Source organism: Pelodiscus sinensis, chromosome 4 (assembly GCF_052426305.1).
Source record: "Pelodiscus sinensis isolate ZL-2025 chromosome 4, ASM5242630v1, whole genome shotgun sequence".
NCBI lineage: Eukaryota > Metazoa > Chordata > Testudines > Trionychidae > Pelodiscus > Pelodiscus sinensis.
In genome coordinates, this window is record NC_143055.1 from 103963744 (window position 1) to 104035832 (window position 72089).

General features: G+C 41.2%; 1 protein-coding gene across 1 annotated transcript; it reads left to right on the plus strand.

The window, feature by feature from the left end:
• Positions 1 to 9629: 9629 nt before the first annotated feature.
• On the plus strand, positions 9630 to 49825 carry ARSJ (arylsulfatase family member J). Its single transcript, XM_006119238.5, has 2 exons — positions 9630 to 11249; positions 47281 to 49825. The coding sequence occupies exons 1-2, from the start codon at positions 10873 to 10875 to the stop codon at positions 48674 to 48676; spliced, it is 1773 nt and encodes a 590-aa protein (XP_006119300.3). The 5' UTR covers positions 9630 to 10872; the 3' UTR covers positions 48677 to 49825.
• The last annotated feature ends 22264 nt before the right edge of the window (positions 49826 to 72089 follow it).

Sequence of the window (72089 nt, forward strand, 5' to 3'; positions counted from 1 at the left end):
CATGCTATACTACTGTAGCGTACTTTCCCTGGTACTAATTGCAGACCCTGCGCTAAAGCACAGCAAGTTCAGCATGCCACAGCCTATCCATTAAGCCACAAAGCCAAAACTGCATCAGTGATCTGAAGACACAACTGGCTCTCGACTAATTTCCAGATCCACTTCAAGACTTAAAGCCACTACTGTACTAATGGTTTTCAAAACTTCCTTTCTCCCTGCTACACAAAACAAAACTTGACTCATTGGGTTCACTGGGGTAAAGAGAGCCTAGCTTTCTACAAAAGCTGACTGTCAGTCAGAGATTAATATGCTTCAGTGCACATTAAAATGACAGGTGATGCAGCGGGTATGATCCTCATTGTTTCCATATATTTAAATGAAACTAGACCACATTAAGGAGAGGAATTAAATTTGGATATTCTTATAAAGCCAATAATTGATATTCTGAGAGACGAGGGGAAAGTGTTTCTGCATCTGCATAGCCTGCAAATCTTACAGATTTTTCTACAGACCAGCAGCCACTGAAACACTTTGGGACTGAGCAGACCTATAAGGAACAAGGCAAATGCGGATTCTGCCAAATATGTCATCATCTGTAAATACATCTCAACGGATGAAACCATTATATTGCTGTATTTGCAAAACAGAACTATGGGAAAACACTGACAGAAGATTATCATTTGATTCTACAGGATAGAAGATTAAAGACCATAATAGATGCATCTGTGAGAGATCTTCTTTCCTTGTATGCACAGGGCAATATCCAAAGAAAGCACTTGAAAAAAAAACAAATTCTGAAAACTTATATACCATAGCCTAAATTTTCAAGAGTGATCTCTCTTTTGAGGGACACATTTGTTTGGGCTTCTGAAAATTCAGCTACATATTTTTATTTGCAGGTACTACAGCATAAAAAATACAATCACTATGTCATTCATGACATTGCAGTATGTAAAAATTTCAACATTTGGCACAAGGCTCACCTGTATAGTATATAATTGCTCAAATGATGTTTCTAATATTTAACTGCTATTTAAAACAAAGACACAAACATTTTGGAAGCAGCACATTAGTGTTATTCTTGTTGGAAAATAGACAATTCCTAATTTTTAAAACCTCTTTCCCTTAATGCCCGCATTACAGAAAGACAGCTTCATTGCAGCTGTGCATCCACAACCTTGAAATCAAATACCCCTTAGGAGACAAAATGTAATGTTCAGAACATATATTATGTTACAAATGTACCATCTTGACCAATCATAACATATATTCTCAGTTTGATTGTTTCCAGAAAAAAATGTACTGTTTTCTGGATAATAAACTGTACTGATGTCATTTATTAGTGACAGCTGCACAGCAGGCTATGCCTTCAAGTCCTCATAAATTAAAAAAAATCCTTTCTTCATAAAAAGGAAAAGCCAGCATCTACTGCAAAATGCTTAGGCTCTATGAAAACATGACCTCTAATTTTTTTATGGACTTGTTACATGATGAGACCAAGCATTACTTTGCCCCAGTTATTTTAATACTCTGTCACTTCTCACTGCATAACTACTCCAGGACATTTTTTTAAAAGAGAAAGTTTAAAACATTTTATAATTGAGGACCAGTAAACAAAATTACTGTTGTAGCGTTTGTGGCAAAGCCAGTGAATTGTACTGGAGATGTCAGTCTCTCAGTAAACTAACACATTTCAACAGTCTGGGCCCAGATTATCAAAAAAAAAAAAAAAAGTGTCTAAAGCACAACAGTGAAGTCCATGGTAACCAGACTAGAGCTCTACCATAGATTACAGCACCACCATAAAGCCTCAGAGGAGGCAATGGATGCAACAAACAGACAAGTCAAGAGCAACAAACAGACAAGTCAAGTAAGGATATGTCTACACAGCAACATTATTTTAAAATAAGTTAGTCCACATCTACACAGCAGGCAGTTATTTCCAAATAATGTCAAAATACGGTCAAGCTGGAAGACTTCTTACTCTGACTCTTGTAACTTTCATTGTACGAGGAATAAGGGAAGTTGGAGGAAGAGTGCTCTATTTCAAACCAAGTGCTGTGTAGACGCTCCCAATTTCGAAGTAAGCTATTTTAAAATAAGCTACGCAATTGATATAGCTCAATTTGCATAGCTTATTTTGAGTTAAGCCCTGTTGAATAGACACATCCTTAGGGTATGTCTACACAGCATGGCTATTTTAGGATACTGGAAGTTTCCCAAAATAGCTACACAAGTGTCTACACAAGCTGGGCATTATTTCAAAATATTTTTTGAAATAATGGGCACGTTATTTCACCATCCTGGTAAACCTCGTTGCACGAGGGATAAGAGATGGCTTGAAAGAGAATGTTATTTTGAAATTTGGTGCCATGTAGACATGCCAAATTTCAAAATAAGCTATTTGAAATGGATTCTAAATTTGTGTAGTGCAAATTGCATATCTTATTTCCAGTTTAGGGTACTGTGTAGATGCCCTAAGAGATGGATTGGGAGTTAGGTTGGAGGGTAGGTAGAGTGTCTGTTAGGGACTGTGATTGAAATCAATGTCCTAAAAGTAGCAAAATAGGGTGGTGCTGGTGCAGCCCCTTTGTAAATTGTGCGCAACTAGTGGTAGGCGAATCTCACTATTGTTCTCAGCTACAGCACAGATCCAATTAATTGATGTGGTATGTCAGGTGGAACATTGGAGAGAGGGGAGGAATACATTGTGTCTGCTCTGCAGGGTCACTAGATATCCCATGACACTTTTTGTTCTACCAGAGTCCATCATCGAAATATCCTCTTCCCAATTAATATGTAGTGTGCAATATTTCAGAAACAGCTGTATATCAATGGTGCGGTACTCGCTCTCTATATATAATACTTCAATTTTCTTTTGGAGTAAAAGTGCTATATGAAAAAAGAAAATAGTGGTATAATAGGTGTAGGTTCTCACGTAAAAGCAAAATAGTCACACTAAAGACTTCAAGAGTTTTAGATCTCTGCAGGGGCTGCCATGATAAAAATACATAGCATTTAAATCCTTATCTCAGTTCCCCAAGTTTCAATCCAGAGTAACTTTATTGGCACCAGTTGAGTAACTCCAGATGTCTACCATTGTATGCAGGTGAGATCAGAATCAGCATTTTTCCCATGAAATCCTGTAGGGAATTGAGAAAAATCTGCATTAACTATAGAACAAGTTATGTCATAAACCACAGAGCAACTCACCGGTGGAATCTAGAAATTCATGGATATCACATCTGTGAAATAATTACCCGTTTCCACCAATGAAAGCAAAGGGAATGATGTCACTCCCATAAATCACCAGATTTTTATTCATGCTTATACTATGTTGTTTCCTGCAATGAGTGCCTGGCAAAAGTACAGCATCCTCTTGGGAAATAAAATGTTGCCTCATGTTGCACTCCAGGATTTTACAGAATAAAAAAAATTTAACAGTGATGTGCAAGGAATTAAATTAGCAATAGAAACAGTGTTAGCAAGAAAGATAAAATTACATTTCTTGGTTTTAGAAACATAAAAATTACTGTTTTTCTGTATGACAAAGTTGTTTTTGTTCCCACTACAATTGTACTTATTAAACTAAATAATAGCAGTATAGTGTAACTGTCCTTTAAACAAACAAAAATAATCAACTTTCTGTCCTTGAGCAAAACAACTGATAAACTTACTGAAATGGGCTACACGCTTTGGCAAAGGGTCCCCCTTCTTTGTAACTAGCTCTCACTTCAGCCCTGATGAATTCATGACACTAAAACATATCTCATGAAGTATTTATCCATAAGGAATATAATCTAAGGTGTCTACAGAATGGCTCACTCTGAGTTATAACCTTTGACATTTGATCAAAGACAACTTTGACCCCAAATTAAAAAGAGACCATGCTAGTCTAAAAAACAAATATAATGTTAGCGTTTGACTTTCTAGCTAGTATTTCCTTACAATTATTTCAACATTCTCTGATTTCAGAATTTGATTTGGCATTTCTACCCTTGCTTCCACTACCCTTTTCCTTACTATAAATTCTCACTCAGATTATATACCTCATACCAAGAAGTAAGAGAGAATAAGAATCCCTTTAATACATTCCTGCATGGGTTTCCCGGACTCTAAGTCCATTCACACAGCAGTGAGCAGGGCTGGAGGTAAGGGCTTCTTATGCCCCCAACAGAATGGCTACGTCTACACTGGCCCCTTTTCCGGAAGGGGCATGTAAATTTCACTAGTCGTCGTAGGGAAATCCGTGGGGGATTTAAATATCCCCCGCGGCATTTAAATAAAAATGTCCGCCGCTTTTTTCTGGCTTTTAAAAAAGCCGGAAAAGAGCGTCTACACTGGCCCCGATCCTCCGGAAAAAGTGCCCTTTTCCGGAGGGTCTTATTCCTACTTCAAAGCCGGAAAAAAGCGGCGGACATTTTTATTTAAATGCCGCGGGGGATATTTAAATCCCCCGCGGATTTCCCTACGACGACTAGTGAAATTTACATGCCCCTTCCGGAAAAGGGGCCAGTGTAGACGTAGCCAATATGTGTGTAATGGGTAGAGCTTTGACTTCATCTCCATACTTGCTGGCCAGCATAATCACTGTTGTGAGGCAGAACAAGAAAATCTAAAAAGATGTTTTCATCTTGTCTGGGGAACATTCTTATACAGGTTCTCCAGAGTAACTTGTGTTGTGTCTTTCATAAAGGTAAGAAACATTTATCTAAACCTTTTTAATCCCAAACTCACTATTAACAGTATCTAATACAGGCCAGCAGTTAACAACTATCCCCTGGAACCCAGAAGGAAACAGGAGAGAAATGGTGACACTGAGATACATTTCTGATTCACAATGCCTTCTAGGGCTAGTCTACCGCCCCTTCCTCAGACTATGCCTTAAATCAGAGTCTAGCCATAGTATGTTAATCCCTTCTGGTCTCTCTAAATAGAAACACATGGGTGGTATAAACAGACTTTGACCTGATCTCATTTGATTTTTCAGCTGTCCTGCATTTATAAAACTTTTATTTCCTGAGTTTGTTTACAACACGGAGTATGGCCCATCAAAGCAGTAGTAAGTTGGGGACTCCTTCATATTCAGCCACTGAGGTAAAGCAAGACTCAATTGATCAGCTTTGCTCCCTCCTCCCAAAAAAACCCAATGGAAAGCCATTAGAGGCACTGCCCATCAAAACTATTTACCAGTGAAAAAGAACATTACAACAGACAGAAATAAAGACAGTTTTCTTTATAACAGAGTATAAAGAAAGATGTTCTGGATCCAGTCACTGGAAAACCCCTGGTAGAGAGTGTTGCTTTCAAAAATGACTTGAACTCTGATTTTTCTGATACCAGGCATCTCTGCAACAGACTGAATTTGGGATAGGGAAGAAAAAGCCTACATTAGATGGGAAACATTATTGATAAATGTAGACCTGGATTAATGTGTTATGATTTCAGTTTGTATTATCATCTCGTTTCCACTGCTCTCTTGTTTCTAGTTAAATCTTTATTCTTTCTCAAATCAATCTATTTTATGTTAGTAGTCACAAGTACTGTGTGACTTACAGAAGTGGTAATTTAAGATAAAGCTGCTAAATTGGGGAACGGTACAGTGAAACTTTGGATGCAGAAGATCTGGAATTTCTGTGAGTATCCAGTGTCAAGGGCTGCATCTCCCTACATCAAAGCAAGAAAGTTATGGGGTAGTTGTAACATGAAGGATGATCCAGTGGTATTATTTGCCTAAGACTTTGAAGACCTGGATTGAATTCCTTGCTATGCCATAGACTTCCTATGCTATGTTGGATATGACTCTTAGCCTCTCGGTTGTTCTGTTCCCTATCTGTGAAATGGGGATAATAGCACTTCCCCACTTCATGGGGATGTTGTGAGGAAAAATATATTAAAGACAGGGAGGTGCTCAGGTACAATGTATTTTAAGAGCCCTTACCACCAGATGAAACCCTTACACCAAGATGATCCTCCCTGTATCAGTTAAATCAGTTTTATGACCTTTCAATGCCAGAAATGTGACATACAGGCTGCACCACACTGGTTTCCTATAATGTAATATTTGTATGCAGTTATTACTTTCCATACAAAAAGGATGGGCAAAGTACCTTCAAATTCAGGTTTATATGAATGTTGAGTATCTTTTCATAAAGTAAAAACACTTTATGTAGTTTCTAATTCAGTTTCTTTAAGCATTCTGGGCAGATTGTACACGTTATTCTTTAGAAAATCTTTTGGATAACTGGTATCTGTAAAGTGAAATATTAATCAAAGACAGCCAGACACTCTTACTCCAAGGTCAGGGTAGTGCAATGCTGACACAAGCCTATTTTGTAAAAAAAAAAAACAAGCTTTTATCAAGCTTACATAGAAAAGCAGCCAGGTTTTTTAGACCTTTGACAGTGACTGGCATGGAATGTATTAAATTGTTTTTTGCATGAGTAAGGGAAACACTTTAATAAAGGAGGACCGGAAAATAAGAAGGTGTGTTCTGTTCTTGTCTGGTAATACAGCTGTTCCCATGTTCATTATCCAAAGATAAATTCTATTGTGTCTGAACAGTAAAAATATTTTGTTTAAACATTTTCAAACCCAAGCACCTTTTCTCTGAACCTGTAATTCTGTTCATTAGCATTAATCACTTATTCCGCAATGATCCTAGGAAGCCAACTCCCTGTTTATCTGAACATTTTGGATGTTCCTGAAACATTTGGGATAAATTAGGGATGGAAAATAACTGATAATTTTAAAATATATGTTTTATTTAAATGATTATGACACTCCACTACAATATTCATAGTGTTATGCCTAGTTAGTTTATAAGGTGCTCTAAATATCTGTATATATCTAAGATACATTGTTACAGTATGCACTAAAGAAAACACAAATTGAATTCCCTGCAGAATCAATTATTAAAAGTAAGATAATACTTTCAATTCAATTTACAGTTCATACTGAACATATATTTTGTTTGTTGTGGGTTGTTTTTTTGTTGGTGGTGTGTGTGTGTATATATACATATATGAGCTATTACAGTATAAGGTAAGGCATGAATTTAAACAGATACAACAATGCCATAAAAGTCATCTTCTGCCTACTCTCATTCCAATAAAAGGGCCCAACCCCATTCTCCAATGATATTGCTGTACAGTTCCTAGACCCGGACTTGTAGGGTTGCCAGATTGTTTCAACAAAAATACCGGACACTCTTGACATTACATCACAATCTACATTACATCTTATTTAGAAAATACCGGACATTTATATTTTCTCAATTTGTTTCCCAAACAGAAAGCTCAAATACTGGACTGTCCGGTTCAAAACCGGACACATGGCAACCCTAAGGACTTGGGAGACGCAGCTGTGTGGAAGACTGGGGTTGTGTCAGAGGAGCTGCCTGTGTGGAACTGCCACTCAGAGGTCTCCCAGTACAGCAAGAGAACAGTCTTCCCTGTCCCCTCCTCCCGTAACATGGGCTGGATATCATGAAGAAGGATGGGGAGAATGCAGGGCATTGGAAGGAAGAGTCACATGAGGAGTCAGGCTGGTATTAATATGGACATACTACCCCCTTTTAGCTGGTGAAGCATACCAATATGAAATGTACTCTAGTTGCACCACTATATTTAAGCTAAACTCATTTAAAAAGTCATTTTAGTTAGGAATAAAACCAGGAATCAAATCAATATTGTTATAGTGGTATAGTTATATAGCAAAACTTTCCAGTGTAGATAAACCCTTAAGTTGGAGATCTAAAATCATTGAATGGAGTTTATTATCATGTTCTTACTGTTGGGCTGTGTCTAGACTGGCCAGTTTTTCTGGAAAATCAGCCACTTTTTCAGAAAAACTTGCCAGCTGTCTACACTGGCCGCTTGAATTTCCACAAAAGCACTGACTTCCTACTGTAAGAAATCAGTGATTCTTGCGGAAATACTATGCTGCTCCCATTCGGGCAAAAGTCCTTTTGCGCAAAATTTTGCGCAAACGGGCCAGTGTAGACAGCTCAGATTTATTTTCCGTAAAAAAGCCCCGATCGCGAAAATGGAGATCGGGGCTTTTTTGCAGAAAAGTGCATCTAGATCGGCATGGACGCTTTTCCGCAAAAAGTGCTTTTGCGGAAAAGAATCCATGCCAATCTAGATGCTCTGTTCCGAAAATGCTTTTAACAGAAAATTTTTCTATGAAAAGCATTTCCGGAAAATCCTGCCAGTCTAGACGTAGCCTTGCAGTGCTTGGGTTTCAGATGCTGCAGTAGAGTGTTTACTTCATTTAAAACAACTGTTTTCACTGGAAATTTTTCAGTGAAAACATTTGTATTGGTTTTACATTTTATAAAATTATTTTTACATCATTTAAATTTTGGCCCAAATTAAAGTTTACAGTGTTTCTTCTGTGCCTGGTACTTAGTGTGACACTAAGTGCTGCTGTGTATTAATTTATATCTGTCCAGACAAAAGACCAAGCAAAATGTCTGTCCAGGCAATTATATCAAATGGCATTTAAAAGTTAAAGGATAGAAACCTGCACGCTTCAGGGTCTATACAAACGCTAATAGATATTGGTTAAGTAGAAACTTTCTATGATTCCCATAAGTGTACGTCATAGATTTCTTGCACTTTCCTCTGAAGTATCTAATGCTGGCCACTGGAAAGGACAGATATCAGTGTAGGTAAATCATTGGCTTTAACTTGTGTGCTAATTCCTATGCTCTTCATAATGTAATTTAGTTTTTAATAATGAATATTAGCTTAGATTTTATTTTTCTCGTAATTATCAGTGAATGCAGAGTTATACAGTGGGAAAATGGTTTCAAACAAATAGTGAAGTATCCCTCTCAAATAATGTGAAGTCTAAAAGCATAAAAACATACAGTGTGGAAGATCAAAATCATACATTGTGAAACAGATGGCACGCTTTGCAGAATAGTTCTGGTTTTTACTAATTTTTTGAGAAACCTCATTTTTATAAGAACACAGAGCCAAACATTCCTATTAAAATAGAAATATTCCTCCAGCTGAAATACTAACCAATTCGTGCCTTAGTGGAGATTCTTTGAGCTTTTAAGAGCTGGAGGTGAAGATAATAGTGCTTTGGAAGTGTGGTAAATCTGGCTTTGCTTTGACTGGATGGTTAAGAGTTAAGGATTTGTAAGTAATCCAGTTAGGTTAAAAGGTGTTCATGGTGATTCATATTAATCAGCTTAAACCAGCACATTTGATTCAATTTAATTTATTCATGCATGAGGGTAAGTTTCAGCATATTTTGGTATTTTTAAAAGTTGGAGCCCCTGGTATATCAGGCAAATCAAAGGAGGGGAAACATGGTGTTTAACAAGAATTTGAAAAACTGTTGCAAACACACATTTTAAAAAAGAGAAAGTTGCTAATACTTTTTTGTTAAAAAGTATTCTCCAAACCTTTGCCTCAATTGCACCAGAATTAAAGAGGCAGTAGTAAATAGGTCTGACAGTGCTGACACATGGTGCGCATTCATATTTTCCAGCTTTGGCGTGAAGGTCAAGAAACATTGCAAACATTTTTTGCAAGGAGAAAATGATTGAGCAACTCTGCAAAAGAGAAGGTGAGATGAAGGGAAAATCCCCGTGCTGGGAGCCAGCCATGGCTTTGGCCTCGGGATTGTTTTAAGAAAGGAAAGAAAAACTTTAAAACAAACGGTGTCTTGCTGAGGTGGCTGCCAGGAATGCGCTGCCTGAGCTCTGGCACCGGGGACGCCTGGGAACTGAGAAGTGCACCAAGGAGCTGGAGCTCCTTAGTTTGGATCTTGAGCAGCTGGGGCCCGCTGGGGGAGAGTTAGTTCCTTTTCAGGCCCTGGGCTTGTGGAGTTTTTTTTTTTTTAATTTTTATTTTTTTCATAGCAACGCAGCTGCAGCCTGGAAGGAGCCTGCCGCCGTCCGAGGAGAGAGGCAAAGGAGTAGAGCAGGCAGGGCAGGAGAAGGGGGGCTGTGGCCAAAAGGAAGCAGGGAGGGAAAGCAAAGCAAAGGGAACGTCTCCAGCTAAGAAGCACTGGCCTGCGGGAGGGCAGCGGAGAGAGGCGAGCCTGCAGGCAGAGCAGTGGGACAGAGGCGGGTGGGCGAAAGGGAACCGGGGGCAGATGGCGACGGGAGGGGAAAAGGAAGAAGGGGGCGAGGAGCGCGAGGTAAAGAGGGGACCGAGCCGGGGTGAGGCTGGGCTGAAAGCGGCGAGGCGCTGACTCCAGCTCGGAGGGCTTCTCCCGCCCTGTCCCCTCTCCAGCCGCCCCGCCAGGGGGTCCCCGAGCCAGGGCTCAGCGCGGCGGCAGGTCCCTGTGTGCGCGCTGGCCGGGCAGGGAGCAGCTGGAGGCCAGGGGGAGGCTCCCGCCGAGCGGGGCGGGAGGAGGGAGTCGCCCGGCAGCGCCAACGCGGGCGGGAGGAGCGCGGGCTCGCGGGGCGGCTGGTTCCTCGGTCTCTCCCTCCCGCATGAGCAGCGGGGCGGGAGACTGGCCTGGGGCGCCCGGGAGCGTCTCCTCCAGCCCGCAGCCGCCCCCGGGCGTGTCTCCGTCCCCCCTGCTCCTCCGGCTCGCGGGCAGCGGAGCTCCCCGGCCGGGCTCGGCCACACTCGCCCCGGCATGGGCGCGGGTTCCCCGCGGGTGCCCGGGCTGCAAGTGGCGGGGCAGCGGCGCGGGATGCTCTGATCCTGGCTTGGCTTCGGCCACCCTCGTGCTGCGGGGGCTGGAGGAGGGGCTGGGGTCAGCGCCCTCCCCCCGCCCCGCCGGCAGAGGCAGCTGAAGTCGGGATGAGCTGGGCTCCCCGTGGCTCGCCCGAGGTGGAAGCCCCCTGAGGCTGCCCGTGCCCCGAGCCCCTCTGTGTGGTGCTCTCTGTGGCCCAAGTGAATGGCCCCCGGTAGGTGTGCGCCGCAGCACTGGCTCTGCAAGGGGACAATGCTAGCCGGGGGGCTGCTGGCCGGCTTCTCCGTGCTCAGCCTCCTCACCTACGGCTACCTGTCCTGGGACACCCTCGGATCCAGCCTGGAGGAGACCGAGCCCACAAGAGCCGAGCTTGGAGAGAAGCCGGCGGCCAGCGCCCCCACCTCTCAACCTCACATCGTTTTTATCCTGGCTGACGATCAGGGATTCCGAGATGTAGGGTACCACGGATCAGAGATCAGGACACCAACGCTGGACAGGCTGGCCGCGGAAGGGGTTAAATTGGAGAATTACTATGTTCAGCCCATGTGCACGCCTTCCAGAAGCCAATTTATCACTGGAAAGTAAGTTTGCTACTGAATTCTTCTAATCTTAAACTTAATGCTATAATCTGGTCTGTTTTAAGCAGAACAAGCTCTCTAGTGATCATTATTAGATGTCAGTTGAGGTTGTCTTACTTTGAGTAAAAGGAAAAAGAACCTGTTGATTCACTTGACACTGTAATAAATTTTTTCCCTTAGACAAAATAGACTTGTCCAGAATACCTTTATAATGGAATAAAGACCTGCACACTCTAATCTTGCCAGCCAACAAGAAATCAGCTGAATTACCCATTAATATGTATATAAAGGAAAATCCAGTTCTGCAATACTAAGTGCTTGCTGTGATATATTGGTATTGTGCATTCAGTGATCATCTAGGTCAGTTGTGTAATTTCCTTAGGGCAGACTGAGTACATGAGGTGACTTAAAGTCAAATTCCCTGTTGGTGAAGTAAAATGAAAGTTCCAAGTTGTTTCCATACATTCCAAATTGCTGATCTTCTCACAGTGAACTTTTCCTTAAGTGTAGTCTTTCTGTAGGGTTAGAGGAGGGTTCCACTGAATCTGAACCATACTCAAACAGGAGTAATGTAGAATTCTGCACGTCTCTGAACTGCACTCTCTCTCTTCTTACAATGCAATTGCTACTTTGCAAACACATGAAAACTACCATGCAGCCCAAGTCAGACAGTTTTAACCCTATGTTTGTGTGTGGCAGCTTTTCTGATGGCACCATCAATAAAAGCAATGTAATAGTGATCTTGTTGGGAAAGTAAAAACCCAGATTTTTCATTAAAACAAGCAGGTAGCCTATTGTCTTTGATGGCCATGTGGAAAAACATGATTTAATTCCTGGTCCCAAACTTCCATTCCCCCAAATTCCCAGGACAGGGAAACTGACTATCAAGGGTTCTCAAACGGTGAACTATATGCGAGGATGAGAGTGTGTGTCTTGCAGATATCTACCCACTCCTATCTCGTAATAACATACCATACCATCCCTGATTAAAGTAGTGGCTTATAAGGAAAAGTATTATTGTGCTAATCTTTAATGGGGTTTTAGCTGCCTTTGCTGTTAACGTAGCAGCTGGAAAGAAGGAGCGGAGCCAGCACCATGTGACCAGCCAGTTCTCTGTAGATTGCCAGCAAGTCTTCTGCAGACCACAGGTGGGAAACTGCTGCTTTAAGAGGGAAATCTCATGCTGCAAAACTGTGGCTCAGCCAGTCCTTTAAAGAATGGCATTGTTTACTTACAAAGAAATCAGGGTGTTGTGCAAGCCTTTTTGAAATTCATGGCCGTTAGAGAAGGAAAAATTGGCAAACCATCAGGACAAAAGTAAAAAAAAGCTAAGGGCAGAGATTAACTTTATTAGTTTATTTTAACCTCCCTTTAAATATATAATGTGATCAATTTTGTTGGATTAATGACAAAAAAGAAACTGAATAGGCATATTTTAGAACCCCTATTTTAATAATCAGGTTTCAAGGATATAGTGATTTTGAAAATCTGCCTATTTTATTTTGGAATCTTTTGGGAAGGGGATTTGCCTACACTTGACTATTTACTTGCAGTTTGCTAGACTAACACCATTCAGATTTCTTTTTTCCCCCTTTTTACTTTCACATCAGGGAACAGTAGGAGGAAAAGACAGCTTTACACAAATGGGAAAGAGGGGAAGGAAGTGGTCAGGAGAGGCTAGGTCTGGGCAAGATATTAGCAATGTAGAACCAAAAGAATATTGTCACCTCTCTTTTGTATCAAGATGAGTGCCAGAAGTGCTACAATGCTCTGTGCATAGAGGTAAAATAAGAATAAATAAGGACTGTGACTGGAATACATTAATGGCAAAATAAATTAGCCAGTAAAAATTGCACTCCTTATTAAATCCTTTGAAATCCTTTAAGGGATCTACTTTCACTTTAAATTCTGTGCATAATGTTCCTTGATGTTGATGACTCAAAGTGAGATTGAAAGCCTGAGCCTATGGGTTTAATGCCACATGTGATCTGCTCCCATGGTAGCTGCACTCTGGCCAAGAGAATCAAGATAAGGCAGTTGTCAGCTTTCAGGAAGCAGGCTGCCCCTAGACCTGCAGTTGCAGAACCAGGATTTCAACAGAGGACCCAGGGTGGGAGTGGATTCTAGAATCATACAGGTTTCTCTGACCTGCGCTACTCTTCACTTCAGTCCTGGCTGGGACTAATCTGATCATCGGATTCCTTCCAAAGTTCTCATTGCTAGTTTAGAAAACCTTGTGTGTTAGACTGAAATTTCTAAATATCTTTTACCTACTCTTGCTTTGTTGTTTGAGTTAGTACTGTTAAATTGATTTGGACAGTGGCTTGTTTATGCATGAGGTGTTAAGTGGGTATAACTTTGCAGCAAATACATTGAGGGTGGTGGTTTCTCCATTGGTATAAGACTGAACATAAAACATAGTCACCTTTAGGTTCTCTAAAGCTAACAGGATTTCTATAGTATCAAGTAGTATGTTGTTCGGATTTTTACTTTTTCCATAAAAGTAATATGGAAGCATCAAGTCAAAATCTCAAGTTGGAAGGGCCTAATTAGGGTACTTAAAGAACTAGTCAAAGCAATCTCAGAACCATTAGTAGTTATCTTTGAGAATTTGTGAATGGATGAGGTCCCAGAGAATTAGAGAAGGGGAAATATAGTAGCTATCATTTTAAAAGGAAGCAAAGAGGACCCAGGGGATTACTAGCTAGTCATACAACTTTGACACCGGGAAAGATACTAGAACAAATGATTTAATCAATTTGTAAGTACATAGAGGATGACATGATTATAAAGAATAGTCAGTATGGATATGTCAAAAACAAATCCTGTCAAACCACAGTAATTTCCTGCTTTTGACAGGGTGATTTGCCTAATGAGTGGGGGGAAGCAGTAGATACGATATCTTGAGTATCTAGTAAGATATTTGACACAGTCCCACTTGACAATGATAGATGTAATTAATTGCACACATCTTACAGTAAAGAGAAGTTAGGGTTCAAAAAGGGATCTAATGGAGTCATACGGGAGTCACTCTTGTGTCTGATTCTATTGAATATTTTCATTAATGGCATGGGTAATATAAAGTTTGCAGATGACATCAAAATGGGAAGGATTGCAGATGCTTTCAAGGACATAACTGGAATTCAAAATTACATTGACAAATTAGACAGTGGGTCTGAAATCAACAAGATTAAATTCAGTAAAAACAAGGGCAAAGTACTTCACTTGGGAAGGAAAAAGTCAAATGCAAAGCTACAAAATGGGGAATAGTTGGCTAGGTGACAGTACTTCTGAAAAGGGCCTGTGGAGTGTGATTTAATTGAATAGGAGCCCACAGTATGATACAGTTATGAAAAAAAGCTAATATAATTCCAGCTTTATTAACAGCAGTGTTGGATATAAGGCATGAGGCAACTGTTCTACTTCACTTGGCACTGGCGGGACCATAGCTGGTACTGTGTGCAATGCTAGTTGCGACACAAACGATAAAAGGTTCAGAAACCTGACTTATGAGGAAAGGTTTAAAAAAAACTGGTCAGGTTGAATCTTGAGAAAAGAAGATTGAGAGGGGGGACTTGATAGTCCTCAATTATGTTAAGGGAGGTTATAAAGAGACAGCGATCAGTTGTTTTCAATGTCCACTGAAGGCAGGACAATAAGTAATGGATTTAGTCTACATCAAGGTAGATTTAAATTAGGTATTAGTACAATCTTTCCAACTATGAGTAGTTAAGTTCTGGACTAAACTTTCAAAGGAAGTTGTATAATCCCCATTTTTTGAGATTAGACAAACTCCTGTCAGGGAAGGTCGAGGTGTACTTGGTCCTGCCTTAGCACAGGTGCTGGACTTGATGGCCTCTTCGTGTCTCTTCCAACCTTACATTTCTATGATTCTATTAATCAGAATATTTAAGGACACAAGACTTGCAGAACCAAAGTGAAGACAGAAGCTATCTAGATAATGGGTTTTGCTCTGGTGAGAAGAAATTTAAAAGGATATGTACAGCCCACGTGTTGGAATACAAATAATAACAGAGATAGCAATGTGTCATAGAAAAAGGCTGCAGTGAAATATTACTGACTGACTAGGGCTGTCAAGCGATTTAAACAATTAATCATGATTAATCGCGTGATTAAAAAAAATAATTGTGATTAATCGCTTGATTAATCACGCTGTTAAACAATAATAAGACTCCAGCTGAACCCGGGCTCCGCATTGCACTGCCCCTTGGAAACGCTGTTGTATCTGACCCATAAAGAGTTAATTAAATAAAAATACTATCATTAGAACAGTAATTTATTCATAACATATGTTTTTGGAGGCAAAGGTCAATAGTAACATTTCCTGTGCTGTATCTATTTAGTTGTTTGAAGACCATGGTACTTGCTATCTCAGGCCTAGATCATGTATTGGAATATGCTAATCGGGTCCCTTCAGAGTCTCCTGACATCCATAGGATTTGGAGTTCCCACTAGTCCAGTCTGAGAACTAGAGATTACTATTGCAACCAAGCGTTGGATAGAATACCTATAAATCATAGACACTGCACTGAGCTCAAGAGTGAGTTTTGCCTTATAGGGGCTAGTCCTTCTGCAGACTGCTTTTGTTCAGTGGATAGAGGTCTGTGCATCTGAAACCAAAGATGTTGAGGTCTCGCTCCCATATCATTGTATATATGTTTAGGGGATGGCTTGAGCATCTATATGCGCTGAATAAGGGTTTCATGAAATAAGGACAGGAGAGGATTTTCCTTTCCTCGTGGTGTTCTATCCCTCTAGTGTCCCCTGTGGTTTGTGGAGACAGCAGATATTTCCAGTTAATGGACTCCTGAACGCTAAAGTGCAATATACTCTTAAGATATCAGGAGTCTGTTAGTATCACTTTATTTCTAATGAACCACCCAACCTCTCTCCCCCCCCCCCCCCCACACATATAATAGAGCAAAGTCCAGTCAAAACAGGGATCTGATAGTGTCCAGATGTATCTACTGACCAGACACCCAAAGTTGGGTTATTGTGAGTGAGAGAGGTGAGAACCCCTGCTTAGCCAGTGCTGCCTCCTACTTTCCTCAGATAGCTGCCGCTCCCAGCCCCAGCTCCAGAGACAAGTCCCCCTTCCCCCCTCCCCTGGTGGTGAGGATCACAAGAGAAAAGCAGTGGGGAGGGGGAGAGTAGAAGAGGTGTGTATGGGGCCATGACCTCAACAAAAGATGTGGGACCAGGACTCGGGGAAGAGTAAGATAAAGACAGGGCTTTGTGGGGAATAAGGTGAAAGGTGGGACAAGGGAAGTTCCGGCATTCCTGCTGGGTTTTAAATATAACCAAGTTGGCAAACCTAGAAAAGCAGTGGGGAAAGACACACCATATAAATATGAAAGATTAGTAAGTATAGGGAAGGAGTAACTAGCACAGAGTGATACACAATCATATTTTTTGTGCACCGCTTTTAAATTATACTTGCAATGTTTTCTGGTAGTTTAGACCCACAACTTGCAACCCAAATGTGGCAGTATTGTATGGGATACAAAATCTGTGCTTAATTAGAAAGGTGAAACTGATAAGATCACATTTTCATTGTCCCAGATGTGTGAAATTGAAGAAATGAATGAAACAGCATACATGGTCAAAAGTCTACATACTTTAGAAATATTCTAATTTTAAATAAGGAAATATATTGTTAATTATACTGGTAAGGAATTTTAAATATATACTTGATCTGACTTTGAATTTGCTGGATTTGAATAACATTTTGGAAAAAAGGAATCATATTGCATAACAGTGTGTCTGCATTCAAAGTGCATTGTAGATAATAGGTACAGGATCTATAAAGACTTGCAAATGTACTTCAAAGACTATTAATTGAATACTCAACAACCCTAGCACATCTGTTTCATAATTGTTCGTGTGTACTTGTCATATTATTCCTTCATCAGTTTACTATTAAACAATAGTAGGGTTTCATGATCAAAGCCCTTGTATTTGAATGTATCTTCTCTTAAATACCCTTTGAAGTGAATCAAAACTCAGGTAATTCAGTTACATTCCCTGGGAAAAAATGTCCGGGAAAGGAGGCTGTTTATCTAGATGCAGAGTTATAAATACATTTATTGTACTAGTCAAAAATAATTAAAAAGATCTAAGATAGTTTGGGTTTCAAAATTTGGGAAACCGAATTCAAACGTTAATGGACTGCTTTTCATGTGATAAAAGCAGCAGAGGTGGTCAAATTTATATACTACAGCTCAGAGGAGGAAAAATGCCAAATTTGAAGTAAGGATGGTAAGAAGAAGGTAATTGACTAATCGTGTACTCAGTATAATTTGTATTGCGTACATGATTAGTCAATAAGTTACAGCTCTGCAGTTTAATTGTAGTAGGAGTTGAGTGCATAGGTGGCTGGGCTCCTACTATATTTCAACTGCAGAGCTGCCATGGAGGTGAGTCCCTGGCCTGGCATGAGCCAGGACTCAGCAGTCCTGGTTCACGGTGGGTCCTGGACTGCTGTGGCTCTGCTTTTTAAACATAGTAAGAGCTAGGGATGTAAGAGTGTAGTCAATTAACCGATAAGCAAAAGCTTATAGGTTAATGCTGTAGACTACGTGCATTTCCCTCCGCCCTAGCCAGTAAATTTTTTAGCAGGCTAACTTGGCTCAGTCCTGGCTTACACCGGGTCCGGAACCTACCCCTGCTGCAGCTCTGCATTTAAAGTGTATTAGGAGCTGGGCAGGCAGACAGTCCGGCTCAGTTCTGGCTTGTGCCGGGTCCGGAAGCTCAGACACTTCCCCTAGACAAGGGTTGCTGCCACCCTGCTCTATGCCTCTTTATCAGTGGCAACAGCACAGGGAGATTTTTTTAAACTGGCTCCCCTCACAAACCCAGCTCCTGCCTGGCACCCCGAGCTGCTGCCTCTGATAGAGGCAGCAGCACGGAGTAGCAGGGGGATCCTTGGAAGTGAGGCACACTGGCTGCCGGCCCTGCCCCCAGAGGCTATAGAATAGTCGACTAAGAATTCATGAGGTTACTCGACTATTCACTTACGAGGGCTGTTAAATATCGGTTAAGAGCCACCTGGCTCCTACTTCATTTAAAAGGGAGAGCCACAGGGGTCTGAGACCCAGCTTGAGCTGGGACTGCTGAGTCCCAGTTCACACCGGGTCCCCCGCTGTGGCTCTACCTCCCCTTGCCCCTGTTCACACTGCAGAGATGCTGCTGAGGGGAGCCAACTTTTAAGCTCGTAATATTAGGGCACCTGTCCATGTTGGATTAAATTTGTGCTAAAATATTTAACGGGGTAAGAGATATTTGAATATAAAGCACCCTCAATTTATAACGGTTATGTAAATTCAGTTGAAACTTTCATATACTTGTTTTCCTGCTGCCTGTTTAGACCTGTTTTATCTATAAAGAAATGGGGTCTACAGAGAGATATAGTGAATTAAGCAAATGGGGGGAGAAAAAGAGGGAGTGCTTCAAAGTGGCAGCACTGCATGGAGCCCAGGTCCCAGCTACCCCAGGCTGGACATGGCATTTCAAAGCAGCAGCACCGTGTGGAGCCTGGGTCTGCCACTCTGAAACGCTGTGTGCATGGGCTGCACACAGCATTTCAAAGTGAGCTCCATGTGGCACTCCCTCAGGCTCCATGCAGCACTGCCACTTTGAAACACCGCGGGGATACAGGGCCAGTGGGGGACTGCCGGAGTCTGCCATTGGCCCTGTGCTCCCCACAGTGCTTTCACCTTTGAAATGTAACAACAGCCCTGGGACTATTGCTACACTTCAAAGGTGGAGGCGCCTTTATCGACTATTCAATTGGCCAATTAATTGAAATTTTACATCCCTAATATGCTGTAGGTAGTATTTGCAACATAATCTTTTAAAATTGTAATTGTTTTTGGTTGTTATAAACAAGAAAATTAGCTTATTTATAGTTCTTGTTTGATTATTTTTGCCTTAATTTCTATAAAGCAGTGCAGTAAATCAGTTGAGTACATCTCAGAGTAAATCCAGTTCCATGACATAAGTGAAGCAGTCAGTTCTGAATTAGACACTCATTATTACCTATAACCAGATGATTTACCTGGCATTGCTCAGGGTCCTTCAGGGCAGGAGGCTGGGAGGGCAAAGAGGGTTCAGGAGTCAGGGCAGGGACTTGGAGATGTGGGGAGACTTGGGGCACCGGAGTCTAGGGATGCAAGGGGTGCTGTAGTCAAGGTGCAGGGTAAAGTGGGGCTCAGGGTACGTGGCTGGTTGTGGGGGATGCAGGACTCAGGGTTGGGGATGAAGAGGGCCTTGGGGGAGGGCTGTGGGTGTGGGAGGTGCAGGAGCTGGCTGGGGGCATACTACTTGGGCAACAGCTCCCCAGGGCTGGCTACAGCAGGGTGTGGGAAGCTTACCTGTACCCCGGCTAACTCAATGGGGACCCTGTCTGTGGTCCTGGTCCCAATCTCTGGCACCTTGCTGCTCTACTGCTATCATTACACAGTATAACTGTCCCTGCTAGCAGCCCACTCCCTTTCTGTGTTATGGAAACCAATCGTATTCTAGGCACACCCCATTGTCTTGGCATAATCAAACCCTTACCTTGCTTTAAGTTATGATAATGGAAGCTGCATACCAAGTTTGGTCAGTCTAACTTTTACCTTTTAGGAGGCATTCTTGAACAGACAGATTCACTTGCAGATAAACTCTCTCTAATATATAGTAGATGAGCAAGTATACTAATCTAATAGACAAATATACAGAAAACTTTCAAACTAGAGGTTCAACCCAGTTCTATAACCCTGGGGTGTAAAGTTCTAGCTTCTCCCAAAAAGTCCCTCTCCTAACTCTTCCCTTGGGCCAGAATGAGATGTGATGATGAGCTGGTGTTTACTCCTTGTTCACCGGATGTTGTGCTGTGCATTATAACTCTATACCAGCGTTTCTCAAAGTGGTCCATAAACCCACTTTGAGAAACCTGTTAACTAGCTGCGTTGGTTATTTACTTAATGGTGCTGTGGCCACGGAGTGTCGTGGCTCCGATTCGCCATTTGCAGCCAAAGGGAGCTGTGGGATCATAAGTAATAGCTTTTGTCACTGTTTCAGCCCAGTGTGAATCTTGACTCTCTTTGTGTTCTTTGGCAGTAATTAGTTGGCCCCCCTGAAACTGCATATGGCAAATCTTAAGGTTCTGTTTCAACTCTTTTTTTGTGTGTGTCTTGTTGGCCATCTGGTACATTTGTCATGTGTCATGAATTAGGATTCTACTGTAAGAGGAATTATGCTTCAGTTTTCTTATCCCTTCTTCCAGATCCTGGTATTTTACTCTCTGACGAAATATAATTTTTGGAGGGTCATGTCTGAATCTAGCCCAAATTGAATTGCTGTAGATTGGCACAAGACAGTGATGGTAAGGCATCTGAGTCCTTAGCTTAGGTATAAAAGGGTCAAATCTTTTGGTAACTGATTCTGTTAGGAATATTTGGGGTTCCTTTGGAGTCCATGTTAAAGCATGTTTCTGCTACAGAAAAGCTTGGCTTATGTTCGTCAGGAAAACAGCCAAAGTAATGTGTGTTCTGTAACTAATCCCAAAACTCTTCTTATCCCTGTTGCTATTACAAGCCAACAGAATTTCTGCAGTGCTCTTTCTGATGGTTTGTCTTATGTTGCTATTAAATGTCATTGTAAAGATCACCACGATTTGACAGCCTGTATTCTTGCTGACAGTGTTGCATTCTCTCATTTGGCACAGTGCTTGTCAGTAAGTTCAGTTCAAAATTTTGTTTTCACGCATGTAGCTTTCCTGTGCCAGTCAGTCTGAAAAATGGCTGTGACACAGATATTTCCTGAATATGATTGTCATCTCAATTCACTTCCATGGCAAAAAATAAGTTTTGCTGCTGTTATCTCAACATAGATAAGAGTGAATTGGATTCCATTCCTCCTTCTGTACTATCACAATTAATAAAATGCCACATGCTCTGAAGACAATGCAGTTGCATCAGTGTTACTGAGATCATAATTTGAGCTCACCTTCTCTTAAAAATCCAGCCTGTGCTTCACTGATTTACCTCAAGTTCCAGAATCAGTTCTTCTGGTGCTGCCAACTTGTCTTTGCTATATAGTGAAATGCTCGGGTTTGCAACCTGATATGAGTGAAGTGTTTTTAGGAAAGCAGATGTTTTACTCACATCTATAGTATTCTAGATTCAAAATGCTCTAAACAATGATGAGGTTTGTTGGTCTTGGCTTGTATAGCCAGTGTTCCATTAGCAGGGTGGAGCTTACCATTTTATGGCGAGGGAACTATTTAAACATCAAATTCCTCAGTTTGGCTCTCCTTTCTGTTGCAGTCCCGGTATCGGTATTCTCGTTGCTCAGCGAAGTGAATCATTAATAAAGAAGAGTGAATGGGAACATTTGGCTACATGTATTTTACCTTTAAAATATGTTCCATCTGAAATATAAACATATCTACAATGAACCAAATTGCTTTTCTTTCTTACTACCCAGGCATTTATTTTAAGCCTTGGAACAACCTGTTGGCAAAATATTTTCATAGGAATTTCTTTGTATTGGTAACCCTTTTAAGCAAAACATTTTCAGAATAAATAGAGTAAAAGTAAAGATTGCAAAGATTTTGTTCCCTTCACCTCAGGTCATAGGGAAGATTGGTTTTGGTTTATGGTTGATTGGTTCTTTCCCTTTATACTCCCCAAGTCTATGCAGTTCTTTTTTTTTTTTCTTCTGAGTAACAAGTAACCCATTCTCTTAGCTCATGGCATCACAGCTTGAAGAAAACTGCAATATATTCTGACATAATACACAAAAGAGAACCTGCTGCAGAAGGCTATACAACGGAAGTTATAACTACAGTAAAACTCCAATAGTCCCGCATCCAATTGTATGGCACTCCCAATAGTCTGGCATCAAAATGGCAAGAGCCTAGTGAGTGAGCTTAGGCAAAAAATCAAGATCTGGGAGTCACAAAGCAGCAGCTGAAACGAGCGAAACCGGACGGGACCAAGTCAGTCTGCCACTGGTATTGTGTGGCGCTGGACAGTGCTTGTGCTACAATAAAAAGGGTTAAAAACACTTTATATACAGTATATTGTGTGTGTGTGTGTGTGTGTGTGTGTGTGTGTATACAGGGCTCGCCAAACCGCGGCGAGCCCTGCTCACCAGCCGTGCTGTCCGGTGATCTGCACATGCGCAGATTGTTCTGCACATGCGCAGATCGCCTGAACAGGAAAGTAGATTGCATTATTTGTTGAGCCCTGTGTGTGTGTGTATTTTTATAATATAGTACCTCCTGATAGTCTGCATATCTGATAATCCGGCACCACCTAGGTCCCAAAGGTTCCGGATTATCGGAAGTCTTCTGTATTTAGGCATATCTGCAGAATTAACAATGAGCGAAAAGTTAAGACCCTGGTATTCGTCATAATGGATGGTCCGAATAGGAGAGGCAGACCCCACAGAGAATGGGTAGATGATATAGTAGATTGGTATGTCTACAGTCTACAGAAACTAAGTCACTGGACAGGGAAAAATGGAAGGAAATAGTGAGGGAGTTATCAGACACCAATGGGCGTTGAGCCCATGGTTGTTGATGATGATGAATACACTTTAAATGCAATTATTCTTTTGAATTAATAGTATGCATAGATGATTTGATAGTGGGTGTATTAAATATCAGAATAGTCATTAGATGTTAGAAGCAACTTTGTGTTTCAGGTTAAACTTTCATTTCCCAACACAGAAAACCCCCCTCATTCACTAAGGGCCAGTTTGTGATTCACCTTAATGTAGCACTATAGCAGAGAGAGGGGAGAATTAGAACTCAGCCCCCTGTGAAGCTAAATGACAGGGGATTCCCAGATCTTGAATCCTGACCTTGTGGGGAGAACTTGTTGAATTCCTGATGCTATTCTCTGTCATATGTCTATCTTCCCAAGCAAGTGGGAGGGAAAGTGGCAGAGAAGGCCACAAGAAGAGTACAAAATGGGGAAGGTAGGTATGGCCCTTTTCAGCTGTTCAAATATATTTCCTCACAAAACTGCAAATACTACAGAACAAGGAAATAATTAATCACTTGAACTACAGCTAATATTCATATCCTAGCTCATTATTGTTCAACCATATTAATACACCAGTACTCTGGTAGTCACATTTTTAATTAATCTGTGCTATCTGTCTCATTATATCAAAGCATATCACACATCAAAGCAAGGTATGAGCAGTGTATAGCTCTTATGCCTGCCCTTTGCACTAAAGTGAATTCCATCCTTCATGAGCACAGAACACCTTCAGGGCCCACTATCTCAGTACAAAGAGGGGCTTCCATCTACCATAATCCTGAAGAAACTCAGACAAGATCTTTTTGAAGCTTTCAGGTCTTCTTGCATTTATGTGGAGATTAAAAAGATAAGTGTTTTGGCCAAATGACTATTGGGGTCTCATTAGATTTCAGGAGATTAGGGATCAGATTTAATCCCAGCTGTTTCCTTTTCTGTAAATGCAGGGCATTCCCACTATACATCTGTTCTGCACTAAATTCAGGAACGGATGCATTATAAGTCCTCCCAGTCCCCACTCTTAAGTACAGGCAGTCCCCAACTTACGTCGGATCCGCACTTACGAACGGGGCTTTCTCGCCCCGGAGCTCACAGGCAGCGGTCCCACCACCTCGACCTCCAGGGCGAGAAAAGCTGCTTCCAGTGTCCCTGGTCTGCTGAGGCTTTGCTCTGGCAAAGCCTCAGAGCCGCGGGACCGCAGCTGCAGCTTTGCTCCCGGTGTCTCTGGTCTGCTGGAGATGCAGCTAGTGTGCGCCCCCTCCCCCCAGCAGACCAGGCTTTTGTTGTGGACCCTGGGGCAGAGCAGCTGGGGCGCTGCCGGTTGGTCCCGCAGTGCCGCTCTGGGCACTACTGGACCAACCCGGCAGCACCCTAGCTGCTTTGCCCCAGGTGTCCTGATTCAGCCGCTGCTGGTCAGTTTCAGCAGCGGCTGAATCAGGATGCCTGGGGCAGAGCAGCTGGGGTGCTGGTGTATTGGTCCAGTAGTGCCGAGGAGCGGTGCTACTGGAGCAACCCAGCAGCATCCCAGCTGCTCTGCCCCAGGCGTCCCCAAGTCAGCCGCTGCTGAAACTGACCAGCGCTGACTACAGGAAGCCCGAGGCAGAGTTGCTCTGCCCCGGGTTTCCTGGAATCAGCCGCTGATCAGTTTCAGCAGCAGCTGACTTGGGGACGCTTGGGGTTCTTAAGTTGAATCTGTATGTAAGTCAGAACTGGCGGTCAGTTTCAGCAGCGGCTGAATCTGGACGCCAGTTCCGACTTACATACAGATTCAACTTAAGAACAAACCTACAGTCCCTATCTTGTACGTAACCCGGGGATTGCCTGTAGTGCAAAAAAACAATTTACTCAAATGAAAGTCATCCACCGGAAAATAATTCCCTGCTTTAAGTTATTTCTCTATAAATCCAAGTTATTTGGAACGTATCTTGGACTTATAGCAAGGACGGCCAGTAGTCATCATGTTTATTAGCAATGTAACTTTGTCTTCATCTAGATTGTGTTCTTCAAAATGTCATCGACACCTGTCTTCAGGTAGAAAAGGTTTTGACTTAAGGAGTAAGCAGCAGATCCCACTTCTAAATTATTTGTAATAGCTTCCTCTACTCGCTTTTTTCAAAGAAAACTTATAATGAGGGAGAGGATAGAAAATACAAAGTCTCTTTCAGAAATGAAACCACCAAGATTGTCACAATAGACACTTGAAAGGGAATTCTTCAACTTCTTCCATTGCATCCACCGCATTCAAAAAGGACAAGAACTACCATTCAGGCAGTAATTCCCTGAATTATTATTGCTTGGAAGCTATTGCTTGGAAGATTCGACCTTGTATGGGCATGTATGATGTTACCATGGCTAATTAGCCAATTTTTTTTTATTCTACATTTTTACACTATTACTGTTACATTATATTGTCCTTTTGATTTTATTCTATAATTTTTAAAATAACTTTAAAATAGTTTTTTCACAATAGTGTAGTATTTATTGTGATTTAGTTGCAAAGAAGCAGGGCGGGGCGGATCCTAGGTGGAGCCAGACAGAAGCACTTCCTGGCAGAGTCAAAAAACCAGGCTTGATTTGTTTTGGATCCCATTTTCCTCTGGGGACAGCTCTGTTTGTTGGAATAAGCCATAAATCCAGTAATGAATTTAAGCTCTCAGTCTTGTCTTTTGAAAGTGTTGTGCTGGTTTCCTTTGAGGAAGAGGACTGATATGGAGAGATCACTGTTTGAGAAGTGTTCACCCATGGGTGATAAGGTGTTTAAATTGTGTAAATCTTGGCTCCTTTGGTCATTAAGTAGGTCTTGCTAATAATATTTAGGCCTTTTTATAGCACCTGCCTTTCAAAGATGCCACGGAGCTTTACAAACATTAATAAATTAAATCGACACTATGTGGGAGGAAGGTAAATATGTAGCATCCCCAGTCCTGATAAAGGTAACTGTGGCACAGAGAGGCACACAGGATCACAGAGGAGATCTGGCAGACCCAGGAACAGAACTCATATTATTGCTTTAATTGCCAGCCCATTCTGAGACGGGAAATTGCAGCGTGCAGACATAGTTTTGTTTCCTATAGCCTCCAGAAAATAAACTAATTGCAGGTAATGCCAGGCCATCAAACAATGTTTACAAAAGCAGCTGGAAGATGTCTCCATAATTGGAAAGAGTTCTGAAGTGGGAGTTATTGAGTCAGAAGAACTGGAATTTTGAAAGCACATTCCTTGGGGAGTGAGTGGGAGCGAGCAGGCATTTCGTCTGGCAACAAGATGAGTTACCATATGAAATACCATGTATATTTTTGTCTTTTATAAAGACTGGAGCACTCTTTAGATGTTTTCTCTTCTTCAGAAACCCAATTTTCGAGGCTTCTTTTCAGAGCTGTTGCAGGAAGTGCTGTGGTAGACACCCACTTTTGCTCCTCTGCTTTCAAATCAGGTTATCTTTTGTTCGTCTTTTCTTTGGCTGTCTCATTAACACTTTTTAGAATTTACAAATATAGTGAGTACCACTTTGGAGATAGCTGAAGATTGTCACTTTTTCATTCCAAGAAATGATAGCCGACAGGTATCAGAAAGATGTTTTGTTTTGCTGATACTCTGCTAGAAAAGCAAAAAAAAAAAAAAAAAGAAAGCAGGAAAAACATTTTTTTTTCATTTTGCTGGCTACAGGATTTTTGTGCTGTTGGTATTTTCAGAAGGCCAAAATACCTATATTCAGAGACTTGCATAAATGTAGCCAGCTGAAGTCCCCCAAGTTATCATCAATGTGCCCGTCCCTAAAAATAAGTTACTGTGACTGACTGAAAAGTGCTTTTATAACAGTCAGCTGGTCTAGCCTTGGGAGCAAAGCACTACCACCTCTGTACATTATGACTCTCCTCTTTCAAATGGGCTATTCTGTTTGGAGCAGATAACCATAGGTGAAACCCATCTGGAATATGGAGAGCTAGTGCAAGACCTCCTGCACCACTTAAACCCTGTGCAACAGTCGAGTGGGTGAACATGGACAGAGTGGTTGCCTACATATCACCTATATGCAACAAAAGAAATCCCCTGTGCCAACTCTAGTTAAGAATGGCCATACTAGGTCAGATCATAGGTCCATCTAGCCCAGTATCCTTTCATCCAGTAGTAGCCAATGCCCGGTGTTTCAGGGGGACTGAACATAACAGATCAGCCTCAAGTGAGCCATCCCCTGTCAGCCATTCCCAGCATCTGGCAAATAGAGGGTAGGGACAATACCTAGAATGGTTTTACATCTCTGCCCATTCTGGCTAATGCCCATTGATGGACCTATCTTTTATTGACTTACCTAGTTCTTTTTTTAACCCTGTTGTAGTCTTGGCCTTCACAACATCCTCTGGCAAAGAGTTCCACAGGTCAGCATGGGAGACAACTATGGAGATGAATCCCTGCAAAATTCCATGTTTACAGTGTACGTTCACAACATACACACACAAAGAAATTGGATAAAAACATAAATGCTGTTGCTTGAAGGTTGCAACATAACCCTTCATTGTTAGAATTCAGAACAATAATGCACCAGAATGCAAAACCATAAAGAAAGAGAGAACAAACTGGGCTGCTCCCTAAAGCAGACACGGACTTACTCCCACCTTCCTTTAAACTGGCTGAATCCCTATGCTTGCTACAGGGCTCCCTGGCCTGCAGACAGGGCAGGAATACTGGCCTTACTGTAGTACCTTTGAATTCCAACACAGTTCTCAAAACACTGTATATCAAGAACAAGATGCTATATCTGTTATTTCATCCAATGAGATCTTCAAATACAGATGATGTGTAAGTTTACAAAGAGATTTGAGAAACAAACCAGTTGTGAGCTAGAGGAGAACGAAGAAGTGTTTGGAAACAAGTCAACATATCAGTTCGGAGATGTGTTTTATCATCAAGTTCATAGATGGAAAAATCCTTTTGACCAATTGTTTCATACATTGTTGAAGAATAATACTCAGCTTCAGGTCATATCAGTGTTGCTGAGCTAGGAATGTTATAATGGCATCTGGTATAACTCCTAGATGGGCCTCTTCAGTCAATCAGGGATGATGATAGGTTGGAAAAAAGAGCTTTTTAGAACTGGAGAAGAGTAGAGCATTCCATGAAGTTTAGGTAATATGGATCTAATTTACCTGCAAAGTCCTCAGACACTGTGATAATTAACTCTATAGAAGGCTCTGAGATGCAAACTGCTGTTTTTGTACAACATCATAGGACTTTGCTTACTTTAAAAAGAAACAAAGATTGGGAAGTGAGAAGCAGGAAAGGAATGGAACAGCCTCAAAACTACTGTTGTTACCAAAAGCTTGTCTCCAATGGGATCTGCGTGGACAGCTCCACATACCCCATTGATTCTGCAGTGAAAATCAGGTTCTAATGATCAAGGATGCCAGGCCAGAATGATTCTTTTCTTCTCATGCCATGTAACAGAATGCAAATTTGCTCCTGTTGTCTTGCTTTACAGAAACTGCACCAACTCCACTAGTTATGCATTCACAGTGCTGTCGATTTGAGTTCCCTCCATCTATCCGCTAAAATCCCAGTGCAACAGTCTCTTTACAATAACCTCTCTGTTTTTGGATCTCTTCAGGACCTGAAAACAGCAGAAAGATGAGTCCTTTAACCTTCTAGGATAATTGACTCTTTATATTATCTAGCCTGCCAAGCTGATTATCTGATTACCTTAATCATCTTTCATTGGGGCAACTAATTGGTGTCTGAGTACTCAGAGTTCAGGGTTACCTGTTCACTCCTGTGCTCTATTCCACTCCATTTTTTACTGTCTCATTAAAGAGAGATGACCCAAGTCATCTGAGAAGAAAATCTTTATAGGTTGTTGTAGCTGTTTTCAGTTCTAAGCCTTTTATAAAACATACACAAACATGACATATCCAGTGCAGCTGGAGCTTTTTGTTACACAAACATATTTTAACTGCAGCAAGAGGAGAGTTAGTTGTGCTGCAAGTTGAGGCATAGGGGTTGGATGGGGATTTTTTTTTTTGAGGGGTTAGGATTATTGTTTGTTGACAATAAAGTATAACAAATCTGCAATAGCACATTGGGTATAACAGAAGACAACTGAAATTCATTTAATGGATCAAGAAAATAGAGTTCAAAGACTCTTAATACACAAACAATTATGTAAAAACGGGAGAGACTATGTAAGTATGCTATGTGACTTAGCATACATTTAAAGAGTCAGCATGAAATGTTTTGACTTGCATATTGCACAACCAAATCTAGCTTATGTATTTCAAGAAGAAATATGTCTGACCATGACTTTCTTTATTTAATTGTCTCAGGATGTACTATGTTTCTCAATATTATAATTTAGTGTTCCATTTTCCTGTTACTTGTAGACTTCTTCCCAAAACCACAAAGACTGCCAGTGCTTAAAGCTAGTGTGGCGCCTGGTATTTTCTGTATTTGATATATTAGATGGGGCAGGATTTTGATACTAGAATCTGCAGCTACAGAACATTTCCATTTTCCAGGAGTGTTTAAAATTCTTTTGGTAGGAAGGACTCTAGACAATAATATTTTTAAAAGTACCTTCCAAGAGATCATGGGATGGAGCAATAATTTTTTCCCATTACATATCTGATGGTGGTATCTTCATTATTATTTCATGTCACAGGGCATCCCCACTATACGTCCAAGATACGTTCCAAAAAATGTGGGCGTATAGTGAAACAACATAAAGTGGGGAATTTTTTGTATTGCTCTTAAGTCAATTCTGTGAGAATTCATTCTCACCTTGCATAAAATCTGTAGAGTGCATAAAGGCATATACAAATAATCCATAGAACCATAGAACCGGAAGAGACCTCAGAAGGTCATCAAGTCCAGCCCCCTGCTCTAGGCAGGACCAATCCCAACTAAATCAACCTGGCCAGGGCTTTGTCAAGCCGAGACTTAAACACCTCTAAGTACCTCCACTACTTCCCTAGGTAACCCATTCCAGTGTTTCATTACCCTCCTAGTGAAATAGTTTTTCCTAATATCCAACCTGGACCTCTCCCACCACAACTTGAGACCATTGCTCCTTGTTGTGCCATCTGTCACTACTGAGAACAGCCTTTCTCCATCCTCTTTGGAACCTCCCTTCAGGAAGTTGAAGGCTGCTATCAAATCCCCCCTCACTCTTCGCTTCGTCTTATTTTACATGACCAAATATGGATGTGTTGTCGGGGGTGGGGTAAGGTGAACTATTTCCCATCAAAATGTATCTAGAAGTCAATAAAAACAATGTCTGAGTTCAGTTAGGCCCTGATCTCTTGTTCGTTGAAGCTAGTGGTAAATGAATCAGGACTTTATTGCATTTCCTCACCAGAGTTTCCCTCTGAAAGTCTAAGGTTTCATGTATTTTTCCTTCTTTCTCCCAACCTCTTTGCCATAAGCTTTGTATTGTAGCAACCATCCTTCCAGTCAGAGCTGAATGCAGTTTCCTTTAGAGAGTACCAATGCTGCTGCGGTATTGGCCAGATTGGTTGCTTGCTTCAGAGTGGTACAAGAGTCATGGTTCTTTACTGCTACATCTAGACTACACGCCTTTTTCGAAAGAGGCTTTTTCTAAAGATACTTTAGAAAAAGCCTCTTTCGAAAAAGAGTGTCTAGACTACAACCAATACTTTCAAAAAGCAAGCCGCTTTTTTGAAAGAGAGCACCAGGCAGTTTGGATGCTCTCTTTCGAAAAAACAAAGTTTGCATTACATAGTGCCTTTTTTTTTTAAAAGAGCACTTTCAAAAAAAGGTGTTCTTCTTCGTAAAACAAGGTTTTCCACAGTCAACAAAACTGCCATGTTCTTTCGATTTACTGTTGACAGAACACGGCAGCAGTCTAGACTCAGGTAAAGATTTTTCAAAAAAAAGGTCACTTTTTTTGAAAAATCCCTGTAGACTAGACACACCCTTAGAGTCTGAGAGCAGTGATTCTGTGACACTCTTCGTTTCTTGCTGATCAGAAGCTTGAGTTAAAGTCTCAGATATCTTTTGTGGTATCTCATTGTGCTTCTGCTAGGCTTTTTGGCTTATAAATATGCTTGTCTGAGCACATTTTTTAAAAGGTTTTATTTTTGTAAGCAAATAAAATCTATGAAGGCTGTGGTGAAAATTTTAGGACTCTACTGATGAAAACTTGAACCTTTAAATATTTAGGAATCTGGTACGCATGTATTAAGAGTGTGTTAGTATTGTGTAGCGAGTTTTATAATGATGATCAAATGAGACAGGTGTGAAAGGCCAGTTCAGTGAAGATAACTAAGCTCACAAATTGAAGAGACAGTTTGCAAACTTCCAAGGTGCCTCGGTGATATGAATGAGACTGTGAAAACGTATTCATTTTATGGTACGTGCCCACTTGTGTGAGAAACATGGTTAATGGGTTCTTGAACAAGTACATGTCTGTTGTCAGATGCTATTTGGATAGATGACAAAGACATATACTTAGCTCGTACTGCATGTACTGAGTGTATCAACATAGCTATTTTGGGCTGGAGTTTGGAAGTGGTTGATTTAATGCAGAACTGTAAATTTGTGTGAAGAAATTTCTCTCTTTTTAATAACAGTTCCTTATTCCTTACTCACTTGCTCCATCTTAGGAAGGGATGACATGTGGGAGGGGCACAAAGGGTCACATGCCAACCTCAAACACTTTTGGGGGAGGGGCAAAGGGTCACCAGCCAGGTGCCATCCTGTTCATAGGATGGTTTGGGACAACTGCCCGGGCCCCGGGCTTTGGGGGTCAGGGCAACTTGGTGGACTAGTAGGGTGCTTGGCTAGTCTCTGCTCTCACCAGCAGCAGTGGGAAGCAGCTCTCAGTTGCATTGCTCTGCTTCACACCACCATTGAGTGTGGGGAAAGTTCCACTTCTTCCCCCAAGTCCACTCCCCTAAGCAATGTGACTGGGAGCTGGAGGAGCAAAGCAGAGTGGGGATGGGTTGTTTTGCTTCCACTCGATGCAGGGAGTTTAGGGTAAGAGGTGGAATGGGAGCGGGGTGAGAATGGGAAGAGGCAGAGTGGATTGTCCTGCAGTGGTTTTACATACCCAGCAGTCACCAGTGATCTTATCACACACACTTTTTGTCTCTTTCTTTTTAAGAGGAAGAGTCCCAGGTTTTTTCAAATCTCTCCTCATACGGCAGCAATTCCCTGCCCTTAATAATTTTCATTTCCCTTCTTTGTACCTTTTTCCAATTTGAATATATCTTTTCTAAGATGAATCAACCAGAATAGCATGTGGTATTCAAGGTGTGGGTGCTTCATGGATTCATAAAGTGGCATTATGTTATTTATTATCTTATTATTTCTTTCATAAAGGAACCTAATATTAGCTTTTTTGATTATTGCTACATATTGAGCAGATATTTTTCAGAGACTCCAAGATCTTTTTTCAGTGGTAACAGCTAATTTAGACCCCATTATTTTGCATGGATATCTGGGATTATGTTTCCAATATGCTTTACTTTGCATTTTTCAACATTGAATTTCATCTGCCATTTTGTGGCTCGCAGTTACCTTGTTTTGTGAAATCTCTTTGTAACTCTTCACCTTCTACTTTGAACTTCACGCTCTGGAATAATTTTGTATCACCTACAAATTTTGCCTCTTCACTGTTTACATTTTTTTTTCCGTCTCATGCATGAAGATGTTGAACAACACTGGTCACAGTACACATCCTTGCTACTTAACTCTCTCCATTGTAAATACTAACCATTTATGCCTATTATTTCTTTCCTGTCTTTTAACCAGCTACTAATCCATAAGAGAACCTTTCCTCTTATTCCACAACTGCTTAGTTTGCTTAAGAGCCTTTGGTGAGGGGCTTTGTCAAAGACTCTCTGAAAGTCCAAGTACACTATAACCATTGGATCACCCTTGCCCACATGTATGCTGACCCCCCCCCCTCAAAAAATTCTAAAAGATTGGCGAGGCATGATTTTCCTTGCCGGGGAGACTCTTCCCCAGTAAATCATCTTTACCTGTGTGTCTAATAATTCTGTTCACTACTGCAGTTTCAACCAATTTGGCTGATATTGCAGTTAGGCTTTCCAACCCCTTATGTGTCAGTATGACATCTGAAATACTTGTTAAAAAATTGGTGACACATTAGCTGTCTGCCTGTCATCTGGTATGGAAGCTATGTAAGTGATAAATTACATAACTCAGTTAATAGTTCTGCAATTTCATATCTGAGTTCCTTCAGAACTCTTGGGTGCATACCAACAGGCTCTGGTGACTTACTGCTGTTTATCAATTTGTTCCAAACTGGGGAAGATGTGTAAAGCCACGAAAAGTGTTTAGGCGCTAATTGAAAATTGAACCTAACTGCCCTTTTTGAATCTCACCTATTTCGTATAGAGGGCCACCTATTGGTATAAAGATTTGCTGTGATGTTATGTCATGTGGTTCGGCTTACGAGAGGAGCCATAAAAACTCCTCAGATAGACTCTTGTTAACTTTATTATGTACAGAGTAGTAAAAGAAGGCAGTGCAAGGTTACACTGATCTATTTCAATACACAGGATAGTTAGCACAGACAATAATATAACATCTACACCTAGGACAATACACAAGATACTTAATTTTAAGAATAGGGATATACATGTACTTATTTCTATAAATCACACACAGTTCCACCTCTAAGACCCTTACGATTGTCAATGGCCTCGTTGTTTCCCCACGCACAGAGACATCCACAATGCATCGGTTGGTAGGAACAAACACAGCTTCTAGTTGCAGCGAGTAAGGTCGTGGGGACCCTTTACCCAATCCCTCCCACCGATGATCTTTTCTGCATTTACTTTTATAGCATGCTCAATTAAAATTTTACAGCGTCATCCTTTTGCCCTGCTATATGAATCCTTGTGGATTACATGAGGACAACATTTAGATGTTACTTTCTTGACATTTCATGGGTTTATGTTTTCTGCCTTCTGTTTCTGCAATTTTAAATGCATGATTTATTGCTTTTTGGGTGGAGTACCATTGTCAAATCACTCAAGGAGATGCAATAACTTTTAATGTTGTTTTAAAACAAATCGTCTTAAGACAAATTTTCAATGATTAGTTAAACTGAGATGAAAGAAACTTTAATCTGAAAAAAAATACAGATGGCTCATTGTAGCCAACATGAACATACAGTACAAATATTAGAACATGGTAAGGGTTTCTTAACAATCATTAACATTTTATGAGAAATAAGTCTTCATCAATGTATAAAAATAAAGATATTCATTCACTAAATAAAAATATTGACATAGCAAGCTGTTGTAAAATATGTTCCTCAGTCATTACAGATGAATAATCATTATACAGTACCTTGCACTTGCAGTTCTGGATTCTTTCACCCAGAGATCTTAAGAGATTACACAAACATTAAATAAACCTCACAACATCCCTGTGATAAAGCTATTATCCCCATAATGGGGAAGGGGAGTTAAGGAACTGAGATTACAGGCTTAGTTTTCAGAAATTTTGAACAACCACAACTGCAACTGAAGTCAGTGGGAGCTGTCAGGTCTCAGAAATTCTGAAAATCAGGCCCAATGTGATGTGACCAAGGTGCCCTAGCAAGTTTGTGGCAGTGCTGGGAATGGGAACCAGGATGCCCATTTTGCTCCAGTCACTAGAAAACTGATGTACTTAATAATAGAGATAGGAAAAACCTCTCAACCTGCTTTGTAATCTGAACTGTAGAACTCAGAATAGCTCTTGAATAAATTGTTCAAGTAAACAGAGGACAAGGCACCTGGCTAATAGATATCCTGCTCTTTCTTTTTAAGTTGTACCTGTTTTATCTTAAACTTTAGAACAGGTTGTGAATGGGCCAGGACAGGGAAGGTGGCATAGAGGGAATAATGTTGACACCTCTGTATAGCAACCATTGTGTGAATGAGGAGCACAAGCAATGTGCACTGGTAGATCTGTCACTTTCCTCCCCATACCTTCGCTTTCCATTCCCTACGTATGCAAGGTACAAGGAGGAGGGTGTATAATGATTTCTTTTGCCGTGTGTTGCCCTGAGGACATCGAAGTTAGTGCTTCTCCACATGAACACATCTTAACCTGACTTTAAGGGCTGATAAAAAGAATCTTCAGAGCCAGATTTTTAAAAGTATTCAGGTACCTGAAGATGCAGATGGGAAACTAGTAGGTATTTTTAAAAATCCCAACTCCCATTTAAATCAATGAGTTAGGTACCTGGGCACTTAAAAAATCCCACCAGGGACCTGTTTGTATCATTAGACAGCTAAGTACCTTTAAAAATCAGGCCCAGAGCTCTTACTATGTTCAGAAGCAGAGGTGCATCATCAGAAAGTAACGCAGCATGTGTTTATCTTTGACTTTAACAGGATTTAAGCACAGACTGGAAATGCTTTATAAATTATAAGCCTCAGATTCTTATAATTAAACCAGCATTTTACTAGAATACTTATTGTGATTCATTTAGCTTCTGTTACTATCTAAGGATCTCTGCTTTCATTTAAAAAATAGTTTCTAACCCTCATAGTAGCAGAGAGAACTTGAAAACATGAATCCTACAGGTTCCATCCACAGATAGCAAGAGAGAGGGAAAGAGAGAGAAATCTCCATTATTTTGTTTTTTTAAAAAAACTAATGATTTTTAAGGCAATCTTCTGAAATGCTAGGGACTGACTTTGAGTTGTTTAACTTTGAAAGTTAGCAATACTGTGTTTGGAATTTGGTACCACATACACAATTTTTTTAGTGACCACCAGTCCATGTATTTTGAAAAATTTTCTGTAACACATAACAGACAGTGAATAGTTAACATCTGATAAATGAGGTATACCCCAACAAGATTGACATGCACGTCTGAGGGAAAAAATTGGGGCATGAAACAACATCCTCCGGAGCTTCTGAGAATATGGAAAGAGAAGATCAGAAGTATGAGATTTGACCCAAAACTAGTGAATAGGAGCCTTTCTTTTACGGTTTTGAATCAAGTTCATAAACTAGGTTTATGATATTTCAGATTCCCAAGGAAGGGGAGCTCTGGGGCATGTGAGGGACTACTGAGGGTGCTGGAGGAGTGTGTATGTCTGTGTACTGGAAGAAGTATCTGAGAGGTGTTGAAGGAGGCACCTCTGACTTCATTCTTGGAGGAGAGAGGCAGTCTGCACCTTCCTGTAGGCCTTTCCCATGCCTGAGGACACAATGGGTGGGCAGGATCTAGCAGCTGTGGTTGCAGAGAAGGAACCAGTTGGCACACAGAGATCTTTCTGAGGTGCAACATCCACTCTGCAAAAATCCTGAAGGATTGTCTTTTACTTGAAAAATCTGCTTGGACCAGAGAGTGGAAGATCAAAAAAGAGGTAATGTCTGGAAAAACCTGAGCTTATGGTAAATCTACCAAAAATCCCATCTATTACTTGAACATTACTGTTTCATTGAAGTTTTTTTTCCTGAGTAATGCATTCCCTTACTTTAATGTGCAGTGCAGCAGTCTGTATTTTCAAAAGGCCATCTGTCTTGTCATCAGCTATCGGAGCATGTTAAGTACTAGCATCGCTCAGCCACGCAAATGCTTTTAGGTAGTGGAAAATAACCATTAAGAACTGCCATATAATACAATTAAGTGAAACAAAAAATAGCACGTAGGATTAGTTTGTAATGGATTTATTTGTGTTCATTGCATTGAAAATTTATCACCAAGACTTTTTGAGAAACTGATTCCAGTCTCATTTTATGCCAATGTAACTCCACAACCTGCAGTACAGTTATTTTGATGTATTTTGGTATGGGATCAAAAACAGCCACTAACTTCTTAAGAGTATAATTTTAATACAAATATTGAAAATAGATATTGTATGACTTTGTATGTGTTTAGTATTGGACATAAGAGTCTTCAGACTGTCACAATTTAAGCAGTCTTTTTTTGTTACAAAATTTATAATAATGATTTACATGTAAGTCTGTCATTATTATAGGTATAGACAACAATACAGTAGAACCTAATGTTGTCCATACTCAGGTTTAGATTGTACTCTCCATGTGAATTCCAGCAGATCTTCCCAGAGTAGAGGAGACAACTCTGAAACACTGGGATTCTGTGGAAGCTTCTCCAGTGGTTCCAGGTGGACATGGCTTTGTGTTGTCATCCCACTAACCTTGAGAAGAAAAGTAATGGAATTTTTCATTACTATACTGTGAACCAAGCTCAGTTTTACTATTATTAAGAGTTTTAAAAATAAACATTTGCTAAGTATTAGTATCCTGAGGGTTCTCCATCGGTTCCTACTACTAAATCAGTCTCTGGGTCAGGTAATGCTACTGCCTCACGCAGGGCATACAAAAGGAGAAAGGAACAGATCCTAAATTAGAAAATGTGGTTCCAAAATCTATCTTTAGGGACAGATGTCGGGCTCTCTGTTTCATGTTGAAATCTAATCTGAGTTAAAGTCTCAGTGGCATCAGTGACTAAGGGTTCAAATATAACCTGTTTCCCTTCATCCCCTTTGACAAACTTTGGACTGGAATAGACTGGTCAGGACAGGGATTGTTTCTTACTAGCTAGACGTTTGTATGTATCAAAGCTACATTACCTCTCTCAATCCCAGAATATGGATTTTTTTAAAATAATTTTTGTAAAGATTATTGATTCCACAGCAGTGTTCCCTGGAATTTGGGCACTTGTGCGACCACGTAGGAAAGATTTAAATGCTGCCTGCTGAATAGCAAAGCACCCATAGCTGCAATTTTTGTTTCTACTGGTGGTACGCATGTACATTCCTTGGTGCACATAAAATTTTATTCCTCAAATGGATGGAAAAATCTGCAAATGTATGGAAATGATTAAAGAGAACATAGTTCCACAATATTCATAGATGTGGGAAGAGGCCTCCATGTTTTCATTATTCTGCATGAATTTCAAAAACATCTTAAAATAAGTAAAACATTGTGCATTGAATGATGACATTCTGTGAATTTGATTTTTCCTTTTCATGCCACTTAACACTCCATGTAACGTTTGATGTGTTAATTGAGAATTGTCAAATGACTAACAGTAATGAAATAGAGTATACTCAGCTACCCACTCATTTCTTTGTTTGAGATACAAAGGCACACCTACTTGCATAGACACCAGTTCAGATGATGGTAATAAGGGTGTTTAAATTCCATGTTGAACCTGTTCCATGAATAAAGTAAGAACTTTAGTTTCTCCTGCTTTCAATCAGGCACTTCTCAGTAGAGTGAAAACTGCATTTTTTTTAAACTTAACTCATTGCTCTTTGTTTTAGCCTTTTATTTAAGCTCATGTCCAGCAACGCTAATCATTTTCTTGAGCAAAAATTTGTAAGACAAGAGTTGCAAATGAAATAGCTGATGGGCTGAATGACAGACCAAAATGATCAAAGATGTATCCACCCAATGGAAAGATAAGAGTGGAGTTGAATGAAGTTCCATAGCTCAGTTCTGAATGTCTTACAAAGGAGGAACAGTGAAGATTAGCTGGTCTATTTCAATGGCCTAGGAGAGAAAACACAATTCTGAGAGAGAAGAAATAATCCATGTTACCTCAGATGGTCATGGTACCCTGTACAACCACGGACAGTCTGTGCATCAGATGCATGCAGAAGAGGATCTGTAGTCAGCAATATGTGACAGAATTTGTTGCTGTTGGATTTTTTTTCATGTAGTACATAAAAACAGGAAACTTATTTTGCAGCCATTAACGAATTGATATCACATCACCAATTCAAAAATAAAAGCATTCATGTAAATATTAAGACCCTTCAGCTCTAATTTCTGCTGTGAAGAAAGAAGTATTGTCCCTACTTAACAAATGAAATATATGAAGTGCTAATAGACTGGGACTGACATTTTTCAGATGGTCTTAAAAGTGTTAGATGCTCATCTCCAGTCATGATACAGGTTGTGGAAAAAATATGTAACAGAAACAGGAATAAAACTTGGATTGCCAGTCTCATAGTCTTATAAACTTAGTTATCTTTCCTGCCTATCACACATTGACACCTATGACAATATACCAACAGCACACCAAATTGTGTGCTATTTAAAAGTTAAAATCCCATTTTGGTTTCATCCAGTTAAAGCTATTGTTCAAACTATTGGGCTGTAGCTTTTCTTGGAAACAGTTCAGTTCTATCAGAAGGTTTGGGGTTGCATGTACCTATTCCTGGCATACACCAATCTCAGGGTACCTGTTGTAACAGCACAATAAAAAGTCATCTTTCTTTATTATGCTGCCAAGAATGCAGTAAGTGATTAAAATTAAAAAGGAGGTTGTTAGTAGACATTTCATCACACAGATTGCATAGCTTTTATTTTCTGCTTAATACTCTCACTTTTCTTTCCAGCTTTGAAATAAAAATTATTACATAGTTAATTAATTATTGTCAGGCCAGCAGTATTAATCAGCACATTTTCTGTGTTTGAAATGCTTTACAATACTTTTGGGGAAAATGAAATATTATCATTTTAAAAGATCTATATTAAAATGTTGATATTTTACATCCTATCACAAGAATACTATTGTATACAACACTTAATTATGCAGAACAGTGGAAAAAATAAAGATGAAACTGCACAGAATAACATGTCTATGAGTATTCCTACACAAAGAAATTCTGAGCTAGGAAAGAGCTGCCATTTAATTAACTTACAACTTGGTTCTGCCCTCATCTCACTGAATAGTATTTTATTTCTAAAGTAACCCCACTGGAATCAATTGGGCAAATCAAGAAGTATGCTATAACTTTATGTAATTTAAGATGACAAAATCTGGTCCCCTTTTTCTGTAATTCCTACCTTTACCGGGAAGTCTTAAGCATAGGTATATCAAGCTAATAGTATCTATAAATATCAAAAAGAGACTGAATCTTCCTCCCTTGTTTAACATATTCCTGTGGTCCAATGTCATTCTTGTAAGTATCACATGTATGTAGTTGTTGCATGGATGATTAAAAAATGGTGAGTAGTAATCTTTACAGAATTTAGACATAGATATGTGTGTATTTTATGTACCTTTCCACTAATCCCTTCCAAATAACCCCAACTTTCAGATATTGCTGTGATAAACTGATTCATATTGTGTTTTACATTAGTAGGTTACAGTATTATTTTTCCTGTGTATAGTCTATTGCTTTTTGGATTCTTTTCCTTACCCCATCCCCCAGCAATTCTTTATTGCTAAGACAAGATCCTCCTACAGTATTAGGAGCCTGTATGAATCTAAAGTGCTGTGTATATAAATAACGCACATGGAGGAAACTAATTCAGAAGTGGTTTTGCATGATCAAAGTGCCTATTTTCATTAAAATATATGGAAATAATTGTTCAAAGAGCATTTCAAACATCAACAGATATAGATGCTCCTTTTATTTTACATATCTGAAATGTTTCTTTGTGAAAGGCAACAGATACTTTTCATGTTCCATATGAGGCCATTTGTTGAATATATTATTCTTCAGAAAAACTTGTGTTTATCTGAGTTTCAAAATTTCAATCATGAGATATTTTGGCTGAACAAATTTCACACGTGCACAGTAATTACTTTTATTTGGGGTGTGTAAAAATGCAGATGTCAAAACTGATTATTGCATTACTCCAGCCAAAATATTTCACATAGACATTGACTGATAGCTCTCAGCATGTTGACATTTACTCTGTCTGCAGGAATGGTTGGCTTGGGGTATTATTAATGATGTGAGATAACAGAGCATAGGTTAAGTGATCATAATTACTTTTGTCACTACCAAATTGGACTGGATGTGAACTGTTTGGATGGGTCTTTGGTGGCTTAGAAAGAGCAAGTTATTAGTCTCTAAACTTCCTGGAAGACGGGAATCTGCATCAGTGAAGCTATCAATATTATTTGGTCTCTTTGCTTGAGGACTCAGCAGAGAAGGAAAGACTGAATGGAAATGCATGTTGACAGTTCTGTCACCTGGAATGGTATCTGAGACATGGCACAGAACACACAACTAAGGGAAAGCAGCCCTTATGGTGGTGCACGTTTGTACCTTCTCACTTGGGGACTGATCCAGAGCTGTGCAAGGGCTCTTCTGTAACTCAGAGGACCCTCTCTCTCCCAAATATTCCTCTCCTGTTCCAATCCCTAACACACCCTACACTGGTGCTCAGAATCTGACTGTCTCAGATTTTGTGCCGGGGAATTTCTCCCCATCTATATTCAATGTGTTTCTATGGCCTTTTTCTTGGAATGGCCGTGTGGTGACAATCTCATGCACTGTGAATAAGGTAGGACTGTCGCTGGTTTTTTTTTCTTATTTCCTAGAGAAACAGGATCCCAGACTCCAAAATTTGTACTTTCAATAGTATTATATTGAATTGAAAAAAAAGTCTGTACATACGGTTACATGAGTTCACATGTGCACACAAGTAAACTGAAGTTCTTCTGAATTGGATATGACAACATTCTTTTTACAAGACTGTCTCATTGTGACATTACAGCCACATGCATTTTTTTTCTTCAGAATATGACATGATTCTGTCATGGAGAGAGGGAGAGAATGATCTGCTTTCAGTTAGAGCTTGGAGTTGGGTGGAAGGGCTGGATCTGTGGCAAGCAAGCAATTATTTAGTCACACTTTTTTTGTTTTCGTGTCTTATATATATGTGTGGGATTTAGTAAAGATGGTACCTTGATTCTGCAATCCATTTTTCTTTACAAATATTTGTGATAAAGTTGGGAATTTTTTGTTCTATTCCCAATAAACTCAGTGCAAAGGAAACAATAACCACATACGCAAGCACACTGTTTTACACCCACACATTTGCCTTTAACCTTTTTACTTAATCCATTTTAAATAAACTAATTGTTTCAGTGAAGGAGAAGGTTAGTAGAATAAACAGTGGTTTGAAAATGGGAAGTAATATATGAAAATATGTCATATTGCTGCATTTCTTGGAAGGATGGTAAGATAGTGAATCTGATTTAAAAAATTCACTGACATGAGGAAATATAATTTCATCTCCCTGTACAAGCATTTCCCTTTACATCCAGAGACATACACCAGAAAATGCAGATAAAGGTTTCTGCGTTCCGTCTTGTGTGGGTCCTCTTTTGTAGAGGGCCATTATTCCTTAAAAACAGATTTTCTAGTGCACTGTCTCTCACCAATGAGCTGTTCAAGGACTCTCTTGCCTCTAATGTCACAGTTCCACCAAGAGCGAAGCAAAGGCAAAATACCACTTGATTTGAAGCACATGCTTGATACTGCATAGTTGAGAGCATAAAGGCAGCATAAGGAAATCATTTGATAGCTTGATTCTCCAGCTTTAGAGCAACTGCTCATCAGTCAATTGAAGCAAAACTGCCCTAATAGAATGCAAAATTTGGCTTAGTTGCCATTCCAGAGGTAGGGAGTAACTAACTGTAGGTGTTATCTGAGATACCACAGATTAGTGACTGTCAGTAAAATTTCTTTTCTTTTTTTGTTTTATAGCAAAAATTGGAGTTACAGACTGGAATTTCACATCTGTGAGGATTCTGGATGTTCAGATTAGAAGTATTAACAGTAGTAGATTGAATATTTTAAGTATTGTGAAATTAATCAAATTGCAGCACTGTGATATAAGGCTGAGATATTCAAAATATTTTAAGTGAGTTAAGCCCCCAAACTGCAGTGAATTTCAGTAGGATTTGACTTCCTTAACTTAATTATGACCCTTTGAAAATCCCAGCGGAATTGTCTCAATTTAGTAAATGATGAATAGACTGTTTTGACCAAAATTAGGACATTTCTCCCATTGCAATATTAGGATGCTTTGATTATATCTTCTCTAACAGAAAATCTGAGGCACTTCAAATGAGACCAAAAAGTGAGGCTACCTACGTGATAAAACAGTTAATAAAGGTCAACTGTTCTTTCTACACACATACTGTATTTAAAAAATAACTTTGTTACAATTAGATTCATGACTACATAAACATTGAAGGAATATGAATGAAGCTACACAGTATGACATGGGTTGTACTGTCTTCACAAAAGTGTTCTATGTGAGGAAACACAGTGATTGCCTGCAGAAGGCTGTCTTTTTTTTTTAAATTACATTTTCTACTGTGAAACTATCCTGTGGTTTCAAGATTCAGTTGTGTTGTGCTTGTGTTCCATGAATTATCACTTCAAAATAATATAATTCTAAACCAGAAGACCGATAATGACAAAATACTAGCCAGATTCATGTAGAGTTTCTGTGGACTTATGTCTGTTTAAACTCTGATGGAGGTTCCCAGAAGTGGAAAAGTCACCAACCATGAGAAACAGGGAAACAACAGTTCTCCAAAAACTGGCCAGGAAGTGTGTGGCTTTTGCAACACAACTTTCCTGTAGTCTTCTCCACCAGGGCTCCAATGCAGATCTAGCCATAAGCTGAAGCTGCTAGCCACATGTGGGAGAGGTAGAAAAACGCCCTTCTTATCATAATAGCGATGATTCCCCATGGTCCTATGGCACAAAGGGCTTCACTGATGCAGGATGATTCATAGATTCCAAAGCCAGAGGGACTAGTGAGTTCAGCTAGTATAAACTATAATGCCATTTTCTATGCACTGATGAAGATTAATACTGTCTCTCTTTAAAACTACAGGAAGAATATTGCAGATAGGCAGAATATATTACCCACAATCCTGAACTGGCAGGAAAATAAATTAGATGACCTAATAAGCTTTTTCCATCTTTAATTTATCTTATCCTAAGAAATTCTGATGTTCCAAGAAGGTCATATACTGATCTATAACATTTCCTTGATTTCCTATAGGATCTCATAATGTCAACAACTCTCTCTCTGGAACAACTGCCACATGTTCCACTTGGTCAGTTACTTCCATAGATACAATGTCTCTTGTACTAAATGTAATTGCTTACTTATGGGCCTGAGTCAGCAAAGTACTTGGTTGACATCAATGAATTACTCAATTCAGTGCATTGTGGAATTGAAACCTGTTAGCTGTAACTCATGCACACTATATTGGAGTCCTGAAACAATATATACCATTTCACCATTATGTTGTGGTATCCAATGTCTTTTGAAAATTAGAAATATTGTATAAATATTCAAGTTAAAAGGATGTATCTTAGGGCTAGTGCATGAAATAACTTTAAAACTTTTTGCTAACCCCACACCATGAATAATGCATGCAATTCTTGCCTTCCCATCTTAAAGATAGAATTTGGGGAAACATACAGAGAAGGGCAACAAAAATGATTAAGGGTATGCAATAGCTTCCACATGGAGAGATTATAGACTGGGGACTATTCATCTTAGAAAAGAGATGACGGGGGGGAAGGTATAAGACTGAGTGATGTAAAAAAAGTTATTAGAGAAGTGTTACTTTTCTCTTTACATGACTGTGTTCTTCATTCCCCTTGAGGCATCTGTTATTGACCACTTGAAAGACAGGATAGTGGGCTACGTGGGCCAGGGTGGCCATTCTTATGTTCTTTGAACCCTTTTTAACAGCTGTGGGTTTTTTTCTAGGGATATATGTGAAATTCTAATGCATTCATGGAAAGATTGGAGCAGATTCTCAGCTGATTTAAATTAGTTCAGCTTCATTGGCCTTGCCAAATGTCATTTGCATTGATGGCATAGTCCATCACTAATTTAGGATCCTCTTTGTCCTTGTCTTTGTCGTCTTATTCATAATCATCAGTAGTGATCGCTGTATTTAATGCCGAATCCCACTTCAAGTCTAGCTTTGGATTTTCTGACTTTCCTCTTTTTCCTTCAAAAACAAAACAAAACCAGGCAAATCCCTGCAGACAAACAAGCTTTATTGCAATACTGAAACTGGGAAACCAGTCCATTCAAAAGTCTAGAAATTCAACAAATTCAGTTCACTTTGATTTTGATGATGCTATGCTGATTTGTCAGCTGAGGATCTAGCACCTTACATTCCGAAACTGAACTTTTACAACATAATATCTACTCCAGTTTGTGGCAAGGGGTAAGCATAGTATAAAACACGGCAAATGGAATTGGACTTGTCCAGTCTGGAACAAAAAGGGGAAATTAATTTTCTCATTCAGGGTTTGGGAAGTAGAATTTTTTTAGAAGTTTCCATCCAATTTGGTTAGAAGTTTCCATCACATTTGATAAGCGTAGGTAAAGATGGAATTTGTAACATCAGAAAACAAGGTGAAGACAACACTATGATTTGAGCCTGTATTTTTAAGAAAAGTCTGTGAAAAAGCCTATAGAGCACCAACAGCCAGAGGACCTATGGAGTAAGAACAAGAGTCTTATAGTATCTTTCCAGTGCAGTCCCTTTAAATAAAGTTTCCATTACAGATGAGTAAACAAGTCAGAGTAAAAGTTAGATAACATTAAGCATCTGCAGCCATCTGGAAGAATTATTACAGTGGTTTTACTGCAAATATCTGAGCAGCCTCCATGCTAGTAAAGAAGTAATAATAGAAAACAATACAATGAATGTTGCTCTAATTGCAGTTTACAATAAATAAAAATCAATCTGCTTTCATATAGGCACATTTTTAGCTGAAGTTTACACACAAATTCTGCTTATTTACTTCCTCTGCAAGAGCATAAATACTGGTCTATTCTGCAAAATTTAGGTACATAAAAACTAGTTATAACCTAGACATTGGATTGGGGGTGAGGGAGCGATGGTACTTTGGAGCGATGGTCGTTAGAACTTTGGAAACAGCAGAAATCACACGATTATCTTTTATGTAAATTGTATTTAAAAAGATCAAAGTATCAGAAATGGGTAAAATTAGATTCTGCATCACAGTTTGTCAGCATTTGTTTTGTATTTAATTGGTTACAAATGCTGTAATTATGATAATGAATTCCAGACTATTTAGCATAGTCCTCCTCTTTCTGCGTATGGAACTAATTTCAAGCAATTTATTCACAAGATATACCCAGTCTTACAATAGAAAATCATAAAATGTACAGAATTTTATCTCAGATTGCAAGAGAGTCACCATGAGTAAAGCCGCTCATAAATTTACCTTCCACAGACCCAAACAATCAATGCCTGTCACTTATTGCCTTTGTAGTTTTATTCTTAAGTGAAGCCTGTGGGTCATGCAAATAATACAAATTGCAGAATACTTATGTTAAGAAACTTTTCCCAGAAAAATTGGTGCCATTTTCCTTCTGCAGTAATCCATGTCTTAACTTTTGCTTTGTGACAACCTGAAGTCAGAAATTCTGGGAGGCGACTGTCCCTTTCTTAAAAGCCCCTCCCCCAGCCAAAGGCCCAGGACTAGGGTTGCCAAATGGTTTAACAAAAAGTACTGAACACCCTCCCTTCCTCTGCCTCTCTGCCCCCCCACTCTCCCACCCCCACACACACACACAAATACCCGGGAAAAAATTCTGTAGAGCAAAAAAAAGAGGGGGAGGGGAAACCAAAGTTGTCGAGGGGAAAAAAAAGGCATTGCGGCTTTAAATGGCCCTGCACTCCCCCGCCAGACATGGCAGGGGAAAATTGTCCCCACTGGGCTTCCATCCAAGGGAAACAGGAAATACTGGACATTTCACATGTCTGGTATTTTCTGGGTTTTTTTACCGGACGGAGGACCCGAATAACGGACAGGCCAGGTGAAAACCGGACACCTGGCAACCCTACCCAGGATTCAACTAAATATGAGGGACAACTAAAAAATAAGAGGCTAGAAAGTGAAGGTCACAGGTCATAACTAAAAGACACTATAATCTTAGTAGGCTAATGTTGGAGGGTTTATAGGTATTTTTTATTTATATAGTAATTGCACACAGCTCTACAGACACTTGTCCAAAAAACTGGTCTGTGCTTTCAAGAGTTTGCAGTTTAACTCAGCCAAATACTAAGGAAATGATTCATGCACAAGATGGCACAGAGACACTGTCAGTTTTTCATAGGTCCTAGTGTATGTAGGGTATACTGAAAAGATTGACTATTAACCTTTAAATATTCCTAAAGTAAAACACCTGCTATGTTCCTGTTTCAACAAATGTCTTGGCATGATCTCATTATTCTTTGAAATTTACACTTTTAAAATGTTTCCAACACGGACTTTTTTTTTCCCACAGAGACATTTATTATTCCTATATATTGCATGTGTGTTCTTGTTTGTGGATAAGAAAAATTGTTCTTCTTGGCCTCTGATTACAGGATGAGAAGTAATGGGCTTAAACTGTAGCAAGGGAAGTTTAGGTTGGACATTAGGAAAAAACTTCCTGACTGTCAGGGTGGTTAAACACTGGAAAAAAATGTCTATAGAGGTTGTGAAATCTCCATAACTAGAGATATTTAAGAGCTGTTTGGATAGACATCTATCAGGGATGATCCTAGATGGTGCTTGGTCCTGCCATGAGGGCAGGGGACTGGACTTGATGACCTCTCAAGGTCCCTTCCAGTTCTAGTGTTCTATGATTCTATATGTCCAGATACATTTATTTTCTCTCCCTTCTAATATGTATTTCTCCTTTTTGGTCTTTTTCAGATACCAGATACACACAGGTCTTCAGCATTCTGTCATAAGGCCCACCCAGCCTAACTGTTTACCTCTGGATAATGTGACTCTACCTCAGAAGCTGAAGGAGGTTGGCTACTCCACCCACATGGTTGGCAAATGGCATTTGGGGTTTTACCGTAAAGAATGCATGCCAACGCAGAGAGGATTTGATTCTTTTTTTGGCTCACTCTTGGGCAGTGGGGATTATTACACTCACTACAAATGTGACAGCCCTGGCATATGTGGCTATGACCTCTATGAGAATGACAATGCAGCTTGGGATCATGACAATGGCATATATTCCACACAGATGTACACTCAAAAAGTACAACAAATCTTAGCCTCTCATAATCCCAGGACCCCTATATTTTTATATATTGCTTATCAAGCTGTTCACTCTCCACTACAAGCACCAGGCAAGTATTTTGAACATTACAGATCAATAAATAATATAAACAGGCGGAGATATGCTGCCATGCTGGCCTGTTTGGATGAAGCCATCAATAATGTGACCCTTGCTTTAAAGAGGTATGGTTACTATGACAACAGCATTCTCATCTACTCTTCGGATAATGGAGGGCAGCCAATGGCTGGAGGAAGTAACTGGCCTCTCAGAGGAAGCAAAGGGACATATTGGGAGGGGGGAATCCGTGCTGTTGGATTTGTCCATAGTCCCCTTTTGAAAAACAAAGGGGCTGTATGTAAGGAGCTTGTGCACATCACAGACTGGTTCCCCACTTTGATCACATTGGCCGAAGGGCAGATTGATGAGGAAATCCAATTGGATGGCTATGATATATGGGAGACCATAAGTGAAGGCAGACGTTCCCCAAGGGTGGACATTTTACACAACATTGACCCTATTTATACCAAAGCCAAAAATGGCTCGTGGGCAGCAGGCTTTGGGATCTGGAACACAGCAATTCAGTCAGCAATTAGAGTAAACCACTGGAAACTACTGACAGGAAATCCTGGATACAGTGACTGGGTCCCCCCCCAGTCTTTTAGCAACGCTGGCCCCAATCGCTGGCATAACGAAAGAGTTTCTTGGTCGGCTGGCAAAACAGTGTGGCTTTTTAACATAACTGCCGACCCATATGAGCGAGTGGACCTTTCTGGTAAGTATCCAGAGATAGTGAAGCAGTTGTTGCGGAGACTTTCACAGTTCAATAAGACTGCAGTTCCTGTTCGATACCCAGCTAAAGACCCTAGAAGTAATCCTAAACTTAATGGAGGAGTCTGGGGCCCATGGTTTAAGGAGGACGAGAAGAAAAAGAAGCCAGGTAAAATGAAGGGAGAGAATAAACAAAAAAAGAACAAGAAAAAAACAAATCAAAAAAAGGGACAGCCCTTAAATTGCCGTTTGCACCTTGCTAGTGGATAGGATCGACTAGTGTCATTGCATAAACCTAAGTCAGACTGGCTCCAACTTTCAGGAGCTCATGACATTCCACCAGCATAGAAATGCCAGCTCTGCACTATGATAGACTGAAAAATCTCCCCTTCTGGTTTGTTCTCCGTTATACCAGTGCCAGTTATCATGATACTCTACCTGAAGAATGTATAAATGCCTATGTGGCAAATGTTCTTCTCCAGCACAAATGATATTGTCCCATCACAGCAACATTCCAGATAGCAATGGAAATAACTTTCACTTTCAGTGTTTCTCTGTTTGAAGGATACTTGGTGAGGTGATTTCATGCCCAAAATAGACATTTCTATAATAGTATGGAAAAATTACTGATAGGTAATCCCAAACAGGTAAAGATGATCTATTGAGAAAGGTAAAACCCAAAATCTGACTGCCAATTTAGGTTATATTTGATTATAGTCACCATGTTTTTTTTTTTTTTTTAATTCGGCACAGCAAAAGGTTGACCTTTAATCATCTATTTCCTTTTTTTTAAAAGCTGCTTTTAATTAAATTGTGTTTGTCTTGCATAAATGGGAGATTTTTTTTGTGTTGTGCCAGGTTCCACTGCTTTCCAATAAAAACGAAAGCACAAATCTGTCTCAGTTAGCGTATGTCTTATATTATTTGCCATAGAGGTAGGCGGAAATATATTTGAGCACACCACGAAAATGAATGTAATGTTTATACACTTTAATGTCACTCTGCTACAGTACATAAAAACATAATTTATTTTACAAACATAAGTCAATTACTTCACTTATATTAAAGTTTTCACAATGGGTGATGCAAGCCACCTTTTTGTTTTATATGATTTTATTTGCGCTATCATTGGAGGTTTTCTTTTACATATCTAAAGCTGCATAGTACTGTAAAAACACAAATTACTGTAAACATTGCTAAGATGCAATAGAAGAATGATTCAGGTGCATCATTTTTTATATATTTGCCTCCAGTTTGAATGTATCAGAGTGATTATTTGACTCAGTAGTCACTTGGAATATTGTTGTTCAATTTTTTTAAAGAATTAGACTAGCTTTATGTTTTGGAAGGGGAAAAGTTTACTCTAAGCCTTTTATTTATATATCTATTAAAATATTTTATTTTTGTGGCATTCATAAATGTCTTCTGTCTCTCCTTTCCACCAAAGGTCATAATTGAATTCCTGCTTTGTTTTTTGTTTTTTGCTTTTTAATGTAGGCTAACTGTTATGACATTTTATTTCTAAGATACAGCTACACCCTTCAATGTGTTGTTGAATTCAGGATACTATTAAAACTGTATCTTTATTTACAAGGATGCTAATGCAGAATTTTCCAGTATCTAGATAAATGGTTACAATGGCTTTTTTAATCTTTCTGTATTAAATTATCTACTGTAATTCAGAGTTTCCATGATCATTGAAAATCTGCATCTTAACACATAGCAACTGAAATTAATGCCAACTCATCAATATGCTATAGATAGCCATCAGCTACTTGGGGTAAAAGTTTTCTATTATGATATCATTTCAACCATTAGAAACACAGAGCTTGACTTTGACTTCCAATCTGTAAGGCCATTGCAGTTAATGGAATTACACCAGTTTAAAATCAGTGTAATTTGAAATCAGACACAGGTCCAGTACATTATATTGTTTTAAATTGTTTTAAATTGTCTCTGAGAATAATATGTTAGCTAATATCCTCTAACAAAAATCACAAGTGTTCAAATTTATATAATGTCATCAAAACCAAATCATCATCAACACAGCATCAAAATCAAGTGTAGTTTGGTTTCTTCATTCAAGGATGGACCTGAAATATTTTTAAGGCACCCTGAGAAGTTCTCATAACATATGTCAAATATATAGACTTGACTGAGGTGTGGATATTTTAAAAAAAAAAGGGTTAAATATTGACCTAGAGTGGTGTTTATTGGGAGAATCTGGTTTTGGGTAAACAAAATTACAATATGAGGTAAATTGGAAAAAGAAGATTTTGAAACATTATAGTACTAGGGAGATTTCTAAATGCATACACATCAACTTTTGGTCTTATATAAAATACCCTTACACTGGAACCCAAACCCAGCATCAGAAAAAAAAAAACAGGTTTCTCAATTGTCCTATAGAAAGGACCAAATTTTCTATAGGAAAATGTTGTATATTTGACAGGACTAAAGCACATAAGTTATTCTCTCAATGGCTAAGACCACAGCTCTTTAATAATAGTGCAGCAGCTAATTCATTTTGTTGCACCAACTTCTAGCAGACAGATAGGTCAGCTTCTCCATCAATTTCCTGGGCTAATAGAAATAAAGTCCACAGTAATAAAATGCCATCATCATATAATCAATGACATCACCTGTGAAAATAAGTTTTCTGATTTCTTTAACATTTACTGGCAGGAGAAACCAGAAGCCGTTATTAGGACAATGTTTTATTCCATGTATATTTCCTTTTGTTCACCTAGGCTACATCTACACTGCAGCACAGAGGTATCCCAAAATAGCTATTCCACGTCTTTTGAGTGTTTCAAAATATAAACCATTATTTCAAAATATAAACCTCATTCCACAAGGAGCATGGGATGTTTGGGAATAGTGATATATTTCAAAATAAATGCTGTACAGACCGCACCAAATTTCAAAATAAGCTATTTTGAAATTGACTCAAAATAAGCTATGCAATTTGTGTAGCTCAAATTGCGTAGCTTATTTCAAGTTTCAGGGGCAGTGTAGATGCACCTGCACAGAGCAAAGAAAGAACTCCTTGAATGTAATTAACATAAATTATAATGGTAGATCAGAAACCTCTGTATATCTACATATACTGTGCATAGGCTGCAGGAGAAAACATTTATAAAACACAAAGGATGATACCAGTGTGTGCTTTCTAAAGATTGCATTAGGTTTTAGTTCTGCTGCCCTATTAAATTAAGATATAGGGTACATTTAAACTAGTGAGCAAAGCTCAGGAAGATTAGAAGTTTGGTTTTTTAAAGGCCTTGACAATTTTGGAAGCACATCTGAATCTTTTATTGAACATTTCCAAACCTTTACAATCACCCTCTCATGTCTAGCTTTTGCGCTCTTTATTTCACAGTCCAGCGTGGTTTTCCTCATTTCTTCCAACCTGCAACAGACCCCTTCGGTCACAGGTCCCTCTCGGTGCTCTTCAACTATTGGTGATATCACATGTGTGTGTCTGCAAGAGGACATTTTCTTTCCTGTGCTGTCGTGTGATAGTATATTCCAATCTCATTCACTCACAAAGTCGAAAGTGCCTCAGAATGAATGTCAGTCTCAGGGAAGTCATTATTAGAATTGGCCACAGCAGCCAGCTCAGCAGAGGTAACCTGAGTTGCTTAGACAACAATCCCAGATTCCAAAGCAAAAGGTCTGCTGGATGCTGTACAAGATATTACTTTTTTGAGGCTGAAAAACATGTGCAAATCAGGCCTGCGTTTATATTTTTAGAGGGAAAGGTTTTGCATCCCTTGACCCTTCAAAACAGTTTTTAAGAAAGAATAGGGGTGTCTCAGTTGGTCTTCTGTTCACCAAGATGGAGCTGGCATCATCTGTGTGCGAGGCTGTTAGGACCAGCCCAAGGCATTAGCATTCTCTACGGGAGCCTTGGACATACCATACTGATCACAAATGCTCCATGTTTTCTTCTTCCCATATACTGTTGGAAATTGTGTTTTTGTGAGAGACAAAAGTTGTTTTTATTCCTTAACCCCAACCCCGCAGCTAATTACATCCTCACCGCACCACCATGCAGAAGGAAGAACAGAACTGGGGATGGGGAAAAGTAGGAGAAAAAAGAAGACTCTGAGGGTACGTCTAGACTACATGCCTCTGTCGCCAGAGGGATGTAGATTAGGCTACCAGACATAGTAAAATGAAGCAGCGATTTAAATAATCGCCGCTTCATTTAAATTTACATGGCTGCCGCGCTGAGCCGACAAACAGCTGATCAGCTGTTTGTCGGCTCAGCGCGATAGTCTGGACGCGCGGGTGTCGACATCAAAGGTATTTGTCGACCACCCAGGTAAGCCTCCTGGCATGAGGTTACCTGAGTGGTCGACAAATACCTTTGATGTCGACACCCGCGCGTCCAGACTATCGCGCTGAGCCGACAAACAGCTGATCAGCTGTTTGTCGGCTCAGCGCGGCAGCCATGTAAATTTAAATGAAGCGACGATTATTTAAATCGCCGCTTCATTTTACTATGTCTGGTAGCCTAATCTACATGCCTCTGGTGACAGAGGCATGTAGTCTAGACGTACCCTAAGAGTACATCTAGACTACAGGCTTTTGTCGACAGATACTGTCAACAAAGAGCATCTAGACTACATCCAGTTCTGTCGATAAAGCAAGCTGCTTTGTTGACATGATAGTGTAGACGCAATAACCCCTTCTGTCGACAGAACTCTGTCGATAAAAGGCGTTATTCCTCATAGAATGAGGTTTACAGCCATCAAGAAAACTGCTGAGTTCTGTTGACATTATGTCGACAGAACTCAGCGGCAGTGTAGACACAGTTATAGTTTTGTCAACAAAAGTCCACTTTTGTCCACAAAACCCTGTAGTCTAGAAGCACCCTAAGGGAGGGGAAAGAATTGGAGGGAAAACACTCCTTGCCTCTTGACACAGCATCTTTTAGACCAGTGGTCACGAACTAGTAGTACGGGATCTATTGGTAGATCTTGGAACCTTTGACAGGTGATCCTGACAGGTTTGGCCAGGAAGCTATCAAGCACTAGCACTTCATCTGCCCCTCTCAGCATGGCTGTGTTGCTCTTGCCCTCTGCCTGGGAGGTGCCCCTCACCCCTGGGAGCCTCTTGCTTGCTGTGCAAGGCCTAGGAAGAAAAGGAAGGGGGGGTGATGATGTCAGGGTGCCCTTCCTCCACCATTTATGCCATCTCCAAAAAGCAGAGAGGGGCAGAGATGAAGAGAGATTGCAGGCTGCCTTTGGGAGTGGTGCAGGGCCAGGGTAGGGGTGAGCCTGGCTTAGTCCCCTGCACCACCACCACTCAGAAGCCACCTATGGTACGCGGTGCCTAGCTGGAGCCAGCTCTGACACCCGGCCCCACTCCTGAACCCCTCCTACACCCCAAACCTCTGCCCCGAGCCTGATAAAAGTGAGGATAGGGGAGGGAGGATGGAGTGAGCAGGAGTGGGGCTTTGGAGAAGGGGCGGAAAGGAGGCAAGGCAAGGGTGTTTGGGTTTGAGGTAGATCCTGGATTGCACTTAAATTCAAAAAGTATCTCATGCTTAAAAAGGTTGAAGACCACTGGTTTAGACCATTGGTGGGCGACTTGAGGGCCACATGCAGCCCATTGGTATTCTATATGTGGCCCATGAGACATTTTGTTTACCGATGCCCACTTACAAGGTTGCCAAATTCTGCTCGTTTTCATCTACATCATTTTTTTTTCCAACCAGTATTATAAAGTGACACACACTTGAAGCAAGGGCACCTGAAGTGAGGCGCATGCTGATTGCACACAATGTTGTGAGAGCCATGCACTCCCTCTGCATCCAATCAAAGTGCTGTGTGTTTCAATCGGCACCGCACCCTCCCCCCTCCAATTCTATGTACACGAGCACTATTGCAAAACTATCCTATCTTGGGAAATCATCTTGATTATGACAATCATGCAGCCCAGTGTGATGGACGGCCACACATTCAGCCCACTCCACTAGCCTTGTGCCCCTCACCGTTTTAGTCACTATTCATCACCCTCATTTTTTTTTAAAAGCTGGCAGATCTGAAGAAGCTTAATCCTGGCCTTTTTAGTATTTTATTTCTCAGCCTTTGCCAGCCCCTAGAATCCCATTCAGTACTTTTAAAATTGCTAATTGGTTTTATTCTCCATTATTGAGAGTTAATCTTTTTTGGATTTAGCAATATGTGGAACTGGAGGCATAAGAGTTTCCTGGCTGCAGATAAAACAAAGGTAGGTGGAAGTGTGACTTAGAAATTGTAAGTGATTCTAAAATGACAGTCTCTGTGACTCATTCTGTGGGTTGTGGGGAAAAGATCATGGTGTTCTCAAGCTCAGGCTCTGAAGATGAGCTGTCAGCACTAATGGATGCACTCAGAGCCAAAGCCATCCAATAGACCCCCGAGAATTCAGCCTTTTTTTTAAAAAAATGGACTATGCCAGTTAACTCGTGCCTCTTAAATTGAAGCAGTGGATTTGAGATTCAGTTGGTAAAGGACATTCGTGTTTCCATATGTACAGAACTAAACTTTGTGTGGAACCTGAGGTATTGTCTAGACCCCAAACACTGAAACGTAATTATTTTGAGGTTTTGCTGCATGTTCCTAATTTTTCTTTTTTTTCTCTCTCTCTCTCTCTCTCCCCCACACATTCTCTATACAAACAACCTCAGAAACCTCATGTACATTTGAATAGTTAATGTTTAAAATCAAAATTTAAGAAAACTCTGGCTGTTCATTTTTTTAAAAGCTAGAAAGAATCACATTACATTTTACAATACATTTTTCATGTATGGAGATCTTGGTATAAGCTGGGGGATCACACTTTGATTTCACATATTGTCCTTTATACTGAATTCTTAAAACATGCCTGCACTTACTTTGTAATTTTCATTGTTTGTTACCTTCACAGAACAATAGAGTGAATTCTGGCTGTCAAATTAAAATCTTTAAATTGCTATGGATATTAATAATCATTTTAAGCCTAATGAGTCAACTGTTTGCCTAATATTCCAAAATGTAATTGAGTTGAAATATCAATGCTGGATCTATTCAGCACACAGATATGTGAGGGATTGATGATGGGATATGGATCTTTTCATCTGTTGGTTACTGATTCCAACCTAAATGAACTGCACACTCTCCTTTCTAGGGGAGTCTGTTCAGGACAAAATTAAATCAATTCCCTTATGCAAGACAGCATTATTCCTATTCTGTAAATAAATTAGAAGGCTTCAGTCCTGACAGCTGATATTACAACACTTTTCACAAGCACTGAATTTTCAAATAACAAAAATATATAATAGCTCTCCCACCACACACACATTCCACTTTAAAAAAAACCTCATGACATTACACATGGATAATAAGCTCATTCCTGGTATTTTCCTGCATTTTAAAACCTAAAATTGAGATAATGCAGTTCATTTTTAGTTCTATGGTAAAACCTCTGTGAATATTTCTAAACATCACAATGTGGTGAATGTATTTCATGTGGAAAATCAAACATTCACTTCTAGAGTTCTAGTACTCTATTGTTTATTTTCATGGTTTCCTAGGAAAAGCAGAAGACACACGCTATCATAAAGAGAACCTCGTAAGACTTATTTTTGTACTGAGATAATTCAGAACCCAATACAACAGCCCATCCCTATTCATCACAGTACATGCTTAACTTGACTTAAGTGGTTTTAAATATATTCCTAAGTGTTTTGCTTAAATGCTTTGATGAATTCAGATTTTAGATGTAAGGAGGAAAGCAGTCAGAAAAGTGCTATCTTCGCTTTTTCACTTCTACTTGGACAGTTAATAACAAAAGTAAACAGGATACCACATAGGAACCAAATGACTGCCTGAATTTGAATTAACATTACAGCATATCTCTGTTCTCTAGTGTGTTTGTCTTCATCAAGCTACCTTGTTAATTCTATTCATTTAGATTACAATCAGGAAGACAGTTTCTAAGCAACACAGTTTATTTTTTGCCTATTTCCATAATGGGAAGAGACTAAGGACCTGCAATGTCACTCTGACACCTTCTGAAAAACATATTTTAAAAATGTCTATTTGAGAAACCTAGGTGTTTCAGTAAAAGTCAAGTATTTAATCACATTCATTTACTGCAGAACTGAAGGAACATATGTGATGTTTCATGGTGATCTCAAGATTTGATTAAAAGATCTTTTATGTTAATTACTTGCTGAGGTCTGTTGTGATAATTGGGCCTACAGATTGCCCTAATGCTCAGCTCAATTGTAAAAAGTGAGTGAAAATTTATAAAATGTCACAATAACCTGTAACTATAGCTGAAAGGAAGACAGAAATCTGAATTAGACTAATACAAAGAGGCCTACTGATATAACTTGAGAATTGTGATACGATCCTGCCTGGGAAACCAGAGAAGTGTGGAAATGAAAAATCAATTAACCAAAATATGTTTAATGAGAGAACTGACTATTCCACCCTCACTCCTGCTTAGAATCCTCAGAAAGAGACTCGGGGAGGGGAGAAGAGAGGGAGGAGTTACTGAAATGCTGGCTGACCAGTGAGAGATGGGAAAGGAGCATGCTCCACCAAGGCTGCACTCACGTACTTTTTCAAGGTACCGCATACCTTTTTCAACCTTGGCCTGCTCTGGTCAGGGATATCTCAGGATTAAGAATGGGAGTCAAATGGCATCATCACTTCTACTGGCTTTGAATAAATCCCAAACACCATCTGGGATGTGATATGTTGGCACTCACTCCTAATTGTGTGTTCTTTTCATCTCCTCACCTCATTTCTTGTCTTTCCAGTCCTCCTCCTTTTGTCTAATAAAGAGCCTAGCTTGGCTGGCTATACTTCACAACTATGCTGTAAGTTTGTGTCCAGAAAAAGGCAACTAAAAACAATTGCCTAAACAGCCCAATGCATGTTTTCCCTCTCTTGGAGTGGGTAATAAGATTGTGGGCTGTATCTGTGTTTGTTCCAGCAACGAGGTCACAAGTGAGAGTCAACACCAAATAAAGAAGCTGCATTTTCTATCTTTTCTGTTCTTTTCTTCCCTTTTTAGTGTGTTTGTCTGTTTTGTCGTCTTTGTCTTAACAACACGAGCTCCAGTCCATCTCAACTAACTTTTTTCCCCAAAAAAGAACAATTATTATAATTTGTAATGCTGTCTAAAGATTGTCCTTACCAGAGAAAGGAAACAAGGGATGTTGTTAAGATGAAATACTTATTTAATTCTTTGCATTTCAGATGCTTTAACTATTTTTCCTTTTTCTGAATTGTTTTAATAAAAGGTTAACAGAAATGTTAATGATGTATTTGCCATCATATAAAGCAGACTGAGGTCTCTATTTACCAAATGCAAATCTTATTTAAAACTATTTAATAGGGGTAGCTAGGGTCTTAACACTTCTGATTTTTTGGGTCCACTTACTCCATCTGAAATAATACAACAGGCCATATCATTCCTTTAAAAAAAAAGTTGTTTTTGCAGGCAAAAAATAGCTAATACTTAATTGCATCAAGACGGCATGTAGGGTCTACACTGTGGGGTAAAGTTGAGTTAAGACATGCAACTTCAACTAGGCAATTAACATAGCTGAAGTAGCTTAACTCTGCTTTTGGTGCTGTCTACACAGCAGGAAGTCGAAGGAAGAACATTGTTCTTTCAACTTCCCTTTCTCTTCATGAAATTAGGATTACAGAAATTGGAGTAAGCAGCCCGTTATTTTGAAATTATTTTGAAATATTGGGCTTGCTATGTAGATGCACACTCTGTTATTTCGAAATAAGCGTGCAGTGTAGACATACCCTTAGAGTCTTAAAAGAACATAAATAGAAGCACAATTCAGTGCATTCAGTGAGGATTGCCAGTCTTCTCTACAATTTATCCTATTATCTTATTGCAAAAAAAATTCATCCTTTGTATGTTTGATTTGAAGACCACTTGAGGACTTGAAACCAATTCTTATAAACTGATTGATGAAGGGCCAAAAGCAGAGCTTTCATTTACTGAAGGGCCTCTCTAACATTGTGAACTATTTGGTATTTATCAGGGAAGCTCTTTTTTAAATGTTCAGTTCTATAGCTAGACAAAAATGAGCTACTTTTGAACTGACACTTTATTCTCAGGAGGGGTTTGTAATTAATTTTCAGAAGAGTGAGGTACCAGAGATGAAAGAATGATCCAGGTGGCCACAAAGCCAACATCTATCTGTTCTTACTAATGCGTATCTTATCCTTGGACTGCCGCCATGACATGGTGGAGGAGTTTAGGATCGTCTGGAGCAATGTTATCTGGAGTCCTGTACCTTATAGTGTCATCCACGATGGTAAGGTCAAAGCTGAGGTACCAGACAAAGTGCAGTCTACCGGGCTAAGAGAGCAACCACTAGCTGACAGAAAAGCACCACTAGCTTATGGATGAATTTGAGAGACTGCAAAGCTATGAGTAAACTTGGACAGAAAATCTGGAATGGATCCCCAAGGTACTAACATTTGAGTATCGTTCCTGCAACTCCTGCCACAGATAAGATACCAGATGTTTCCATTCTTTCCTCTCCTCTGGATTTTTCTGAGGATGCCAAGAGGGGGGTCCTTGATACATGGACAACTCAGGGTATTCATATCATCTGCCTTGGCTTGTGCCCTTGAGGGGCACTCCAGCTTTCTTTACCTCTGAAACTCATGGTCTCTTGAGACCGAAGAATGTCTAACATCTACTTATGGCAAGATAGTGAAACCTTGTTCAAGTGGGGTGTGACAGCTGCCTTTCATTCAGGATGAAGGTAAGAAAAAGTATAACTGAGATAATAGGAACCAGTCAGAAACTTAGCTATGTGGGCAGAGAGTTTTCATTAGGTATTGTTTGAGGGAGATATGTGTGTCTGTGAGAAGAAACACTGCCAGCTCCACCTTCCCTTTCCCCAACATCACTGAAAGAAAGTAAAGAGAGGGAACTTTGGGAGCAGAATGGGGGCTGGAGAGAAGCTTGCAACTCTGAGCAAAGAAACTGCTTCATCTTTTTTGATTCCTGCTATGTTCACGGAAATGGAACTTTTGTGCATTCTTCATAAATAAACAGGATTGCAACAAGGAAATACCAGACTCTCGTCAATTTGTAAATTGTATTTGTATAGATGTAAATCTTGTAGATTTTAAAGTTAGCCCTACACCCACAGTAATACCTAAAGGACAGAGGGGGAAAGTAATAAAAAAAAATCCTTATGGCATGAAAGCCAACATGCAATAAATTCTACCCTCTGTGAGGAAGAGTTAGCAGAAGCATGGATGGGAACAGGAGGCATGATAGTGAACTCTATGGACTTCAAGGACCTCAGGTTATGACCCTGACAAGAGGTCCAATCAGCTGCCTCTTTGTCCGCACAAGTTCCATGGCAGTTGGCTTGCAAGTGACTCCCTCTGAAAAGAATCAGTTTTGAAGCCACAGGATTGACTCTGTTTCCAACATTAACAACTGTGTGGCTTTCTGCTTGAAAATCCTCTGGTGTGACAGTATGCACCATCTTCCCTTACCCCAGCAAACACCAGCCTCTCCAGAAAGGAGGACATTCCATGGTGGCTTCATTCTCACCAGTCTTTTCTGAGAATGCTGGCAGCTTTCTACCACTTCATAAGCTGGAGTTTTAGGTGACTGGTCTGGAGGTGGTAAAACGACCAAGTTTGTGCTAAGCCACTGAAAATGCCTATGCCGCAATAGTTATTTTCAATATAATGAAAGAGCAGAGTCTGAGTTGTGCGCTTGCACCATTGCTGATCATTTTTCTAGCTATTCTGCCTATTAAGTTCTTCCTAAACATAGCAAATTAAATCCTGGCCCATTTGAAGTTAATGGACTATTGCTATGGACTACAACAGGGCCATGATTTCACTCATAACATTTGCTTTCTCTTTTGCTTCCCTCTGTGCCACGGAATGAAAAGGAGCATGGAGCCTTCAGCCACTAAACTACAGCCCTGTCCTCAATGCCTCACTGTACTGCCTTAAAGAAATTCAAGGATGTGCTTTACATAATCTCACCTTAAACTCATGCCTTACATCCATAAATTGAGAGCTGTTCTTGTGTTTCAGTCAGTGTTTATCGTATTTTTACCATTACCAAAGACAAGGAGGCTTACCAGGCTGTAATTTCCTGTACTGTTCTTTGATTACTTTTAAATTATAAGTGCTAGCTTCTTGAAAGTGCATCCATATCTTCCCTAGCTTCAAGGTTATTGTATGTATAAGTAGGAGAGAATCTAAACATCATCTTCTGCTCTTCAGTATTCAGGTAACATCAAATATGCCCAGATATTTGGAAATCATTAGGCATAAAGTTTAGAAATGTGGAAGTTATGAGCAGAGTGTGAGAAGAGGGAGATTAGAGACTTGAAGAATTAATTCTATGCTACCTGCTATTTTCTGTGCATGTGACCTGAATTTGATGATCATGAATCTAACTACAGTACCTGATATTTGGTTAGGGTTCCAGGCTGCCACTTGGAACAGTTGGGTTAAGTTATGTGCTTTGCCACAAATTTCCTGTGTGACCTTGGGCAAATCACTTATCCTTCCTGTGCCACAGCTCTCATTTGGAAAACATGTAGAAAACAGTAATGCCCTCTTCCTGAGAGGTTTATTGTGAAAATATGGTGCCATGAAGTAACTAGAGACCACAGAAGAACCTATGAGAGATATAGAATCAAATACATAACATATATGTGTGCAAATACATTTTGTGTGCATGCATATCAAAGTCCTTAGAAAAGGTCTTTCCACATTTTTATGGTCATACCATGAAGACCATGTTTAAGACTGGGTGTGGGAGATGAGAGAGGACTTGCTTTCCTGTTTCACTTGGCCTCCTGCTTACTCATAGAGAAGCTATGACATTACATTCGAGAATCCATTGGTTTTGATTGAATAAAGATAACTCTTTCATTCAGCAGTTTTGGTTTCAAGTGATTTCAGATACAGGAAAATGTCACTGAACACCTGATGCAAGAGTAGATTCCTGCTAATACGTGACAGTGACCCAGAATAAATTTACTTTTCTTACTCAAAAAAATACAAACAGGACAACCACATGTTGGGGACAATTTAACAGTATGAAAACTACGCAATATTTCTGATAATTTTTAAAAACTCAGCTGCTACCATTAGTATGTAACTAACCAGAAAACAATGTTGTTTGCTTGTAAGCAGCTTAATGGTGATATTTATTATCATCATAAAATGGACACCTCATAGAGAGTTAACAACAAAGTAAAAGCCTGGTCCTGTGAGATGAGGGAGTGCTGAGCTGATGTGCTGAGTGCCCTGTACTCTTAGGGCATGTTTTCACTACAGTGAGGATCATTTTATTGTGTCTTTAGTATAGACACGAGAAGTGTGCTGCTTACCTAGAACTAGAATTCAGGGTTTGACCGAGAGTCTTCCGAGACTGATCAAACCTTTGGATCACTACTCCTTCCTACTTCTCCATGAAGAACTAACGATACAGCTAAGAATGACCTTGAGTGTGTCGCTGCAGACTGTGGAGCACTGGGAAGCAGGATCAAGGAATGTGTTATCCATTTTCCCTGTTGAAGGAAAAGGTCCAGATAGGGATCGCCAAGTCTTCAAAGTAAATGCGTGGTTGCGCAGGTGATGCCAGAGAGAGGGCTTTGGTTTCTTTGACCATGGGATGTTGTTCCGGGCACAAGGATTGTTAGGAAGAGATGGGATCCACTTAATGAAGAGAAGGAAGAGCATCTTTGCAGGCAGGCTTGCAAATCTAGTGAGGAGGGCTTTAAACTAGGTTCATTGGGACGGTGACCTAAGCCTGAGGTAAGTGGGGAAGTGGGATACTGGGAAGAAACACAAGAAGGAAGGTGCAACAGAGGAGGACCCCTGATTCGTACAGTATATATAGGGCAACCAGCTAGTTAAATCTAAGGTGTCTGTACATGAACATAAGAAGCCTGGGAAACAAGCAGGAAGAATTAGAAGTTCTGGCACAATCAAAGAACTGTGATTTGAGTGGAATAACAGATACTTGGTGGGATGCCTCCCGTGACTGGAGCACTGTCATGAAAGGGTATAAACTGTTCAGGAAGAACAGGTAGGGGAGAAAAGGTGGAGAAGTTGCTCTGTATGTAAGAGAGCATTATGACTGCTTAGGGCTTCAATACATTAGGGCTACGTCTACACTGGCCCCTTTTCCGGAAGGAGCATGTTAATTTCACCTATCGTAGTAGGGAAATCCGCGGGGGATTTAAATATCCCCCGCGGCATTTAAATAAAAATGTCCGCCGCTTTTTTCCGGCTTTTAAAAAAGCCGGAAAAGAGCATCTACACTGGCCCCGATCCTCCGGAAAAAGCACCCTTTTCCGGAGGCTCTTATTCCTACTTCAAAGTTTCCTTCAAAGATTCCTTCAAAGTAGGAATAAGAGCCTCCGGAAAAGGGTGCTTTTTCCGGAGGATCGGGGCCAGTGTAGACGCTCTTTTCCGGCTTTTTTAAAAGCCGGAAAAAAGCGGCGGACATTTTTATTTAAATGCCGCGGGGGATATTTAAATCCCCCGCGGATTTCCCTACTACGATAGGTGAAATTAACATGCCCCTTCCGGAAAAGGGGCCAGTGTAGATGAGCCCAGGGGGAGAAAAGCCTGTTGAGAGTCTTTGGGTTAAGCTTAGAGGCGGGAGCAACAGAGGTGATGTTGAGTAGGAGTCTGCTATAAAGCACTGGATGAGGTAGTCAAGGCTTTCTTCAGACAACTGCAGAAGCTTCCAGATCACAGGCCCTGGTTCTGGTTCTCCTGGGGAACTTTAATCACCCTGACATCTACTGGGATACCAATACAGCAGTAGACAGACAATTCAGGAAGTTTTTGGAGAATGTTGGGGATAACTTCCTGGTATAAAGTGCGGAAGGAACCAACCAGGGGCCATGCGCAGCTTGACCTGATGCTCACAAACAGGGAGGAATTAGTAGGGGAGGTAGATGTGGGTGGCAACCTGGAAAGCAGTGATCTTGAGATGGTAGATTTCAGGATCCTGACAGAAGAAAGGAGACCAGCGCATCTGTGAGTCTGTCTGTTCAAGAACTCCTCCTATATGGTAAGAGCAAGGGACCACCAAATTTGGTATGCAGCTTCCTCTTATAAAAGCTTTTAAAAAAAGGGTTTAGTCGTGGCAGAGTGGCATGCGGGATGCAATTGTTTCTCATCCAACTGATCGGGAGGGCTGTGACAGCAGGAAAGTAATACTCCCAAATGTCCACAGCGAGCAGCCAGCACAGGGAACAGTTATATCCCAGCATGACAACAGGGGTACAGCAAGCAGCCCTGCCCCAGAAAGCAGCCACTGGCTGGGCAGTGCAGCCTCTGCCACCCTGGGCCAGCTCCGAGGAGCAGCCAGCAGCTAGACTGTGTGGCTTCAACCACACTGGGCCGCCCGCAGGGAGAAGCCAGCAAACAAGCTGTGTGACCCCCGCCATCCCAGGATGGCCACAGGGTGAAGCTGGCAGGTGAGCTGTCTGGATCCCCTCCCCCCCTTCAATCTTCCCCCACCTCTCAACTCCTTGCCCTGACTCCTGCTCAGCCACCCCCTGCCGTGAGCCCTCTATCTCCTGCTCTGGCTCCTGAACCCCCCACACCCTCCACCTCCTGCCCTGAAGGACCTGAGCAACACTGGGTAAATCTTCTAGTACATCCTAATTTAATCATCTCTCAGTCGTCTTTGTGATAAACTAAATGGATGAAGATCTTTAAATCTCTCTCTGTAAGGCTAATCTCCAGCTATCAACGAATATTTGTGCTTTCTTCACTCTCTCCAGCTTTTCAACATTCTTTGTTAAGATTTAGACACCAGAATTGGCAGCAGTATTCCAATACCTTGCATCCAATTTTCTGCTGCTAGTCACTACTCCCCTAGTTATTCATACAAGAATTACATTAGTCCTTTTTTTCAGAGCAACACACTGAGAGTTCATCTTATGTTGTTTGCCTTTTATGACCCTTGCATCCTTGTCAGAATCACTGCTTCCCAGAATACAGTCTTCCCCGCTCCCCCTACTATGACCTGCATCTTTCATTGCTACAGACATAACTTTGCATTTGGGTGTTTTAAAACACATTTTATTTGAATGGTCCCAGTCTGCAAAGTGATTCAGCTCATTCTCTCCTTGTTATTTACCACTTTGCTGATCTTTGGCTTATCCACAATTGTTATCTACATTGATTTTATATTTATTTACAGATCGTTGAAGGAAACGTTGAATAACATCATGGTATTGATCTCTGTGGCTACCCAGTAGAAACCACCTGATTTGATGAATCCCCTCTGACAGCTCCTTTTTAAGATCTGTCAATTAGCCAGATCTTAATCCATTTAACAGTTAAAGTTGCCAGGTGTCTGGTTTTGAACCGGACAGTCCAGTAATTGAGCTTTCTGTTTGGGAAACAAATTGAGAAAATATAAATGTCCGGTATTTTCTAATTAAGATGTAATGTAGATTGTGTTGTAATGTCAAGTGTGTCCAGTATTTTTGTTGAAATCATCTGGCAACCGTAAGTTACATGTCCTCTACCGTTACTGCATAGTAATAATTTTTTAATAACTGTCATGTGGTTCTACTTCAGCCTGTTGATTGCTTGGGTTAGCGGCAATTCAATGCACTGGAGAGTGAAGCTGGAGTGCAGGCAAGACTTGGGAGCCTTCATCCTGGGCCTGAGTGAGTTGAAGAAGCATTGCTCATATGCGGAGAACTACTAACAGTACTGAGCTTAGAGCATCCCCTGCTGCTTGAATCTTGGAATGACAGGGAGTGACATTAGCCGTGCAACAGACCTGGCACTTTCCCTTCTAGAGATAAGGAGCCATTACAATGGGAAAGGGGGAGGCCTAGTCTACTTAGTTTGGTATTTCCTATTGCTGCTGTTATGTGAGACGATTTCTTGCCATGGGATCAGGTTTGGGTATATTGGTTTTGTGCAAAAAAATCCAAAACTTATTTGAAAGAGTCCCATTTCAAATAAGATGATCGTGCCTCCAATGCACAAATTTGGCCAAATACAAATTGCATCTGGTATGAAAACTGAGGGTATGTCTACACTGCAATTCAACATCCATGCCTGGCCCAGGTCAGCTGACTTGGCCTCTTGGGGCTTGGATCAGGAATGAAATCTAAGGAAATGTGTAAACTGCAATTATTCAGCTGTGCCTGACCCATGCCAGCTGACTTGATCTCACAGGGCTTGGGTTATGGGGCTGTTTAACTGTGATGTTAGACATTCAGGCTTGGGCTGGAGCTCTGGGACCTTCCCATCTTGCCTCTTCGACCAAGCCCCATAAATCCAAGTCTGGTAGTATGGGCCAGCTGTGCGTGTCTAATTGTATTGTAGATATAGCCTATGAGGATGACCCAGTCACTGTAATTTGGAGTGGCAGAATCAAGGCATTTATTATTGTTCTTTGCCTAAGTACTCCAAAGATCTTGTCCAACATATATTGATTCCAGGGATGAGATGTGCCAGAGCAAATTTAAATAAAGCCCTTGCAGTAGTTTACATAATTGGAGTGGTTTAGTGGTTATCTTTTCCCGGGAGGGTTTGCTCAGCGTTGTGAGATGAGACACCAACATCATTAAATAACAATAAAGAACTACTGGAAATAGAATAGCTCATTCTTTAGACAAATGAGGTATCCACATTTTGCATGCTGGTTCTAAGTATGATCTAGAGGTTTATAATTAATCAGAGTTTAAATTCATCCCACACTAAGCCCCCAATCTCACTCAGAAACTATTGTGATTAACATTGCATGAACACCTAGATATCTTACTATTTGTAAAATTTTCTAGAGTGGTCATCGCTGTAATGTCTGGGCCCCTTACAAACATTTACTGAATCTATCCTCACAGATTTGTGAGGCAAGAAAACATTCTTCTCTCAGTTTTGCAGATGGGCAGATATGGCAGGCCAGACTCGCTCTAACCGACTTTCTAGCCCACAAATGGCTCCAAAACCTACTTTGGTTAGAACACCTTGTGCAACTTATTTATAGAGTTCTTTTTCACCATTCTCACATACTATGTAGCCTTATACCAACAGTAACATGGAGCCCTTAGCTCCTGAGGCAAGGAGAGAAGAGATTTCTTGTGGCTCTCAGTCTACAGAGCTGACCCTCGTCGCACCCTAACAGCCTTCTTCACAGTCTCTTCCTATGCCTTTTATACCTTCTGATCATGCCTTTGAACTCCCTCCAGCCCATCCCAATTCATCCATTGTATGCAGTTCCCATAGCCAACTATGCTCTGGGCAACTAATTGGAATTGCAGTGGTCAGAGTGTTACTATTGCCCCGCACACTGGCATAGCAACAGATTGGTCAAAAGCCACCTGGAAAGGTAAGTGGTAGAGATGGGCAAAATACCCACGTGTCCTGAGTCATAGCCCCATGCCTTAACCTCAATATCATCCTTCCTTAAACACTTAATGCCTACTTTTAGGGGGCAAGGTGTGCAGAGAGATTAGCAGAGATTTTTACACTTGAGTAAATTTCACTCTAAAAATCTTCTGTTGCACCAGAAGATTTAGTTATTAGTATTTTTTATTTTGAGAATAAAACACTTGTCATTTGCATAGCCCCAGCTATTTTCTATTTTAAAGCATCTTTGCAAACATGAATAATGAGTTCAGTCTCCTAATATCCTCAGATATTTTCCTACTATATCTATAAATAAGTTTTTCCTGTGGGCCAACAGAGTGATATCATTACGTCCTGCTGCATCCTGCAGCCCCTTGCCCCAGTCATCTGGCCTCCTCCCTATCTTCTCCCTGCTGCTAACCCCATTATGGAGTTGGCAACCTAAGGCTCTTTGACTCCTGAACAGCAGCACTCACCTTCCTTGAAGGTAAGCTGCTGGGCTTGTGGGGGAAGGTGAGGGGAGTGGTGGTGAGGGCCATGGCGGGGTGGGGGGAGAGGACTGGGAAGAGAGAAAGTACTGGGCTGGTGGAGGTGGAGAAGGAGGAGGGAGGAGAGAGGGAGGGGGAAGGGGCCTAAGCTAGTGGATCAGAGGGAGGGAGAAGAGGCCCTAAGGTACTACAGGACCACTTGTTGTTTACATTTTTTTAAGCTACAGACTAACATGACTACCCCCTCTCAGATTTATATCTATATTTGTTAAAGAATGTAAAGTGCTATGTGAGAATTAAGTTACTCTTTCTAGAACTGGGGAGGTGGACTCTCTTGTTGTTAGTGCTATCTCTGAGGGCACATATACACTGCAGCGTTATTTCGAAATAACAAGGTGAGCGTCCACACAGCAAGCCCATTATTTTGAAATAATGGTCTTCTTATTCTGGAATAATAAATCCTTCAGGGTGTGTCTACACTACAGCACTAATTCGAACTAACTTAATTCGAATTAGTTAATTCGAACTAAGCTAATTCGAACTAGTGCATCTAGACCTAAAAACTAGTTTGAATTAGCGTTTTGCTAATTTGAACTAGCATGTCCACACTGAGTGGACCCTGAGCCGAGGTTAAGGATGGCCGGAAGCAGTGCCAGCAGGGCATCAGGTTAGGACTTAGAGCGTGGAGATGCTGTCTCAGGCTAGCCGAGGGCTGTGCTTAAAGGGACCCGACCCCCACCCTGGACAGACAGTTCTCAGGGGTTCCCCGCTTGCAAAGCCGTCCTGGCTTGGAGTGCCCTGAGTGCCCACACTCGGCACATCACAGCACTCGCCAATCAGCCCAGCTGCACTTGCCGCAGGCTGCCATCCAGGGGGGGTTATTCGGGGGGGCTGCAGGAGAGCTTCCACCCCGAGGAGCCTGCAGAGCCACCCCAGTCCTCCCCATTGGGGGCTCGTACCCCATTCCTCCCTCACCTCCTTCCACTTACCCCTCCCTAGCCCCCCTTCCTGATGTACAAAATAAAGGAAACGTGTGTTCAAAAATAGAAACTCTCTTTATTGAACAAAACTCGGGGAGACTGGGAAAAGGAGGTGGGAGAGGGGAAGAGAGAGGGTGGGCAACTAAAATGATCAGGGGTTTGGAACAGGTCCCATATGAAGAGAAGCTAAAGAGACTGGGACTTTTCAGCTTAGAAAAGAGGAGACTAAGGGGTGATATGATAGAGGTCTATAAAAGCACGAGTGGTGTGGAGAGGGTGCATAAAGAAAAGTTCTTCATTAGTTCCCATAATAGAAGGACTAGAGGACACCAAATGAAATGAATGGGTAGCAGGCTTCAAACTAATAACAGAAAGTTCTTCTTCACAAAGCAAATAGTCAACCTGTGGAACTCCTTGCTACAGGAGGCAGTGAGGGCTAGAACTATAACAGAGTTTAAAGAGAAGTTAGATAAATTCATGGAGGTGGGGTCCATGGAGTGGTATTAGCCAAGGGGTAGAAATGGTGTCCCTGGCCTCTGTTTGTGGAAGGCTGGAGAGGGATGGCACGAGACAAATGGCTTGGTCATTGTCTTCGGTCCATCCCCTCCAGGGTCCCTAGTGTTGGCCGCTGTCGGCAGACAGGCTACTGGGCTAGATGGACCTTTGGTCTGACCCAGTATGGCCATTGTAAGCTCAGGACTCAGGGTCGGGGGTCTCAGTGGATCACCTTGATTTTCATGCAAACCTGCTGCTGGGTGGCCAGGCTGGCAGCTATCCTGCCCTAGACGGCCACATTCCTGTGCCTAGTGCGGAGGTCGTGGATGAGGTCCACGATCTCTGCACTAGACCAGGTGGGTGCCCGCCTCTTGTGGACCTGGGCAGGCTCCCAGGAGCCGCCAGCCTGGTTCTGGGAAGAGGCGGAGGGCTGGATGGCAGCGGGTGGCTGGTTCGTGCCGTGCCAGGTGCAGGGTATGCTGGCTGGGTGCTGGCAGGCTTGCACCTGGCACGAGCACCGTAGCCAGCCTGTGCCCCTTTAAGGGCTCCGGGGCCGGGAGGGGGGCAGACGAGTTTCCCTGGTGGTGCCCAGAGTGACCACCAGGGAAAGCTGGGGACGGCTAGCCTCACACTAGTTCGAATTAAGTGGCTACACACCCCTTAATTTGAACTACTTAATTTGAACTAGGCATTAGTCCTTGTAGAATGAGGTTTACCTAGTTCGAATTAAGCGCTCCGCTAGTTCGAATTAAGTTCAAACTAGCGGTTTGCCTGTGTAGCGCCTATCACAGTTAATTCAAACTAATGTCTGTTAGTTCGAATTAACTTTGTAGTGTAGACATACCCTCATTTCACAAGGAATAACACCTATTTTGAAATAGTTATTTCAAAATAGGGTGAGTATGGATGGTGAAGCTATGGTTATTTCGAAATAATTGGCCTCCAAGGCTTCTCACAGCTGCCCTGGTGGCCACTCTGTCCACACTCCTCAGAACTCTATAGTTTTCCTTCTCTTGCAGGCTTTAAAGCTGCAGCCACAGGAGAAAGTGCTTGTGGCACAAGGAAGGCCCTGACAGCCGTGTGCCACACAACAGGGCCCTTCTCTGCCTTCCCTGCTGCCATGGCAGATCCCTGTGCTCCCACTGAGCCCATCACAGCTGCAACGAGCTGAAAGCCAGTTCTGAAGCCTCTGCCTGGAGCAGAAAAGGAAGCCCCCTTCCTGGTCTGGTTCGGAGAACTTGGATCTCATTGAGGTCTGGGGAGAGGAGGCTAACCTCCAGGATCTGCACAACAGGAGACAGGAATGTGGGCGTCTAGGGCCAGGTGACTGCGGGACTGGGCCATACAGGCCACATGCACACCCAGGAGCAGGTGCACATGAAAATAAAGAAACTGAAGCAGGCCTACACCAAGACCAGGAAGTGGAGTTCCCACTCAGGGGCAGCACCCCAATCATGCTGCTACTTTGACCAGCTGCACCTCAACCTGCAGGGGGGGATTGGTCCCTTTTTTCTCCCTGGTCAGTGACTCGGGCCTGGAGATGCCCATCATCAGCCTCCTGGAGGGCAGGCCTGTGGATGAGGAGGAGGCGGAGAAAGAGGAGGCCAACACTGACACCATGCCCGCCAGCCAGGATCTCAACTTGTCCCTGGAGCCGTCCCCCCTTTTCCCCCTGAGGATGTCACCCAAGGTTTGGATGAAGCCAGGGAAGGCCCATCAGGTGAGTTCCATTACTTTTCCTAAACGTGTGTGGGGGGAGGCGGCAGGTGGCAAGGGGCTGCATGCTCCTCGCGTGGCCTTCTCGACCTAAGGATCACACACAGCAGCTGGTGCACGTGGAAGCACCAGTCCAGAGCAGACTGTTGCATGAGGCTGCCACAAAGGAACCTTGCAGTCTTGCTCACAGGAGAGGTCTGTCTTACTCCTGACTCCGTGGTAGGACACCCTCCTATCGCAAGCCACCACTAAGGAGGGCATCATGGACACACACAGCAGTGCCACACATGGCACAGGCTCGTGCCTACACTCTTGGGGAAGCATTTGCTCCCAGGAGGACACCGAGCCCCTTCATGGGAACCTGTTGGGTGGAGCAGGTGAGAGGGCAGAAGGAAGAGGAGGAGGCCCCAGTACCACCACCCCCAGCAAGTGGCATCTGCCCCTCACACACATCTCTCTCAACACCCTTCCCCCCTCTGCTCCAGCGAGCAGGGATAGAAGTCCTCTCCCTGTGGGATGATGGCAGTGCCAGACCTGGTGTGTGTGCGGCACAGAGGGAAGGCAAGCCACCCCATCGCCATCCTCCTTCTCACAGGCTCCTGGCCTGGCCGGCACCTTCCTGTGCCTGCTTGTCTCTGGGACATGGGGGTAGCAAGCTCCCTTGGGACATCCATGTCCCTGCAGGACAGTGTCTGCTGTCTAAGCCACACATGGCCTTGCTCAAAGCAAATCGCCATCATCTGAAGCGAGACCTTTTGGTGTCGGCTCAAAGATGAGGGCTAGTGTCTCCTGGGATGACTGCCCTTCTCACTCTTCTTTACAGCTGGCCCAGCTGCAAATGAGGCACGTCCACCATCTCTCATGCCATTCTCCTGACCCTGGGAGAGCCGGTGCCACAGACGACCCTGAGAAGACCTGGAGCGGGAAAACATTGCCTGCCTGTATGCCCTGCAGCAGTGTCTTGAGCAGCAGGAGCAGAGGTGGGATGCCGACTTGGAGCTGCACCACACCACCTGGCAGGAGCTGTCTCACCAGACCTGGAACATGTGCGCAGCATACACTGATGCTGTCGACCACTTGCTCAATGTGATTGAGCAGCCCAGCAGCCACCCTCCACACCCACTCCTTCCCAAGTCCCTCCACTGCATCCACTTCTGTTCCCGCCCCCACGCCTACCACCACCTCTCTGGTTTCTCCCCCAGCTCCTCTCATGGCTGTCAAGGGCCCCACACAAAAGATGGTGGGACCATCTGAGGCAAGCCCTGAACCCTTCCTTCCCCCTCCTCCCATTTCCACCTTCTCCCTTCCCAGGTTCTTTCCCCAGTCCCTCCCCAGTTATATTTATCCCCAATTAAAAATAACAGAGAGTTTATTCCAAAACAAAAGTCTGGTTTAATTGGTCTGTAGGGAAGGGGCGGCGGAAGGTGGGAGGAGAGGGGATGGGGAGCATGGGAGGAAAGGCACAGAGAGGCAATGCAGAGGCCCCTTGTTGGGAGGCCCAGGGAAGAGTGTCACAACTGGCCTTGTCTGAAACTTTCCCTCAGGGCCTCCCAGATGCACGCAGCCCCTTGGTGGGCCTGACTGAGCAACCACACGCTGCTGC

Bases quoted from the DNA above. Each gene is read 5' to 3' on its own strand.
- ARSJ (XM_006119238.5), top strand. From the start codon at position 10,873: ATGGCCCCCGGTAGGTGTGCGCCGCAGCACTGGCTCTGCAAGGGGACA. The intron at 11,250-47,280 runs GTAAGTTTGCTA...GGTCTTTTTCAG, and splicing joins AGCCAATTTATCACTGGAAA to ATACCAGATACACACAGGTC.